This window comes from Haliotis cracherodii, unplaced genomic scaffold (assembly GCF_022045235.1).
Source record: "Haliotis cracherodii isolate W230 unplaced genomic scaffold, xgHalCrac1.p SCAF_6, whole genome shotgun sequence".
NCBI lineage: Eukaryota > Metazoa > Mollusca > Gastropoda > Lepetellida > Haliotidae > Haliotis > Haliotis cracherodii.
In genome coordinates, this window is record NW_027266319.1 from 24,052,520 (window position 1) to 24,115,336 (window position 62,817).

Genomic DNA, 62,817 nt, shown 5'->3' on the forward strand with positions numbered 1-62,817 from the left:
CAACAGCTTGGCCACAAGACTTCCACCAACCCAGATAATGCAATCATAAGGATGTGATACTGGTACTAGGTCTTTGGCATCTTGACCAATGCCTTGGCCACAAGACTTCCACCAACCCAGATGATGCAATCATAAGGATGTGATAAGGTACTAAGTGGACGTCACGATGCAGATTGTTTGGGCATCCAACATGATTACAGATAAAACTGGTACCAGAAGAGACCTGCACTGTGACCACAATCAATATGAATGAGTGGCACTGTCCAATTTCTTGCAGGGGTGAAAGTGGCACCGGCACCGGCACCAGAATCATGCCTGTGGCTGCCAGCTGTGTATATCGCCTACATGCTCTGTGTGGCAAACTACCTGTCAAACACATTTGCACTGTTCCTAGTATGTGCCAATCCCACATTATACAAATGCAGTTCTGTACATCTTGAACCCATCTGTGTTTACAGGACACTTTGTTTACAAGATGCCTCTGTGTTTCCATGGCAACATTTGACCAGTGTGGCTATCAAACCTTCTGAAATAAAGTACATACTTGTGTGGAGAAGGAATAATATACATGTAATGTTTTGAGTGAAACTGTTGGGATCACTCATGCATTTCAGTCATTAGATGGTGATTACATATGGGACAACTGGGCTGGACTAACAGCAAACACAAATCATAAATCGTCATAATCCGATGAACGACAAAATTCAGATCCAAGCAAGCATTAAGTGTAGAGACACTACACAATGATTAAGCATATAATCAAGTGTAGATACTTCAGTTCCATTCAAAGTAACGCTGATATATACATAAGGTACATATATTGATTTGTAATATTGGCATGACATGTGACTGACAATCAATATAACATTAAACCATTTAATATTATTCCGAGAGTATGCTTTTGGAATGAAGGCAACAGTACAGTCAACTCTCACTGAAGTATAGCTACTAGGTTTTCAGTAGCCAAGTTTACTTCTCAAGGAGTCCTGCTTGTGGCAAGAGCCAACTACAAGAGTGAGTGAGTGAGTGAGTTGGGTTTAACGCCGCTTTTAACATTATTCCAGTTATATCACGGCGTGTCAGCTTAATGTGGGAGGAAAGCCCAAAGTGATGCAGGTCTCAGACGTTTACCACTTAGGTGAAACCACGAGCACAGGTATGGTGCTGACAGCCAACTAAAAGAGGATTTGGGGGTCACAATGTATGTCCTGGCCTCATTGTGTGAAGTGCACTGGTGGTTTGAACAGTTCTTCTAGCTATCAATCACTGGTTTCTTACAAATGGCCGTGAATATGGCTGACTGCGTTCAAGTTCAAGTTGAATCTGCATATGGAGAGTTGGCTTCATGTCCTATCATTTCCTTATCATGTTTATGTAACCTGTCATTTCTTTCATCATACATAGACTGTCTTATAGACTTATAGATGGGGTGTCATTAAGGGACCGACCATTTGATATTCTGGGGGGTAGGGGCCTAGGAAATGGTATGGAGAATCGACCTTTCTTCAGGTGCAAAACGAGATGTATTTTCTTTAAGAAATCTATGAGGTGTTCTTGATTAAACATGTTTCACTGCTTAGCTATGAGCCAAAATAGATCTATATTGAAACAGTATTTGGCAATAAATAATCCACATATTTGTCTGCCTGGGACAATGTATTATATTTTATTTCATAATGACTGACACGCACGCACGCACGCACGCACGCACGCACACACGCACGGAATATCAAATGGTCAGTTCCTATTGTAGATTTTGCGGTGTTGGGGATCATATTCATCATTGTCTTCAGTTCTAGAACTTGATGAACCAACATAATACTTTTTGGTATTGCCGGAATCAGCAAACATAATGCTTCACTAACTGCAGACAAAAACACTGACCTATGTGTCTAGAATACAAGACATGTCACTCTGTGTTACATTTTATCAAAAGCGTTCACCATGTCAGTACATGAAAAGGTCCAAATTGGATAGATAAAAATATGTGCCCTACACACAAAGTCTTCATATAACCAGAGCAGCACAAAACAGTGTTCACTTACCCTAAACTTTCACTACACACAGTGTTCATTTAACCAGAACAGCAAAAAACAGTGTTCACTAACACTAAACTAGCACTACACACAGTGTTCACTTAACCAGAGCACCACTAAAACAGTGTTCACTTACACTAGATAAACCAGCAGCACTACACAAAGTGTTCACCTACACTAGGGCAGCACTACATATAGAGTTAACCTGCACTAGGGCAGCACTACATATAGAGTTAACCTGCACTAGGGCAGCACTACATATAGAGTTAACCTGCACTAGGGCAGCACTACATATAGAGTTAACCTGCACCACAGTGTTCACAACCAGTTCCCTTGGTGCTGAAACAAACATGCAATCAACAAGAGAGTTTCCACTGTGCATTGGTACCAGTCTTGGCAAGACACATGTTTGGAGTGCTTTAATTGCATAAACTCATGATTCTCAACTCCAATAATCTCACAATCATACAAACAAAGTTCTTCAATTAAGGATGGCATTGGCTAATATTATTTCAGCAAAACACGCGAGGTTGATATAACAAAGCAGTAACCAGCGCCTGTACACCAACAAAGTGATGTGGTCCAAATTACCCAACAACCCTTATTCATGTTGACAACCCTAACGGGTTTTTTCAGGGGTAACAATATGTGATAAAAATATCAACCAAACTCTAAAGTAGGTCTCCAACAACAGATGACACTTTTTATTTTTTTTAAAAGAAAGAAAAACCTACTTACCCTATTTTGAATTACGTTTGAACCAGAACCAGGTTGACAGAAATAAAGTTAATGAAAAATGTCCATTATTAACCTAAAACTGCAGGACATCATTTTAAAAAAACAACTCATAAACCATATTGAAAAGCACGGAATTGAAGTTACTATTTCTTAAAACGAACACAACATTGTCAATTTCATAAAATATTGATACAGTTCTAGACTCATAGCAAGACCTGAATCCAATCGCTATGGCCCAGCAACACCTAACACCTGCTATTTCTTGAAAGCAAATGTTCATAGTCTACCACCATGCACTATAGTTAGAAAACTCTGCATAGAAATTGTATATTGTCCCAAGAATGCATAAATAACAGGAACCTTGTAAAAGGTGACAAAAATGGACATTGCATGAACAAAACACTGGAACTATGCTATGACTGCCATACAGTTGGGAGAGTCAAGTGCCAAGTGAGACGAACCTGGCCTGCTCGGTACATCTGCTAGAATGCTAACTCTGTTGATTTGGAGGGGACTGGCTTGCTATTATAAACTGTTAATTGTACTAAAATCACATGGCAAGATTTTCAAAGCACCATTCCTATACCCAAATCTATGGACGAGTCCGAACAGGGAAGGCTTCCAACCACACTGTCTACATGAATTGTGATCAATAAAGGTGAAAAACAGCCTCAGATGTTACACTGAAATGGTGTATTATTGAAATGAAATTAACAAACTTCTCATTTTAAAAAAACATATGGACTTGTCATTCTTTCAAAACTAAATAACCATCCACTAAGTATGCCATTAACAAAAGAAAACCTAACAGGACATTTCAAACAGTCTACAGCTCTAACACAGAGCTTCCTGAAATAATCCCAATAGCACCAGGCCTGAGCAAAACTTGGTTTCCAGTTTAACTCACTCAATACATCATAGGATATAATACATTTGAAGAGAATCAGTATCAAGATTAACAAGATATTACTTCAATTCACTGTTTTGCAAGAGCAAATATTTCAACATATGACCACAGGAAAAAAAATCACTTACCATGCTTATTGCAGTATCCTGATTTAATTGAACATAATATTATCAAGGACTCACTCGTACCAGACAGTTATTTTGAAATTCTGGGCAAAGTTAGTGATAGGAGAGAGTAAAAAGATGTAACTTTAAAATCAAAGCTGAGATGGCAAATGTGTCTATGGCACATATCAATACAGAAATGCATTATAACACACAAGATACTCGAGGATGATAAAGCATCCTGTTGGGTGTATATGATATGCAGTTTAAGATATGCAGGTTATACAACACAATCTTTACAAGCTATTGGGTTAACATTCATAACGGAATGTAAGGAATGGAAATAGTCGGAACACAACTGTAGACGAGGAACACATAGCTGCTTCAGGGACGGCATTCAATGTGTCACTTATTTTTCAGGCGTATTTTCAACACGTAAGCCCAAACGCAATTTTGTGACTTCAATTCTTGAATAAGTAATTTTACAGTTTCAAATAATAATTACGAATAGCTGTCATGGCTCCTGAAGAAAATGGTTGCTGGTTTTGAAGTGAGACAAATAGGATGACAATCTGATGCCACATTAATAGGTCTGTGTAGAATGAGAGTTGTAGGTGTGTCGTATGAGAGTTGTAGGTGTGTCGTATGAGAGTTGTAGGTGTGTCGTATGAGAGTTGTAAGTGTGTCGTATGAGAGTTGTAGGTGTGTCGTATGAGAGTTGTAGCTGTGTCGTATGAGAGTTTTAGGTGTGTAGAATGAGAGTTGAAGCAGCCATTTTTTGATGTTCTGTTGTAAGAACGACCCTCACATGAGTACTTGGGATTCCTGCAGGTCAGGAGAGTTACATTTAAGAGCAGAATAGTGAGGAATGTAGCAGCCAGGGATAACAGGACTTCTAACAGAATTGGAATTCAAGACAGTAACATCTGGAATGGTTCTCTTTGCTTGGCTATTTCAGAACGACATCCTTCATTTCCTAAACTACATGGGATAAACATTTAGTATCTAACCTCAACTCATTACAGCATGGTAGGGGCTTTCTGAAAGTGACCTGCAGACTGATAGTTTCTTAATCAGGACTTACGTAGTGGACGTAATAAGCTCCCCGCTCTAATAAGCGCCCACGGCTATATTTGCCATATATTGGCTAGGGAACAATCCCAATTAGCACCCCTTCCGATTGATCAATGGACACAAGGCTTATTTATTCGTGAATAATACGCACTTGCGTGTTATATGCACCCTTAATTATGGACAATTAAATTGTGGAAAAATATATCTGTCAAACATTTCAGGCAGTCAGCATAAACCACGAAATTTACAATCTTTCAACTTTTTTTTTTTAACAAAATAACATTCTAATGATAGCCCCCTATTTCTATTTTTGAGAGTGTCCTGGGTGCTTATTACGTAGAATACTGTATTAATCAGCAAATCTTGGTCAAAGACTGCAACAGTGACGATGGTTGTGTTCAAGAAAGAGACTAATGCCACAATGATTTAATTCCTAAATCTTAAGCCATTGTTCTTTGAGACATAGTTTGCAGGTCTGAGACATTTTGTTTTTAATTTTCTTGAAAGAATCATTCTAGGGAAAAGAAATCTCATACAGGAATGAGAATGGATATTTTCCTTTGCAGCTGAAACTTATTAGCAATGGAGCGTGGTCCATAAATTGGGGTGTTTATGGAGGAAGCCGTCAGATTTAAAAAAATTTGTGGTCACTAAAATTCGTGGAAATTCCCAGATCCGCGGAAGATTCTTACCCTTGCTTAGAAGTTTCAAAAAGAGGCAGTTTATTGTGACAAATTATCATATGTTAGTTGAAGTTTGACCATCATAATTATCACGTTATTAATTCATTATGGCCTAGTTAGATATTAAAAAAATAACTCAGAACAGGAGATCTGTCACATCATCTTCACACATCTCAAGTCTGTAGATTCAACTACATGTTCAACAACCTCCTTGCTAGTGATATAGCAGTTAGGGCTCGGACGGGTAACTCGGGTACCCGGATCGGGTGGGTACTGAGTAGGACCCGGGTACCGACAGGACTATCCGGACTCGTGGTTAGTCATGTGATATATTGTTTAATGACAAAAATTATCTAGAACTCTATGGTTACACAAAAAGTCACTAATATTTGCATTTCTTTCTGACTATGCACCCATTCCTTCTGACTTTTCATATGGTTGAATAAAGATACAACTATGTGTAACTTAAGTCATCTTCAGTGTATGCATGACCAGATCGTTTAATACGTGTATCTAAATACATTTTGCAAGTGCTGTGGTAAAAAAATTCCCACTCAGATATTTAGTATCTCTTGAGACCTAGAGTGGGTACCCGGGTAGGGTTGGGTAATTGGATGCTGGGTACCCGGGTAGTAAATTTGGACTCGTCCCAGCCCTAATAGCAGTACAATGGATTCTTAATACACAATCTTCATCAACAATACTGACTTCACTCGTCCTGCAAAAACTAGTAGTGGAACAATACACCAATGCATCGGTGGATCGCAATATTTTACTTCTCGATACAAGTATCGATGACAATCGCACACAAAGTAAAAAGTATTGATTTTTACCTTAAAGTATTCTTATTAAATGTTACACCAAACACTAATTACTAGTGAAATTGAGTAGTGAAAACGTAAATATTTTCATCCACTGCGCCATACTTGACACTGCCAACTGTAAAATTGATAGCGTGCCAGGAATTTGGACATCCTGTCTATGAAAACCAGGGCTCACACAGAAAAGAGCACATGCGAGTATCGTAATACGTTTCAGATTGCATAGTTGGTGTATCGTCCCAGCCCTAGCAAAAACACTACATTAAGTCTTCAAAAAACAATACTTGTCAGTGACATTCTTTTCCAATTTAGAAATATATTTGGTATCATGTCAACCAGAATACTATGAATATTACTGGTTGTTCGGTGGCTGCAACACTCGATCACGCCTGAGGATTCTTTGAGAGGATGTCAGTGGCTGCCGCGTCACCTCTTGTTCACCACTTCATTGTAGCAGGTTTCACAGACTCTCACAGGCTTCTTGGAGGCTGCCACAGTGGCTGTCCTCTGGGAGCATTCATTGCAGTAGATGTTGCCACAGTTCCTACAGTGGTGCTGGAAGGGGAAAATTATTGTTGTGAAACATGACTTTGGGGAAATTACAATTATAGAGTTTATAATAGAGCAGGTATTTTTTCAAAGGGATGATTTTACGTGAATTTAGGGTTTTATATATTTTTATTAATGTACAACATTGTTGATTGCAAAAAGGTTCACCTTATTAATCAATTTTCTAAACATATCATACATATTGTTAATGTAGACAGAATTTATGGATAACAACTTCTTTTATATACTATAACAGCGACATTTCGGTATAGGACCTAATACCATTGTCAATTAAGACAGTCTTGCCTGACAACGTTAATGTAACAAGGATCTTTTCTGAAACATTGCCCTAAAAGTATGCTAGGAGGTTGTCATCCATCAACTGTGTCTACCTTGTCATCCAGCAACTACTAAGAAATGGCTATCAACAATCCATATTGTTAACAACTACATGTCAGTTATATGTATTTTCTATTCACAGTAAACAAACGGGGATTACAAAATTTGGCAAAAACATCCTCCAGAATTAAGGTAAATAAAACTGAATATGGTCATGACACGACACGATCAATCCTTAAACATCTCGTACCTCCCCAGGGTCCTAAAATGCAGTTTGAATGCACACTGATCCTGTAATTGCAAATATGTCAGGCACTTACGACTGCAACTTAAGCCGTTAGCCCGAAGCCCAAGACCAGCAAACTTCTGTTAGGTCTAGTAAGCTCAGGTAATAAAACATTATAGTGAGTGAGTGAGTTTGATTCAACGCCGCTTTTAGCAATATTCCAGCAATATCACGGCGGGGGACACTAGAAATGGGCTTCACACATTGTACCCATGTCGGGAATCGAACCCGGGTCTTCGGCGTGACGAGCGAACGCTTTAACCACTAGGCTACCCGACCGCCCCAATAAAACATTATAACACTAAACTCAAAATAATGCAAAGAGCCAAACTGGGCTCGTAGTCTCAAAAGCTTTTGGCACAGACTGTTTTAGGGAATGTGATGCGGATACTTTTGAGTGGTAAGTGGTCTAATGGTATTTTCAGTAGGGCGGTGGGGTAGCCTAGTGCTTAAAGCCTTTGCTCGTCACGGGCACAATGTGTGAAGCTCATTTCTGGTGTCCCCTGCCGTGCTATTGCTGGAATATTGTTAGAAGCGGCATAAAACCATACTCACTCAATTATTTTCAGAGTACACTTGCATTTACATTCCTAGTTTTGTGAATTTCCCATGTACAGTACAGTTATTATGAGCGTTAGTGTCGTGGTGAGCTACATACCTTGCGCACAGTCATGGAGAAGGCCTTGGAACACCCCATGCAGTCCGTCACCTGGCTGTCATCCGCCCACTTCCTGTTCTGGACCTTTGTGCTCACGATCTGAAACAAGGCATTGTTTCCATTCACAGAATTTGTGACAGAAAGCCAATGTGGAAATAGATGTGACTACAGGATTGATTGATTCATTAGTTCCGTGGTGTGAGGGAGGAAGTTGGTTTTTGGTGGGTAGATGTAGCAATTTGAATGGAGAAGAGCAGAGCAGAGCAGAGCAGAGCAGAGCAGAGCAGAGCTGAGCGGAGGGAGCGATGCTGAATGCTGCAGTCAGGAAATATTGCAGCAATATCATGACAGCTTGTACCTTATCCAACCAGGACAAGGATAACTGGTGGCTAGAAGCATGAGCAATGATCCACACAATCAGGCTGAGATGACACGCAGTCAGACAAGTCCAGGAGCTTGACCACAGGATACCCATTTTTGTTAGCTCTCACGACAAGCATGAGCTACTGGGCAACAGCAGGACCACAAAATACAGTACTGTGTCTGTCAACACACCTGTGTGATACCATGGCTGCAAGCAAGCTCAAACAGAACAGTTGCAGTATGTACCTGTAGGGACTGGTTCTCTCTGCCCAGTTCAGACTACCCGTACCTTTAACCACTAGGATACGCCCCCCCTTCCCTTTTAACTACATGGCTGTTAGCAAGCTCAAACAGAACAGTTGCAGTATGTACCTGTAGGGACTGGTTCTCTCTGCCCAGTTCAGACTATCCACCCCTTTAACCACTAGGATACCCCCCCCCTCCCCTTTTAACTACATGGCTGCAAGCAAGCTCAAACAGAACAGTAGCAGTATGTACCTGTAGGGACTGGTTCTCTCTGCCCAGTCCAGATTACCCGCTCCTTTAACCACTAGGCTACTAATGGCCTTAAACCCCACTGACTGATTGACTGACTCACTGTACCTGTAGGGACTGGTTCTCTCTGCCCAGTTCAGACTATCCGCCCCTTTAACCACTAGGATACCCCCCCTCCCCTTTTAACTACATGGCTGTTAGCAAGCTCAAACAGAACAGTCATAGTCTGCACCTGTGGAGGGGGCACGGGTGGCCCATTATTCTAAGGCATCGCGAATCAGAGTTGCGTCCCTTAGGCACACCAGAAACCTATGATTGTGGGTTCAAATCCTGGGTCCCCCAATATTGTTTCCAGGATTGTCGGCATCATACCCAAGCTCATGGCTTTCACGAAAGTGGTAAACGTCTGAGACCTGCATCACTTCAGGCTTTCCTCTCACATCAAACTGTCACGCCATGATACAACTGGTATACTACTACTAATGGTGTTAAACCCCACTGACTGACTGACTGACTGTACCTTGAGTGACTGGCTCTCTCGGCCCAGTCCAGATTACCTGCCCCTTTAACCACTAGGCTACTAATGGCCTTAAACCCCACTCACTGACTGACTCACTGTACCTGGAGTGACAGGTTCTTTCGGCCCAGTCCAGATTACCCGCTCCTTTAACCACTAGGCTACTAATGACCTTAAACCCCACTCACAGACTGACTGACTCACTGTACCTGGAGTGACTGGTTCTCTCGGCCCAGTCCAGATTACCCGCTCCTTTAACCACTAGGCTACTAATGGCCTTAAACCCCACTCACTGACTGACTCACTGTACCTGGAGTGACTGGTTCTTTCGGCCCAGTCCAGATTACCCGCTCCTTTAACCACTAATGGCCTTAAACCCCACTCACTGACTGACTGACTCACTGTACCTGGAGTGACTGGTTCTCTCGGCCCAGTCCAGATTACCCACTCCTTTAACCACTAGGCTACTAATGGCCTTAAACCCCACTCACTGACTGACTGACTCACTGTACCTGGAGTGACTGGTTCTCTCGGCCGAGTTCATGCAGGGCAGCCTGGGTATCATCTAACTTCCGTCGCGTTTCCGTCACTTTCTCCCTCAACTTCTCGCACTCCTTCTCACTGGTCAAGCACCTGCAAACACAGAGCATAATCATATTTATAATATTTATGCCAGGTTTGGTTCCCAACATGGGTAAAATGTGTGAAGATCAGTTCTAGTGTCCCCCAGTGTGATATTGCTGGAATATTGCAAAAAGCAGCGTAAAACAATACTCACTCACTCACTCACTCAAGCAGTACACCTAGGTAGAATCATATTGTGTGAAGCTCATTCCATGCTGTCCTCATTCAGATTATGTGCATACCAGGGGTCCGGAAACCGCACTGCATACATTAGTACAATTCTACAGTACTTCAGGGTTGGCAATGTACTTGATGAAGTCCTGTTTGACTAAACAGCTTGGATTGAACGAATGGGTTTGGGTTTTTATCTAATCTTCTATATATGAAAGTCTTTTTACACGCGCTTCAGTGACTTTGCCCACGCACACGAAAAAACGGGTCCTGTAGTAGGAACTGAAAATCCACATCCCTAAGAGGCCATCCTTACTGATATATCCTATCAGTAAGCCAGTTTTCGGTTATAACGCCACCCTGGTTATAATGCCATATATCCCGCTAGACAAAGGGTGGCATTATACAGGGAGGACTGTACAAAAATAGCTTGGACACCCTACCACAGGCAATGCATGCAAAATAAAAACTGACCTCTCAACAAGCATCCTTCTTTCTTCATTATTGTTTTCCAGTTTGGCCTCCAGTTCTGAAACAGAAAGGTAATGTAACGTGAGTCTGTCATTTCTAACATGCACACGAGACAGATACTGGCTGACTTGCAAAACTAAAGGCGGCCTTGACACATAGTGTTATGTTCCACCGCTAAATTAATAAATAACTTAACTTGACGAGAAACTATCCCGGAGTTGAGGGCATGACGAACTTGGCCTGGGGAGCACTTTACAACTGATTTATTCGGGGAACAAGTCTTGCGACATCTGCAATATCTCAGCAGACTTCATAGCAATATGGGGAGCGTCTCAAAAGCAATACACTCAATAAGTGTTAAGACAATGATAAGTGTTGATACACAACACATAGGATGACAAAAGAATCTATGGATATGTTCAGGGAGCGTTACAGGATCACACAGAAGAAGGATCTGTCTGACATATTGCTTATGCCTATATATGAAATCTAAAATAATCTAACATCATTCAACCTAAATGATCTATCAGTAGTACTTTCATAGGAAATCATATGACCGATTTGGTCAAAATATCATGCTATTGAAAAGCTGTTGGGGAGTGCACATGCATTATGATCGTAGATGTTAACTTTCTTCAAATCTAAATTCTGTCAGCACCTGGATCTGACACATGGCTCCCACACCACATTGGACTAAAATATGAATTTCAGTTCTCTAGAATTGTTCAAGGCTTTGAAGATGTTCTGTAGTGTTTGACATGTTCTGCAAGTACTTCAAAACAACAACACTGATTATGAAGAAGTGAAAATTGTCTGGACTATTTGTTAACTACATGTATAAATAACTGTTATTCTAAATTCCTAGACTATTAATTAACTATAAGTTATTCTAAATTCCTGGACTACCCAGTAATTGTTAACTCCTGGAATAAGTTATTTTAACTTCCTAGACTAATTGTTAACTCCTGGAATAAGTTATTTTAACTTCCTAGACTAATTGTTAACTCCTGGAATAAGTTATTTTAACTTTCTAGACTAATTGTTAACTCCTGGAATAAGTTATTTTAACTTCCTAGACTAATTGTTAACTCCTGGAATAAGTTATTTAACTTCCTAGACTAATTGTTAACTCCTGGTATACGTTATTCTAAATTCCTAGACTAATTGTTAAATCCTGGTATACGTTATTCTAAATTCCTAGACATTTTGTAAACCTCCGTTACATATAAGTTGTTCTAAATTCCTAGACTATTCGCTAACCACTGGTAGAAGATACTTTAACTTCCTAGACTAATTGTTAACCCCGGTATAATTTATTCTAAGGATGCCACGAACCTAGCTTCTCCCCCCTCAGCTCGTCGTTGATCCTGGTGAGGTCCTCCACATTCTGCTGGTTGACCGTCAGGTCTGACCGGACAGTGGTCAGGTTTTCGTTGAGCACAGACAGCTGCATCTCATACCGAGCCTCGTCCTCATCCTTCTGCTTCTGCAACGTCTCACGTCCTTCTTGCTCAGTAGCCTACGACACAGGTATGGTTAGTTAGTGTCTGTTGATATTCATTATTGGTTGTGTTAAGTCATTCATTGATTTGTTTAATCCAACAATGTGACACTTGAATCAGGGAGAGTACATACAGTTGCCTTGATGAATCAACAAAACTTGAAAGCATTTTGGGGCTGTCAGGTCGTCATGCAGAAACCCGGGGTCGATTTCCAACATGGGTACAATGTGTGAAGCCCATTTCTGGTGTCCCCTGCCGTGACATTTCTTGGAATATTGCTAAAATCTGCGTAAAACCATACTCACTCACTCACTCACTCGTTGACACATCTTATTTCTACTTTTGGAAAATATTATCTTAAACTCTCAGGCAATCTCATTGAAATCAGATCTTAGTCCTCGCTACCGCTAAACAAAGATCTGAGAACGTCCCATTACAGGTCACGTCAGAACGACCTTTCGCGAATTTTGACTGACCAATGAAATGACTGACAAAAAATCGACATTGGCCAATCAGATGGCAGCTTTCTCAAGCTTTACGACACTAGTTTCAAACTGGCGACTATGCTTCAAAACATATTTTGACGTATTCTCGTCTAAAAATTATACAAACTGATGAGAAGAACATTCTGGAATGGCTGATAGATGGCCTAAATTTAATGGATATAATCATAACTGTAACTGTCGCTCGGAATACCTAGTGTTAAATATATCGTGGTTGCATGATTAGAAAACTCATTCCGACTGTCACTTTCATGATCTGGTAAGCGACACTCTGATTGGTTGGATGAAAGGTCGTTCTGACGTGACCCGTAATGGGATGTCCTCAGATCTTTGTTTAGCGATAACAAGAACTAAGATCTGATTTTAATGAGATTGACTCTCAGGCTACAACACTTTTGTGCCATTCTGCACATTTTTACTGTTTTCAGTTTTCTTATATCCCCTGGTAATCAGCTGAATTCAATGAACAGAAAGTGTGCCACACACCAGTTTTGTCTGAAGACTTGAGTTTTCCTCTCTCAGCATTTGTTGAATATTGGAGGATTCGGACTTCACATTCTCAGTTTCATTCTTCGTCTGAGGAGAGAGGAGAGAGGAGAAACATTTAACACAGTCTTACATGACACTTCTTACAAAGAGGACACAGTGATGTCTGTATGCTGATCACATCAGGTTTACACCCTCGTTCTTTGGGGAGCCAATCCACAAAGCAAGAAGTCCTATATTACTTTAGGGCCTACAATAGGAGCACTATGGTACAGGTAGTTGTGCTGAGCCAATACATTCCTTACAACCCACCTGTGCAAGCAGCTCCTCGAAGGAATCCAGTTTGCCCTGAATCTCCAGCTTCTGGTTGATGAGGATCTGCTTGGCTTCCTCCAGACTCGACACCTCCTGCAACAGTGCAGCATCGATAATGAGGTTCCTTGTCACAACTCAAATGTTTAACAGGCAAGAAAAGTATGACTAGCTATTTGCCTAACTGTATGCTGTAGGCAGGAAAAGTACCACCAGCTATTTGCCTAACTGTATGCTACAAACAAGTAAAGAACCACCAGCTTATTTGCCTAACTGTATGCCACAAACAAGTAGAGCACCTTCAGCTATTTGCCTGACTGTAAGCTACAGGCAAGTTGAGGTCACCAGCCATTTGCCTAACTCTATGCTACAGACAAGTGGTGTACCAGTAGCTATTTGCCTAACTGAATGCTACAGACAAGTGGTGTACCACTAGCTATTTGCTTAACTGTTTGCTCCAGACGAGTGGTGTACGAGTAGCTATTTGCCTAACTGTATGCTTCAGACAAGTAAAGTACCACCAGCTATTTGCCTAACTGTATGCTTCAGACAAGTAAAGTACCACCAGCTATTTGCCTAACTGTATGCTACAGACAAGTAGAGTGCCACCAGCTATTTGCCTAACTGTATGCTACAGGCAAGTAAAGTGCCACCAGCTATTTGCCTAACTCTATGCTACAGACAAGTAAAGTGCCACCAGCTATTTGCCTAACTCTATGCTACAGACAAGTAGAGTGCCTGAGGAGTCAACCTGTTTCTTCTGTTCCTGTTCTGTCTGTAACTGTTCCTTCATGGACTCTCTGTCCTTCTTGTATGACACACATGCTTCTTTCGTCTCCTCGAACGCCTTCTTCAGGGCAGACAACTCTTCCTCGAGGGAGTCCTGGAGACAATATCATGCCAATTATTGCATATATGTTTCATCAACACAATCAATTTACAATCTTTACAGACCCATGAAGATCTGGGGTAGAACAGGTCTTCCGCAACCCATGCTTGCCATAACAGACGGCTATGCTTGTCGTAAGAGGTGACTAACGGGATCAGGTGGTCAGGCTCGCTGACTTGGTAGATGAATGTCATCGTATCCCAATTGTGTAGATCGATGCTCATGATGTCAATCACTGGATTGTCTGGTCCAGACTCGATTATTTACAGACCGCCATCATATAGCTGGAATATTGCTGAGTGCGGCATTAAACAACAAACAAATAAACATGTTTTTACAAAACATACTCCTATTCATGCATGCCACTAATCTGGACATCATAGTTTAGTGTGTACACAGATCACCATGAACTCATCATATCAATACCTCGTTCACAAAAAAAATGTCTTTAAAATTAGTCAACAATAACTTCACAGACTACATATTTAATCATTAACACATGTAGACAACGATATGAAATCGGTGACATCGCTCAGCACAGTAATTCAAGCCCTGCCCACCAATCAAAAAACACAAGTCCGCAAGTGTGCATGACCTATTTTTGTTTATGGAAATACAAATGCAAAAAAGATATTGCTTGATTAGCCAATCATCCGATGAAATCCCACAATTTATTTATTTCTAAAATGACTTCCACATTTTAGGAATCAATGAGTCTCTGTTCTGGATGAGAGTCGACCTGCCACTTCCCCCATCTCACCTTCTGCTTCTGCAGCTGGTCTCTGACCGCTGTTGTCTCCTTCAGCTCTGTGTCCAACTTCAGCATTTGACCATTCATGGCCGTCCGCACCTGGGGGGAGCAGCACACATTAACATCACAACAAACATGGAGCTTAGCATGCACCATCCATGTGTAGCTGCCTCTGTATGAGATCACTGACATAAACACATCATGCCCTGTACATAGTGAGTGATTAGTGCTTAATACCGCATCAGCAATCTTGTAGCTTTTTGTAGCGAGCTCTGTACATATGAAGCTATCACTTTATTACGTTCATGAGATCATTAAAATATACATGTAGTATGTGATGAAACACAAAAAAACAAATGTTGCCATCAGAACCCCATTCTCATCACTTTCAAAAAACAATCAAAATAACAAATCATCAAGTTAAAGATGATCTGTGATGTCAATATTTTACAGGTTTGTATCCACAAGTTCCTTCATCACCCATGAATCCATATGACCACTTTGCTGTATTGATGATGTATTCACAGGTGAAGGAGGAATGTAGTGTATACAAACCTGTATTGATGATGTATTCACAGGTGACGGAGGAATGTAGTGTATACAAACCTGTATTGATGATGTATTCACAGGTGAAGGAGGAACGTAGTGTATACAAACCTGTATTGATGATGTATTCACAGGTGAAGGAGGAACGTAGTGTATACAAACCTGTATTGATGATGTATTCACAGGTGAAGGAGGAATGTAGTGTATACAAACCTGTATTGATGATGTATTCACAGGTGAAGGAGGAACGTAGTGTATACAAACCTGTATTGATGATGTATTCACAGAGGAAGGAGGAATGTAGTGTATACAAACCTGTATTGATGATGTATTCACAGAGGAAGGAGGAATGTAGTGTATACAAACCTGTATTGATGATGTATTCACAGGTGAAGGAGGAACGTAGTGTATACAAACCTGTACTGATGATGTATTCACAGGTGAAGGAGGAATGTAGTGTATACAAACCTGTATTGATGATGTATTCACAGAGGAAGGAGGAATGTAGTGTATACAAACCTGTATTGATGATGTATTCACAGGTGAAGGAGGAATGTAGTGTATACAAACCTGTATTGATGATGTATTCACAGGTGAAGGAGGAACGTAGTGTATACAAACCTGTATTGATGATGTATTCACAGAGGAAGGAGGAATGTAGTGTATACAAACCTGTATTGATGATGTATTCACAGAGGAAGGAGGAATGTAGTGTATACAAACCTGTATTGATGATGTATTCACAGGTGAAGGAGGAACGTAGTGTATACAAACCTGTACTGATGATGTATTCACAGGTGAAGGAGGAATGTAGTGTATACAAGCAAGTGAGTGAGTGAGTGAGTGAGTGAGTATGACCGTTTTTAGCAATATTCCAGCAATATCACAGTGGGAAACACCAGAAATTGGTTTCACACGTTCGTAGTGTACACAAACCTGTATTGACGATGGACACGAGGAGATAACAGAATTCCACACACAGTCATGGTTTCAACAGAGACAAAGACAACAATTTTGTAACAGCTTATTTGTTTGGCACTTACCTCGCTAAGTTCCTCGAAGGAGTTGTTGAGCTCCTTCTCCCTGTCCCTGGCCTTGGCTATGTCCTCCTGCAGTTGCTTCTGCTTCTCCTCCCCCTCACGCAGCGACGTCCGCAACTCCTCCACGCTCTTCTCCAGGGCCCCGGACTTGCTGGTCAGAGTCTGTTGGCAGAGGGCGTTCATACTCAGTCACTGGCGTTCATACTCAGTCACTGGCGTTCATAGCCTGTCACTGGCGTTCATAGTCTGTCACTGGTGTTCATAGTCAGTCACTGACATTCATAGTCTGTCACTGGTGTTCATAGTCTGTCACTGGTGTTCATAGTCAGTCACTGGCGTTCATAGTCTGTCACTGGTGTTCATTGTCTCTCACTGGTGTTCATAGTCTGTCACTGGTGTTCATTGTCTCTCACTGGTGTTCATAGTCTGTCACTGGTGTTCATAGTCTGTCACTGGTGTTCATAGTCTGTCTTAGATGTTCAGTCTGTCACTGGTGTTCATAGTCTGTCTTAGATGTTCAGTCTGTCACTGGTGTTCATAGTCTGTCACTGGTGTTCATAGTCTGTCACTGGTGTTCATAGTCTGTCACTGGTGTTCATAGTCTGTCATTGGTGTTCATAGTCTGTCATTGGTGTTCATAGTCTGTCACTGGTATCCATAGTCTGTCACTGGTGTTCATAGTCAGTAACTGATGTTCATAGACTGTCTTAGATGTTCAGTCTCTCACTGGTGTTCATAGTCTGTCACTGGTGTTCATTGTCTCTCACTGGTGTTCATAGTCTGTAACTGGTATCCATAGTCTGTCACTGGTGTTCATAGTCTGTCACTGGTGTTCATAGTCTCCTATAGATATTCATAGTCTCTAACAGATGTTAATAGTCTGTCAGTGGTGTTCATACCCTGTCATAGGTGTTCATAGTCTGTCAAAGGCATTCACTGTCTCTCTCAGGTGTTCATGTAGTCCCGTATATTATTATTTACTATGGAAACAGGAACTCATACAGGTCTCCATTTACACCAGCTGCCTCATGTTTTAGAAAAGCTATCAAGTGGCAGGACACAAATATGCTTGCACATTCTAACCAGCACACATTCTTCAGCCAATTCATCCACAGCACCTATTACAGCCCTGAGTCTACACTATGACTGTAGTTCCTCCCACCTGTACTTGTGTCTGCAGGTCGGTGTTCTCCCTCTCCTTGCTGGCCACACTCTCCTGCATGTCCTTCTGTACACTGGTCTTCTCAGTAATCTGAACACACAAACACAGGTCAACAGGTTGGAACACACAAACACTGGTCAACATGTCTGAACACACAAACAGGGGTCAACAGGTCGGAATACAACCAACACAGGTCAACAGGTCGGAGTACAACCAACACAGGTCAACATGTCGGAATAAAACCAACAAAGGTCAACATGTCGGAATAAAACCAACACAGGTCAACAGGTCGGAATAAAACCAACACAGGTCAACAGGTCGGAATACAACCAACACAGGTCAACATGTCTGAATACAACCAACACAGGTCAACATGTCGGAATACAACCAACACAGGTCAACATGTCGGTATACAACCATCACAGGTCAACATGTCGGAATACAACCAACACAGGTCAACATATCGGTATACAACCAACACAGGTCAACAGGTTGGAATACAACCAACACAGGTCAACATGTCGGTATACAACCAACACAGGTCAACAGGTCAGAATACAACCAACACAGGTCAACAGGTCGGAATACAACCAACACAGGTCAACAGGTCGGAATACAACTAACAGAGGTCAACATGTTGGTATACAACCATCACAGGTCAACAGGTCGGAATACAACAAACACAGGTCAACATGTCTGAATATCTCTAACAGAGGTCAACATGTCGGTATACAACCAACACAGGTCAACATATCGGTATACAACCAACACAGGTCAACATGTCGGAATACAACCGACACAGGTCAATAGGTCGGAATAAAACCAACACAGGTCAACATATCGGTATACAACCAACACAGGTCAACAGGTCGGAATACAACCAACACAGGTCAACATGTCGGTATACAACCAACACAAGTCAACATGTCGGTATACAACCAACACAGGTCAACAGGTCGGAATACAACCAACACAGGTAGGCAGGTAGGAATACAACCAACACAGGTCAACATGTCGGAATACAACCAACACAGGTCAACAGGTCGGAATACAACCAACACAGGTCAACAGGTCGGAATACAACTAACAGATGTCAACATGTCGGTATACAACCATCACAGGTCAACAGGTCAGAATACAACAAACACAGGTCAACAGGTCGGAATACAATCAACACAGGTCAACATGTCAGAATACAATCAACACAGGTCAACAGGTCGGAATACAACCATCACAGGTCAACATGTCGGAATACAACCTACACAGGTCAACATGTCGGAATACAATCAACACTGACAAAGGAATAGACCAATACATGTAACACTGACAAGTGAATAGACTAACACATGCAACACTGACAAGTGAATAGACCAATACATGCAAAACTGACAAGTGAATAGACCCTAACACTGACAAGTGAATAGACCAACACATGCAACACTGACAAGTGAATAGACCAACACATGCAACACTGAGAAGTGAATAGACCCTAACACTGACAAGTAAATAGACCAATACATGCAACACTGAGAAGTGAATAGACCCTAACACTGACAAGTGAATAGACCAACACATGCAACACTGACAAGTGAATAGACGAGGAAACATTCAGACATTAAACCTAAGCTAACCAATGGTCTGCCTTCTGTAAAAGAGCATATTTTCTTGATAATAAAGCGCACTTGGGAATAATGTGCACCACACACCCCATTTGTGGTTACAAGTTTTGGGGAAAATCGCCATCTTGTAAATAATGCAGAGTAAGCAAACTTCATCTTAAACCTTTCCTCTTGAGCATGCTTTCCCATTCTTATGCTGAATTCATCTAGAAAATAAACAAGGTCAAAGCCTTATACTGTACTATAAACTTTGAACTTTAAACTATATTTAAAAACATTAAATGTAGGTTGTTTGATGTGGAAGATCTTGTGTGTATGTGTGTGAGATATCATGCTGCAGTTTAACATGGATACCCTACATTTAAATGACTCCGAGCTGACCAGTCCTTCTTTTATCCCCTCAAAACCGAGTGAAAGGCAGAGTAACTAGAAGTACCATGCCTTTTGGAATGATGTGTTCAGGGATCAAACCACCAAACTTCCGCTCTCCAGGCAGACGCTCTATCCACTAGACCACGGTGGCAGTGCATTTCTCTTTAAGCATATTGTCCTGTATGTCTCTGCAACGCTTTATCACAGAACTTGTTTCAAGGTCATTCTATTCATCATGGTTTTTCACCTGTTATTAGTTGTACATTGATTTTTGGATTCAAAAAGTCAGATGATTACCATCTCTTGGGCACGGATCCCGATAACTTGGTCTGACCTGTACAGCAATAAGTGTCTCACCTATAGAACAATGAGGTCTGACCTGTGGAACAATGAGTGTCTCACCTATAGAACAATGAGGTCTGACCTGTGGAACAATGAGTGTCTCACCTATAGAACAATGAGGTCTGACCTGTGGAACAATGAGTGTCTCACCTATAGAACGATGAGGTCTGACCTGTGGAACAATGAGTGTCTCACCTATAGAACGATGAGGTCTGACCTGTGGAACAATGAGTGTCTCACCTATAGAACAATGAGGTCTGACCTGTGGAACAATGAGTGTCTCACCTATAGAACGATGAGGTCTGACCTGTGGAACAATGAGTGTCTCACCTATAGAACGATGAGGTCTGACCTGTGGAACAATGAGTGTCTCACCTATAGAACGATGAGGTCTGACCTGTGGAACAATGAGTGTCTCACCTATAGAACGATGAGGTCTGACCTGTGGAACAATGAGTGTCTCACCTATAGAACGATGAGGTCTGACCTGTGGAACAATGAGTGCCTCACCTATAGAACGATGAGGTCTGACCTGTGGAACAATGAGTGTCTCACCTATAGAACGATGAGGTCTGACCTGTGGAACAATGAGTGTCTCACCTATAGAACAATGAGGTCTGACCTGTGGAACAATGAGTGTCTCACCTATAGAACAATGAGGTCTGACCTGTGGAACAATGAGTGTCTCACCTATAGAACGATGAGGTCTGACCTGTGGAACAATGAGTGTCTCACCTATAGAACGATGAGGTCTGACCCGTGGAACAATGAGTGTCTCACCTATAGAACGATGAGGTCTGACCCGTGGAACAATGAGTGTCTCACCTATAGAACGATGAGGTCTGACCCGTGGAACAATGAGTGTCTCACCTATAGAACGATGAGGTCTGACCCGTGGAACAATGAGTGTCTCACCTATAGAACGATGAGGTCTGACCTGTGGAACAATGAGTGTCTCACCTATAGAACGATGAGGTCTGACCTGTGGAACAATGAGTGTCTCACCTATAGAACAATGAGGTCTGACCTGTGGAACAATGAGTGTCTCACCTATAGAACGATGAGGTCTGACCTGTGGAACAATGAGTGTCTCACCTATAGAACGATGAGGTCTGACCTGTGGAACGATGAGTGTCTCACCTATAGAACAATGAGGTCTGACCTGTGGAGCGATGAGTGTCTCACCTATAGAACAATGAGTGTCTGACCTGTGGAACAATGAGTGTCTCACCTGTATGTTGAGCTGGTTCTTTAGTTCAGTCAGCTGCCTCTGGAGATCTGTCTTCACACCATCAAGCTCTGTGCATCTACTGTCCAGATCACTGATCTATAAAGTGGAAAGCAAATTTGAGAAAAACAGTGACATTTCCTATGCAAAGATATAACAATTAGGAAATATTTTAATCTTTTCAAAAATGACAAGGCAGGGAATTTATTTTGAATATTTTTCTCGCCACTCTGCAACAAGCCATGAAAGTTACAGACATAAGCATGTGGTGCTAGCCATACCACATAGCCAGGATGATAGGCTCAGGCAAAATGAGAATAAAAATCTTTCAGTTTTATGACCATCATTAATTGATCATCAAATGTTTTTTGCAACAAATGATCCATTTTATTATGCAAACAGATTTCCCAAACTACTCAATAGGGTTAGTTTGGTGCTTGAAACTACTTTTTGTCCACACATATGCTCCAATATATGAGCACAAGATGATTCACTGTAAATAAACAAGAAAAAACCAGTTACCTTCTTGTTCAAATCTACAATCTCAGATGCTTTTGCTTTCACAGATTCCTGAAAAGACAATAAGAAACCATCAAATACAACTTTTCAACTGATTACAAAAGGCGCTTGTGTAACACAGCCATGAGAAGGAAGGGACTGACTGACTTAGGCTTTATTCCACATCAGCAGCAATGTAACATAGCAGCCAGGAGCACCAGGAATGGGTCTCACAGACACCAACCAGGAGCTTCAGGAATGGGTGTCGCAGACTGCAGCCAGGAGCTCCAGGAATGGGTCTCACAGACACCAACCAGGAGCTTCAGGAATGGATGTCGCAGGCTGCAGCCAGGAGCACCAGGAATGGGTGTAGCAGACTGTAGCCAGGAGCTCCAGGAATGGGTGTCGCAGACTGCAGCCAGGAGCACCAGGCATGGGTGTTGCAGACTGTAGCCAGGAGCTCCAGGAATGGGTGTCGCAGACTGCAGCAAGGAACACCAGGAATGAGTGTCGCAGGCTGCAGCCAGGAGCACCAGGAATGGGTGTCACAGACTGCAGCCAGGAACACCAGGAATGGGTGTCGCAGACTGCAGCCAGGAACACCAGGAATGGGAATCATCAGAAAACCCTGCTGAATGCAGAGTCCATTGTACGATTCTGACTGACATGACAAAAGAACCAGCTCTAGGACATGACAAATGAACCAGTTCTTGGACATGACAAATGAACCAGCTCTAGGACATGACAAATGAACCAGCTCTTGCACATGACAAAAGAACCAGCTCTGGGACATGACAAATGAACCAGTTCTTGGACATGAAAAACAAACCAGCTCTAGGACCAGCTCTTGGACATGACAAATAAACCAGTTCTTGGACATGAAAAACAAACCAGCTCTAGGACCAGCTCTTGGACATGACAAATGAACCAGTTCTTGGACATGAAAAACAAACCAGCTCTAGGACCAGCTCTTGGACATGACAAATGAACCAGTTCTTGGACATGAAAAACAAACCAGCTCTAGGACCAGCTCTTGGACATGACAAATGAACCAGTTCTTGGACATGAAAAACAAACCAGCTCTAGGACCAGCTCTTGGACATGACAAATGGACCAGTTCTTGGACATGACAAATGAACCAGCTCTGGACATGACAAATGAACCAGCTCTTGGACATGACAAATGAACCAGCTCTAGGACATGACAAATGAACCAGTTCTTGGACATGACAAATGAACCAGCTCTGGACATGACAAATGAACCAGTTCTTTGACATGACAAATGGTCCAGTTCTTGGACATGACAAATGAACCAGCTCTGGACATGACAAATGAACCAGCTCTGGACATGACAAATGGACCAGTTCTTGGACATGACAAATGAACCAGTTCTTGGACATGACAAATGAACCAGCTCTAGGACATGACAAATGAACCAGCTCTTGGACATGACAAATGAACCAGCTCTTGGACATGACAAATGAACCAGCTCTAGGACATGACAAATGAACCAGCTCTAGGACATGACAAATGAACCACTTCTTGGACATGACAAATGAACCAGTTCTTGGACATGACAAATGGTCCAGTTCTTGGACATGACAAATGAACCAGCTCTGGACATGACAAATGAACCAGCTCTGGACATGACAAATGGACCAGTTCTTGGACATGACAAATGAACCAGTTCTTGGACATGACAAATGAACCAGCTCTAGGACATGACAAATGAACCAGCTCTTGGACATGACAAATGAACCAGCTCTTGGACATGACAAATGAACCAGCTCTAGGACATGACAAATGAACCAGCTCTAGGACATGACAAATGAACCAGTTCTTGGACATGACAAATGAACCAGTTCTTTGACATGACAAATGAACCAGCTCTGGACATGACAAATGAACCAGCTCTGGACATGACAAATGGACCAGTTCTTGGACATGACAAATGAACCAGTTCTTGGACATGACAAATGAACCAGCTCTAGGACATGACAAATGAACCAGCTCTTGGACATGACAAATGAACCAGCTCTTGGACATGACAAATGAACCAGCTCTAGGACATGACAAATGAACCAGCTCTAGGACATGACAAATGAACCAGTTCTTGGACATGACAAATGAACCAGCTCTAGGACATGACAAATGAACCAGCTCTTGCACATGACAAATGAACCAGCTCTGGACATGACAAATGAACCAGTTCTAGGACATGACAAATGAACCAGCTCTAGGACATGACAAATGAACCAGTTCTTGGACATGAAAAACAAACCAGCTCTAGGACATGACAAATGAACCAGCTCTGGACATGACAAATGAACCAGCTCTAGGACATGACAAATGAACCAGTTCTTGGACATGACACATGAACCACTGTAGCCACTTGGCAACCCTACCACCCATCCATGTAAAAAGACAATGTTTGATTAAAGAGGATGTGTATATATATAAAGGCTATCTTCTTATATATAAAGGCTATCTTCATGGCTTCCTGAATTAAGATTGACAACCCCTTCAAAACAGTTGACAAATACCATGCCACTTCACTCACTATCTGCACAACAACCAAATAGTTTACATTATATTTTGTCATGGTAGAACGGAGTTAAACATACTGTCTTTTCAACTTAGAGCTAGGTTTCGTGTAGGAAACTTAAAATTGGTAAATACAATTTGAAACCAGACCAACAAATAAAAATAAGTACAGTTTATAAATCAGTTTAACATCAGTTTTAAAATCATTGGTTACTGTGATTTGAAACCTCCGATTGACCAATCAGAATCAAGTTTTTTCCAAATTCATAGTAGAATACGAGTTTCTGCCTCTTGTAACAGCATTCCAGCCATATCATTACAGGGGGTACAATGAATGGGTATCACACACTGTGCTAATCATGCAGTGGGAATGTGGGAATCAAACCTGGGTCTTGAGCAAACAGTTCAACCACTAACCTAACCACAATCCCATGCCTTATTGGAAGTAACACTGAACATTCAAAAAGAAAAAGGATTTTATGCCACAATAAAAAATAGGCCCAATTTCCACAGCTGCTCCAAAAATTATAAGTGAGTATGGTTTTACGTCGTTTTAGCAATATTCCAGCAAATATCATGGTGGAGAAACCAGAAATTGGCTTTACACATCGTACCTTTGTGGGAATCAAACCTGGGCCATCAAATGCTTTAACCACTAGGCTACCTCAATGCCCCGATAAAATTTATGAACATTTATTTAATGTTTATTTCCAATTTGTATCATGCTCCACCTGCTCCACTCCCAGCAGTTCCTCCATGGTGGACAGTTTCAGCTTGAACTCTTCAGCTTTTTGTTCACTTTCTGTCTTCAAACTGCCAACATCTGCCTCTTTCTGTGCCTGAAAACATTAAAAGTTTAGTGATGTATTCCCCATCAAACAGCTTTGTCTTTCTGAGGCAAATGCTTAAGGACTTAGAAACATAGTTTAGGCACTTATGGCAGTAAGCTTCTTTTTGCTTTCACAACGAAGAACGCTCTAGGACTTCACTTTTCTCTAAGAACTAAGAGCTGTTGACATGGGTAGTGGCTGAGAATCACACCTAATTATTGTAGCTATAAGACAGGGGAAATATTACACGCACGTGCACATGCCTGAAGACAGTTTTTGAAAGTTGGCAGTATGTTATCATTACTCTTTTGTAACCACAGGTGTCTGCATGGTCTGTAGTTTTGGTTTGGTTTGGTTTGTTGTTTTACGCCGCACTTAGCTATATTCCAGCTATATGACGGCGGTCTGTAAATAATCAAATCTGGACCAGACAATCCAGTGATTTACATCATGAACATCAATCCATGCAATAGGGGGCGATCACATGCATTGATTCGGTGCATCAATTTCTGAGTGTTGCATTAAACAGCAAACCAAACCCAAAAAAAACCTCTGCCACTGTTTGTGAGAGGAGTGACAAAGTAACTGACTACACTGCTCACCTTGAGAGTCTCCAGATTCTGCCTAAAGGTAGATAACTCCTGCTCCTTTGTCTTCAGCTGGCCGAGATGATCTGCCAGCTCAGTGGAAATCTCAATCTTTTCTTCTCTTACTTTGTTCCTCTCCTCGGTAAGAGCAGTTACCTAGCAACAGCATGATGAGTGAATAAGTGGATATGGTTTTATGGCGTTTTTAACAATATTCCAGCACTATCAAGGCAGGGGGATTGCAACGAGCAAATACTTTAACCACTACCCTACTCCTCCACCCTTCTAGAGTCATAGAGGTGAGGTGAAATGGGGTTTAACGTCGCGTCCAAGATTATAGCACTTATATAGCAATGTGCATGCATGTGTGTGTGGCTGCTTGTACAAGTCCAGACTGATGCCAATTTATAGTGCTAGCCCACTGAGATATCATCCCGCAGTTTAACATGAATACCCCACTCAGACACAGTATACTAACTCAGAGCCAACCAGTCCTTGTTGTAGCCCCTTAATGCCGAGCACCAGACAGGGTAACAATAAGTATCATCTTTTAACGTTTTTCGGTATGACCCGGGCGGGGATCAAACCCAGGACCTTCCGCTCTCCGGGCAGATGCGCTACCACTAGACCACGGAGGCAGTCTAGAGTCACAGAGAATCCTCACACTGTGACATAACAACAAAGTCACAAAGGAGTCTCCTGTGGGCACAACTCCAGATGACATTAGAGACAACAGTATCTCAATACAGAGCAACACGAAAATACAACTGGGGGGTGGAAACTACTCCTGGAGATTCAGTTAATCCGTTTTTTCACATTTTTCAATTTTCATTTTTATACATTCAACTAACAGACAACTGGCCGCATGTAAGCCATCATTAGCACAGTACCTGCTTCTGCAAGTCCTCTCTAGACTTGTTAGAACTAGCAGAGTCTTTCTCCATCTTCTTTTGAAGTTTAGATACTTCTTTGCTGTGAGCTGCTTTTGCCTTTAAATGGAAAGGTTCAGATCTTAACAGGCAACAGAGTAAGTTGTTAAACCATTTGTTTAATAAAAATCAGCCAAGTCATTTCCAATGACGACAAAAGAATGAAATTCTGATAAGATCCTTTGATAACTGCCTCATTTTCCAATGTTTACCAAAACATTTATTTTCTTCCTGTAGAATGCTCAGTGTTCAAACGGAGATGCTCTTTTCTGGGTTATGTGGAACACAATCAATCGAATCATTGCAATGCAGTGTTGATGCAAACTACAGGGCTCCAGGTCCTGTTGTAGCCATGTACTCCCATGTTATCACTGGTCTCCCTTGAGTCCAGTCTATTGGGTATTTAATTCCCTAATGAGTTGACACTTATCTAAATAATTCTGACAAAGTTGAGACAATTTATGGATAAAAACTTCTTTATTTACTGTAAAAGCGATGTTTCGGTATAGATCCTTAAGCCCTTGTCAAGCTAATAATACAGCTCATGTGCTGCCCTGGGTGTGTGACATGTCATATAATCTCACAACAGTGAGTGAGTGAGTGAGTATGGTTTTACGCCGCTTTTAGCAATATTCCAGCAATATCATGGCGGGGTTCACACATTGTACCCATGTGGGGAATCGAACCTGGGTCTTCAGCGTGACGAGCGAACCACTAGGCTACGCGACCGCCCCTAATCTCACAACAGCGATATAATTGCCTGCATTTCATCCGAAACAAGATATATGTAAAGAAAAATAGGTACACACAAGTTGGATAGGTTACCTGGGGTAATTACACTGTTCCTATACTACTGGATTTTTGACAATCTCCATGCACATTTGTACACAAGCAACTCAACACTAATTGGGTGATTGTGACATATTTTGCATATTTTACGCAATATGCAGCTTACCTGGAGCTCTGAAAATGGCCCATGTAAAGAGATATTTGAAGAACAATTTACAGATTGTGATCACCTCATCATACAGTGCCCACCCCCCATCATGTAACCCTGGCTTGAAAAGATCACCCTTGATGTATGGCATGTCATGTTTATTTGTTTAATGCCACACTCAGCAATAATCCAGCTAGATGACCACAGCCCATAAATAATCCACTCTGCCCAGATATTAGATTGATATTAGGAAGAAACAATCCACACCATCGGGATATGATGACAAGCAATCAAGTCATTAAGTCTGATCACCCAATCCATTTAATCACCTCCTACAACTAACCCAGGAATATTTGCCGAGCTAACAGGATCGGGGGGTCAGGCTCGCTGACTTAGTTGATGCATATCATTGTATCCCAATTGTATGGATCGATGCTCATGATGTCAATCACTGGATTGTCTGGTCCAGACTCGATTATTTACAGACCGCCGTCATATAGCTGGGATGTTGCTGAGTGCGTCGTTAAACAACAAACAAACAAACAAACAAAAACACCTTACATTGTCAAGGTCTTTTTCTGTCTGTAGTTTCTGGCTGGTGACCTCCTCCAGCGACTTCTTTGTCTTGGCCAGGCTGTCCTCCACTCCCTTCTTATCCTTCAGCAAACCAGCCAGGAAGTCTTTCTGCAAGGAAATGCTGGGACATTCCAATATGTAGGTCTGTGCAGGTCTCCCTAATCTGCTGGTGTGACAGTAAGAACACCATGCCTATGGGCGTCCACGGAACAAGGGTGCGTGAGTGAGTGAGTTGGGTTAAACGCTGCTTTTAACAGTATTCCAGTTATATCGTGGCGTGTCAGCTTATTGTGGGAGAAAAGCTCGAAGTGAAGCAGGTCCCAGACATTTACCATTTCGGTGAAACCCAAGTGCTGACAAACCTCAAAACATAATCGGGGCAAACCTGGATTCGAATCCACAATCCTGAACCTGCAATCATAAGTTTCTGGCATGTCCAAGGGATGCAACTCTGCACAGCGAATCGCAGAGCCTTAGATAACTGGGCCACCCCTGCCCCGAGGCTCAAGGACACTGAGGCCTGTGTGTATTGCAGATGAAGCCAATTTAGGGTTTTGTTAAATTAATAAATATGAAATATTTCCAGTGTTTGACCCATCATACAGTTAATATCTTATGAAATCAAACTACAGTGGAATAGAAAGAAAAGTGACAACTACATGTACTTGAGACTATGTTTCAGATTTCACATGTACATGTATTTGATCATGTCGACAACAGCTAATTACACCATTAGACCCGAACATGTAGGTCAGCATGTTTTCTTCTTAAAAGTGGGAAACTCTATGAGGTTTGTGTTGCTCTTAATGACAATGTATTCCTATCACAGCAGGATTAGAAAAAATGATAAACACTCATAAAACTCTTGGTAGATCAATAAATTACATATCACCGAGATCAATAAATCTCAAATCACCAAGGGAGATCAATAAACCTCTTATCACCAAGGGAGATCAATAAATTTCATGCAACTAAGTGAAATTAATAACTCTCATATCACCAAGGGAGATCAATTAATCTCAAATCACCAAGGGAGATCAATTAATCTCAAATCAACGAGGGAGATCAATAAATCTCAAATCACCAAGGGAGATCAATAAATCTCAAATCACCAAGGGAGATCAATAATCTCAAATCACCAAGGAGATCAATGAATCTCAAATCACCAAGGAGATCAATAAATCTCAAGTCACCAAGGAGATCAATGAACCTCAAATCACCAAGGAGATCAATAAATCTCAAATCACCAAGGAGATCAATGAATCTCAAATCACAAAGGAGATCAATAAATCTCAATAAATTAATAATGAGATTTAAAGATCTCATTTGGTGATATGACATTTATTGATCTCACTTAATTACATGAGATTTATTAATCTACCAAGAGATATATGAGTGTCTTTTAGTTTTTCTAAACCTGCTATGCAAGGAGTATGTTGTCATAATACGGGTCTGGCCATTACGCCCCCTGTGATATGGATGTCCCCAAGTCTACAAGATGTCTCTATCGCACACGCAATATGCCTCATTTTCAGTGACAGGTATATGATAAATTGAAATAGCAACATGTCCCTTCTATCAGCAAGTCCCTTCTATCAGCAATTCCTATGGACAATAAGAAATGACATAGTTGTGGCCCCCTGATAACTTGTGCCCATGACCAACCTTCTCCTTGAGCTCCCTCTCCAGGGCGTTGTTAGTTTTGTTGCTGTGGGTCAGTTTCTCCCCTTCCTCCTTCAGGTGCCCCTCCTGCTCCACGATCTTGTCCTTCTTCGCTGACAACTCCGCCTGAGTCTGCAAATAGTCAGTCACACATCTGTCACAACACGGAAGACTCACGGGTGGCACAATTAGTTGTGTTGCTTCCCTTAGCCATGCCAGAAATGTATGATTGTGGATTTAATCCCAAATTCCTGATCGCATTTCTCGGTTGATCAGCACCATATGCGTGCTCATTGCTTTCACTAACGTGGTTAAGACCTGTATCACCTTGGGCTGACACTTCAAGTTGACATGCCGTGATGTAACTGAATTCAGTTCAAAGTAGGGATAAACTAAACTCTTAAACTCTCTCACTCATAGATCGGTCGAGGGGGGGGGGGGGGGGAATTTAATTTGTCTGAACTCAAGCTCAAGCAATTCATAAGCCCTACCCTTAACATATGACACTAGTTCACCTAAACTTCCAGGAAAGTTAAAAGTACATGTAAATATAATGCTGTGTGATTTTCAAGCCCTGACAGCAAGATATAGGAGGACTAGATGTAAACAAACTACATTTGGTTAGATGTGCAACTCAAACAAAACGACTACCAAACTCAAATTGATTTACAACATGCACCCATCCTTTCCCTAAGAGCTGTATCCTTGCTTGAGCAATATCATGGCAGGCTGTTACTGAGTGACACCAGTGGAAGATGGCATGAGCATCCATACAATGATAAAGATTAGAAATTGCAACAATGTAATTCCCATATCAGTAGATTTTTATGACCAACAAAGGTGTACTAAGTAATTAATGTGTAGAAAATGAATTAACCCTGTAATCTCCATATCACAATCACCATATGCAGGATAGACACAGCTTGTACCTAACCAGTCATGAATTACATCCACCCATCACTTTGTGTTACAGTTTCTGTCTGTATCATCCCGACCTACCTGTTCCAGCGTGTGCCATAGCGTGGCAAGCTCTGTGTTACTGTGTCTGTGTGTATGATCCCGACCTACCTGTTCCAGCGTGCTCCATAGCGTGGCGAGCTCTGTGTTACAGTGTCTGTGGGTATGATCCCGACCTACCTGTTCCAGCGTGCTCCGTAGCGTGGCGAGCTCTGTGTTACTGTGTCTGTGTGTATGATCCCGACCTACCTGTTCCAGCGTGCTCCATAGCGTGGCGAGCTCTGTGTTACAGTGTCTGTGGGTATGATCCCGACCTACCTGTTCCAGCGTGCTCCGTAGCGTGGCGAGCTCTGTGTTACTGTGTCTGTGTGTATGATCCCGACCTACCTGTTCCAGCGTGTTCCGTAGCATGGCGAGCTCTGTGTTCCGTTCCTCCACGACATTCTGGGCAGTCTTGATGTGGTTCTCAAGGTCGGTCCTCTGACTCGTCTTGGCGGCCTCTGCAGCCAACAGCAGCTCATTCTACAACACAACAACACCAGAAGTAGCTCAATATACATAAAAAACAGAACTGTCTCCAACTCTATAGAGAATACTAAATTCATTCTCGTTTGATACCATTCATTTTCGGTCAGGGTCAACCTTGTATGACACCTGTGACGTACGGATTTAGTATCTTACCACCTGTATCTTCACCATGTGTGTAATAAAAGAGGTTAGTTTCCCCTAGTGTGAGTCTATCAGTTTCCCCAAGTGTGAGTCTATCAGTTTCCCCTCATGTAAGGTTATCAGTTTCCCCAAGTGTGAGTCTATCAGTTTCACCTCATGTAAGGCTATCAGTATTCCCTAGCGTGAGTCTATCAGTTTCCCCTCATCTAAGGTTATCAGTTTCCCCAAGTGTGAGTCTATCAGTTTCCCCTAGCATGAGTCTATCAGTTTCCCCTCATGTAAGGTTATCAGTTTCCCCAAGTGTGAGTCTATCAGTTTCCCCTAGCATGAGTCTATCAGTTTCCCCTCATGTAAGGCTATCAGTTTCCCCTCATGTCAGTCTATCAGTTTCCCCTCATGTAAGGCTATCAGTTTCCCCTCATGTAACGCTATCAGTTTCCCCTAGTGTGAATCTATCAGTTTCCCCAAGTGTGAGTCTATCAGTTTCCCCTCATGTAAGGTTATCAGTTTCCCCTCATGTAAGGCTATCAGTTTCCCCTGGTGTGAGTCTATCAGTTTCCCCTCATGTAAGGTTATCAGTTTCCCCTCATGTAAGGCTATCAGTTTCCCCTGGTGTGAGTCTATCAGTTTCCCCTCATGTAAGGTTATCAGTTTCCCCTCATGTAAGGCTATCAGTTTCCCCTGGTGTGAGTCTATCAGTTTCCCCTCATGTAAGGCTATCAGTTTCCCCTGGTGTGAGTCTATCAGTTTCCCCTCATGTCAGTCTATCAGTTTCCCCTCATGTCAGTCTATCAGTTTCCCCTCATGTAACGCTATCAGTTTCCCCTAGTCTGAGTCTATCAGTTTCCCCTCATGTCAGTCTATCAGTTTCCCCTCAAGTCAGTCTATTAGTTTCCCCTCATGTAAGGCTATCAGTTTCCCCTCATGTAACGCTATCAGTACCCCTAATGTGAGTCTATCAGTATTCCCTAGGCCCTCTTCCCAATATGAAATGGCCGGCCCTAGTCCCACACATATCCACACCTTGGTCTTGAGATCAGCCTCTGTTTGCTGCAGCTTCTGCTGAGACGCATTCATCCTCTCCGTCCTCTCATCCACCGTCAACTGTAGCTTCTGACATTTGTCCTGCTCTGTCTGAAGCTGACCTTTCAACTCTTTCATTTGCTTATGAAGTGCTTCCTGTTTGCTTGAACTCTCCCCTGTTTGAGATTGCAGGTTTTCTTGGAGTTCTTTGATCTTCTCTTGCAGACTTGCCTTTATGATACAATTAAATACAAACACATATACAACATGTACAATATGCAGGGAAAATCAAACAATTCTAATTTGTTCACACTTTTCATTCTTACGCCTTCTCTACAGTCTTCATAAATAGCTGAGTGGAAGGTCTGGGGTTCGATCCTCGGCAGAGTCATACCAAAAGACGTTAAAAGATGGTACTTGTTGTTACCCTGTCTGGCGCTCGGCATTAAGGGGCTTAAACAAGGACTGGTTGGCTCGGAGTCAGAATACTATGTCTGAGTAGGTTACTCAAGGTAAACTGTGGCATGGTATCTCAGTTGGCTGTCTCAGTCCAGACTAGTACAAGCAGCCACACACACACGCTTGCACGTCGCTATGTAAGTGCAATAACCTTGGACGCGACGTCAAACCCCATTTCACCTCATCTCACCTTAATAAACAGCTGATGCTGAGGCAGAGGAACACTTGTAATGACAACCAATAAATATTCCATAGTAGTGGGGCGGTTAAGGCTAAGATTGTGCACTTTGGGTTAAAAGCACCAAACTTGGCACACTTAAATATGTAATGTAGTTACAGGCAAAACATCAATATTGTAGAAACTAATATTTAACTAAAAATCTAGTACACTGTATAAGAATTTTGTTGTTACTTGTTTGTTGAAGGCGGTATTCAGCAATATTCCAGCTATATGACGACAGCCTGTAAATAATAGAGTCTGGATCAGACAATCCAGTGACTGATATTATGAGCAAGAATACAGACTGTCCGGTACAATGACATGCAGTGACCAAGTCACCAAGTCTGACCCCTCCATCCATTTGGTCGCCTCTGATGACCAGCATAGGTTGCTAGGGACCAATTTAAGCCGGAATCCCCTCTGAATCCTAACAACTATGTCACCAATGGCTGTTCACTACTCACGTTTTCCTGCTTCAGCTGGTTCATGGCTTCACTCACTCCCTCACCAGCCTCAATCTGACAAAACCAGCAAGAAAGACAAAATAATCATTAAAAACTCAATCGCTGACAGAATAACAAGATTAGGCCTTCCCTAATAGGCCATAACCCTACAATATGGCATCAATTTGTGTAGATTTTCTCCCGAATGATTGCCTATGTAGCATAATTTCTTATCTCTTCATCTTTACAACATCCATTATGTACCAACCATTTGATATTCTGGGGGGTGGGGGCCGGGGAGGGTTGAGGGCGGGAGAGAGATTGGGATATATAAAATTATATAATAATCAAACTATCGTTCCAGAAATTACTTTTATATTAAATTTATTGCTAGATACAACACATGGCCTGAAAAGAATGTGTTGTAAGAAATCGATAAAGAATGTTCTACTTCCCTGTTTCGCCTTGAAGCAGTGACGAAAATGAAAAAAGTACCAAGCCTGCTCCCTACAGGGATTACTTATTCCCAGCTGGAAATACTGGCAAAACCTCCATGGTTGACGGTTGAATAAGAATGAGTGGCATGGTCCCATTTCATTACAGGGGGGAAGGGAATGGATTGGGAACAGGAAAATAATAAATAACACATGCACAATATGCACAGTAATGATACTCCTTGCATGGCGACTGACACACGCATGGTGCCCACAAAAAGCTTATACTCTGCATGAATAGTAAAAAAAACCCTGGAAACCTCAGTTAACTTGTCCACAGCACGCACTGCTCCTGTGAGTTGGGGGGCACGGGTGGCCCAGTCGTCTAAGGCGCCACGATTCTCTGATTGTGTGTTCGAATCCCGGTTCGCCCTGATTATGTTTCTAGGTTTGTCAGCACCATACCCGTGCTCGTGGGTTTCACCGAAGTGGTAAACTTCTGAGACCTGCATCACTTCGGGCTTTCCTCCCACATTAAGCTGACACACCATGATATAACTGGACTACTGTTAAAAGCGGCTTTAAACCAAACTCACTCACTCACTCACTCATGTGAGTTGAAACTGTGGATGTGCCAGACACTTAATACCCTTTAACATGGTGCTACAATATTCCAGCTATATGACGGCCACCTGTAAATAATCAAGTCTGAACCTGACAATCCAGTGATTGATATTATGAGCAACGATCCTTGCCGTCAGGGTACATTGTCATGCCATCAACCTAGTCACAGAGGCAGACCACCAAATCGATCAAGTCACATCTTACGACGACCACAGGTTGCTACGGACCAACAGATTCAGTAATTGGTGGAACATGTTGATGTAAGGTGACAGTGGCTGACGTAACTGACCTTGGCAAAGAGGTCTCCCCTCTCCGTCTCGAGTCTCTGTACTCCTTCCTTCAGATGCTGTAGCTGACCCTCAAGCTCCGCACTGTGACTCTCTCTGAATGGTTAGCAGATTCATTTTCATAAACATTTGCTATCTTGACAATAACGTGCAGTCAAAAACTACATCAGGTGAACAAAGAGGAGACAACACAATTAATCTATGAAACAGTAAATTTTGTGACAAAAGAATTACTCGACATTATGACTTACAATTTCACTTTTATTTCCTGATATGGAAGACATTTTGTCATACACAAAGATCAACATCATTGCACATAATTGTCTCACAAAATAAACCAGAAATAGCAATCAGCTGTACATTCATTCCAGATGTATAGGTGATTCAGTAAGAAATGCCCAGTATAACAACTCACAAAAATTCAAATGAAATGACAAAGAAATCTGAAACTATTATTGTACCAGGAATAAAATAATCTATTATCTTGTCATTGTAATAACTGATTTTACCAGGGCAAGCTATTTTACAAAAAATATTTTTAGATGATATTTCCATGATTACATCCAGACTCTTTTCTCACACAAGGACAGATATCTGATGAAGTTTGGGACTAAACGTTCAATACGGCTCACATTTACAAAGAAACTAAATTTATCTCATTGAAATATTCCTGGACATAGGTCAATACCAAAATAAACCAAATGTTATGGTAACTGAATGCATGTCCGCAGTAGAGACTAACATTTTTTGTCCACTAGTCCTTATAATGATAACTGATAGCAAACCCCTTATAAAAGGCAACTAGTCCTTATGATACCTTAACTATTGGGTAGTTTGATAAGGACTATAGGACTAGTGCATGCTGAGTTATCTAAAATCCATATCCTGTTTACTGACACTAAACCAATGTACTGATAATTATTTTTTCCGGAACCATAAACTTACTGTGGTGAGGTGAGGTGAAATTGGGTTTAACGTCGCGTCCAAGATTATTGCACTTATATAGCGACGTGCATGCATGTGGGTGTGTGGCTGCTTGTACTAGTCCAGACTGATGCCAATTTATAGTGCTAGCTCACTGAGATACCATGCCGCAGTTTAACATGGATACCCCACTCAGACACAGTATACTGACTCCGAGGCGACCAGTCCTTGTTTTAGCCCCTTAATGCCGAGCGCCAGACAGGGTAACAACAAGTACCATCTTTTAACGTCTTTGGGTATGACGCGGCCGGGAATCAAACCCCGGACCTTCCGCTCTCCGGGCGGTTGCTCTACCACTAGACCACAGAGGCGGTCTAAACTTACTGTGATATCATCTTATACGGCATATGATTTGTTCTATTTGTTTGTAGATTAATGGTGTAAGTGTAAGTATTTGATTCTGGACTGGACAATCCAACGATTATTATTATGAGCAACGATACAAGCTGTCTGGGTACACAAACAGTCAATCAACCAAGTCACTGAGTCTGATCCCACGATACATTAGTCGCCTCTTATGCCCAACAAAGGATGCTGAGGAACAATTTTAACCAGGAATCCCCACTGGGAATAAACATATTTAATAAACTAGAGATAACACTGTACAGGTGGCCTACCTGGACTCTCCCCTCCTTGATTCCTCCTCCAGTTTAGCCTGGGTGTCTCTCAGCTCCCCCCGCATTTCGTCACACACATGCACCTGGGGGAGACAGACAGGGTCACATAAACGTCATAGTTCGGGGCGTCATGTACTGTTCACAGTTTACTGTTACTGAGTGTCATCTGTGGCCCACAAGAGATCGTATTGTCACACAAAAATATTCACTTGAATATTAATCCTTGTGCCTGGCAATGAGTAATCCTGTATTTGTAAGGTTTAAAAGAATAAAAGAATTGGTTCTCAGGCAATGGCTTTTGAAACTTTAGTGCGGGCCGTAGGTAGTTTTTTGGCTTTTTTTGCTTCTTCATACTAGTTTGAAACCAAACAAACAGTTGTGTACCATCACCATGGGAACAACAACATAAACAAGCATACAAACTCCTATTGACACCATGACCATTACACGAGATGCGCGGTTAAGGGAAGTAACTCTGTGCTATATTGGATCACATTGTTTTTAAGTATTAGGATTATTTTTTTTTTAAATATGGAAATAAAAACAAAAGATGCGGCAAACATTATGATGATGCGGGCAGTGCCTGAGAACCAAGACTATTATTTTTTTAGCCTAAGATGTGTCATAACTGGGTGTGCAGATATATGTCTGACCACAACCTCCAGGATTCATTCCAAGGTGCAAAAGATCTTGTAAAACTCTATACCTGCTGCTACCATGGCTACTGGCACATGTAATGCAATGGCAAACTCCAAACAAAACCAGTGGTCAATATTGTGAGTACACCATCAGTGTCATGTTCCCAAGGCAAGAGTGACCACTAGCCTATATCAAAGTCTAGTTTTCACCATTGCCACTTCCATCCAACTTTCCTCATCTTCCCGAGGCAAGAGAGTTAACTGACTTTAAAAGTCCAGTTTCCACCCTTGCCGAACTAGGCTGGAATTCCTGGGCTCGATCGTAGCGCCACCAGTGGCTATTACGAGTAATGTCCTTTCTATGCCTCTCCTATTGACCAATCAGATTCAACCTCTCGTATTACTTGCAGTTGTTTCAAACAAAACGGTGGTGCCCAGTTAAGACGATCTGATCGATAATCAAGATCTATATTGTGATCAAACGAGTCATACATCGCGAAGTGCATCAAATCATGTGAGCACCTTGATTTAAAACATGAAAAGATATAGAAAATATCTGTTGACTACGAGTTAGCGGTGCACATGCTTTGCAAATCCTGCAGTCGACCGAAATCTGCATGACACTTTACGAACCGGATTTCGATTTCAGTGCGCGATTTTGATTGGACTATGCATAGACTTGTTAGTCCAGCCAAAATGTAACTCCATAATATCAGCCTAGTTCGGCAAGGGTGGAAACTGGACTTTTATAGTCAGTTAACTCTCTTGCCTCGGGAAGATGACTTTCCTTGGCTTGATCGGAGCGCCACCCTGTGTTGTGCCCCTTGTGTTTTTATTTCAAATGGCTTCACAATGACGACTTTCATAGCAGACGATCTGGTCGACCTGTTTGTTGTTGTTTAACGCCGCACTCAGCAACATTTCAGCAACATAATGGTGGTGACCTATTCCAACCCGGAATACGGACAGGCGAAACCATTTATATGACAAGTACTGTATATGAAGCCAAACAGGCCTACCTCATCCTCGTACTGTTTGTGTACATGTGTTAGCTGCTGGTTGAGGTCATTGATCTCCGACACCTTAGTCTCCACAGTTGCCTCCACCTGTAACACAGATGCTTCATATAGCCCAGACCTTCATGTAGCGGCTCCTCTATAACTAGCTATGATTGGGGGCACAGGTGGCCCAGTCATCTGAGGCACCGCGATTCGCTGTGCAGAGTTGCGTCCCTTGGGCATGCCAGAAACCTATGATTGTGGGTTCGAATCCCTGTTTGCCCCGATTATGTTTCTAGGTTTGTCAGCACCATACCCGTGCTCTTGGGTTTCACCGAAGTGGTAAACGTCTGAGACCTGCATCACTTTGGGCTTTCCTCCCATATTAAGCTGACACGCCGTGATATAACTGGAATACTGTTACAAGCGGCGTTAAACTCACTCACTCACTCACTCACTAGCTATGATTAACACACTGATGTACCCAGTGCAGGTATTAAGATTTATGCATTGAATGTCCATTAGCCCCAGAGAATAAGAAGAGGAAAATGTTAACAGAATAAATCAGATATAAAACAAGATAAATCTTTCAAACTTCATCACCATCACAAAGGATATTGCCTCCATGGAAACCTTATGTGGAGGCTTGCTTTATTCTTCATTCTAAAACTAGATATATTTTTAGTAGTTTTACTTGAAAACTATGGTATGATGATTGGCAATATATATGGCAGGAATATACCTACGTCCCAGTGTAGGTGTGTCTTGGTTATCTTTATGGTCTCTGCAACATCTTTGTATTGATAAACAGGTTCTGCTGATGGTCGATAAGTCATTAGAGGAAAGAGAGTAGTCAAGGGGAGGCAACTGTACCTTCTCCAGGTTGAGTTTGAGGTCGTTGAGCAGCTGCTCCTTCTGGTGGAGCTGGTCCTGGAAGTCGGACTTGGACTCAGACAGCTGCTTCTGGAGATCTGCCACGGCCTTCTCCTTCTCCTGCACAACCTTGCGAGTCTGACAACAGACAGCATTGTGCTAATGTCTGTACAGACCAGCTATAACAGGAGGATAACTGACCATGTCGATATTGGACAAAGACTTGTTCACATCCAACATTACCTCAAAATACTACAATTGAAACTTCCCTGTTCCATAACTCATTCTAAAAAGATTCCCAGCGCCAAAACTTCACCTTGATAAGATCCTCCCCAACCTCAGAAAGCTTCCCAGTCCTCATCTGGTTCTCCTGCTCTGATTGGCTAATCTTAGCCTCTCTCTCGTCCAGGGCGGACTGCAGCTCAGACAGCTGACTGGTTCTTTCTGTCAGCTGCAGCTGCACCTCTTCCAGCTTGCCATGCAGCTGCAACAATGAAACAGACACATCAGTACACTGATGGGGGGGGGGGGGGCTACTCTAAACAGACTCATCGGTACACTGGGGACTTCTTTACACAGACACATCGGTACACTGGGGGACTACTTTACACGGACACATCGGTACACTGGGGGACTACTTTACACAGACACATCAGTACACTGAGGGACTACTTTACACAGACACATCAGTACACTGGGGGACTTCTTTACACAGACACATCGGTACACTGAGGGACTACTTTACACAGACACATCGGTACACTGGGGGACTACTTTACACAGACACATGAGTACACTGGGGTGCCATGTTGAGTCTTGTAGCAAAGGTTTTTCAACATTTCCTCTTGAATGCATGCACCATATTACAACAGACATACTCATTACCTTATCAAGATCCTGTCCGAGTTCTGCGATGTTGGCCTCGGTGGTGCGCAGCTTGTTTTCCAGGTTGCGCTTCTCCTCCTCCAGACTGGTGTAGTCGTCCTGCATCTTGTTGATAGCCGTCTGCTGGTCCCCTGATGCTAGTCTCACATCCTCAAGCTGCTGGGTCAGCTGTAAGGAAGACATCATCCACAGTCATACAGGTCAATGTGACAGATATCACCCAAGATAGAGCCATACAGGTCAGTGTGACAGATATCACCCAAGATAGAGCCATACAGGTCAATGTGACAGATATCACCCTAGACAGAGCCATACAGGTCAATGTGACAGATATCACCCTAGATAGAGCCATACAGGTTCATGTGATAGATATCACCCAAGATAGAGCCATACAAGTCCAGGTGATAGATACCACCCAAGATAGAGCCATACAGGTTCATGTGAAAGATACCATCCAAGATAGAGCCATACAGATCCATGTGTAGATACCACCCAAGATAGAGCCATACAGGTCCATGTAATAGATACCACCCAAGATAGAGCCATACAGGTCCATGTGATAGATACCACCCAAGATAGAGCCATACAGGTCCATGTGAAAGATACCACCAAATATAGAGCCATACAGGTCCATGTGATAGATACCACCCAAAATAGAGCCATACAGGTCCATGTAATAGATACCACCCAAGATAGAGCCATACAGGTCCATGTGATAGATACCACCCAAGATAGAGCCATACAGGTCCAGGTGATAGATACCACCCAAGATAGAGCCATACAGGTCCAGGTGATAGATACCACCCAAAATAGAGCCATACAGGTCCATGTAATAGATACCACCCAAGATAGAGCCATACAGGTCCATGTGATAGATACCACCCAAGATAGAGCCATACAGGTCCAGGTGATAGATACCACCCAAAATAGAGCCATACAGGTCCAGGTGAAAGATATCACCCAAGATAGAGCCATACAGGTTCATGTGATAGATACCACCCAAGATAGAGCCATACAGGTCCAGGTGATAGATACCACCCAAGATAGAGCCATACAGGTTCATGTGAAAGATACCACCCAAAATAGAGCCATACAGGTCCAGGTGAAAGATATCACCCAAGATAGAGCCATACAGGTTCATGTGATAGATACCACCCAAGATAGAGCCATACAGGTCCAGGTGATAGATACCACCCAAGATAGAGCCATACAGGTTCATGTGAAAGATACCACCCAAGATAGAGCCATACAGGTCCATGTGATAGATACCACCCAAGATAGAGCCATACAGGTCCAGGTGATAGATACCACCCTAGATAGAGCCATACAGGTCCATGTGACAGATACCACCCAAGATAGAGCCATACAGGTCCAGGTGATAGATACCATCCAAGATAGAGCCATAAAGGGTCAATGTGACAGATATCACCCTAGATAGAGCCATACAGGTCAATGTGACAGATATCACCCAAGATAGAGCCATACAGGTCCAGGTGATTGATACCACCCAAGATAGAGCCATACAGGTCCATGTGATAGATACCACCCAAGATAGAGCCATACAGGTCCATGTGTAGATACCACCCAAGATAGAGCCATACAGGTCCATGTGTAGATACCACCCAAGATAGAGCCATACGGGTCCATGTGAAAGATACCACCAAATATAGAGCCATACAGGTTCATGTGAAAGATACCACCAAATATAGAGCCATACTGGTTCATGTGAAAGATATCACCCAAGATAGAGCCATACAGGTCCATGTGATAAATACCACCCAAGATAGAGCCATACAGGTCCATGTGAAAGATACCACCAAATATAGAGCCATACAGGTCCATGTGAAACATACCACCAAATATAGAGCCATACAGGTTCATGTGAAATATATCACCCAAGATAGAGCCATACAGATCCATGTGATAGATACCACCCAAGATAGAGCCATACAGGTCCATGTGATAGATACCACCCAAGATAGAGCCATACAGGTCCATGTGATAGATACCACCCAAGATAGAGCCATACAGGTCCATGTGATAGATACCATCCAAGATAGAGCCATACAGGTCCATGTGATAGATACCACCCAAGATAGAGCCATACAGGTCCAGGTGATAGATACCACCCAAGATAGAGCCATACAGGTCCATGTGAAACATACCACCAAATATAGAGCCATACAGGTCCATGTGTAGATACCACCCAAGATAGAGCCATACAGGTTCATGTGTAGATACCATCCAAGATAGAGCCATACAGGTTCATGTGATAGATACCATCCAAGATAGAGCCATACAGGTCCATGTGATAGATACCACTCATGATAGAGCCATACAGGTCCATGTGATAGATACCACCCAAAATAGAGCTATACAGGTCCATGTGAAAGATACCAACATTCGTGTTGATGACTGATGTTGAAGAATAGAATAATACATCTGACTTTAACATATTTTTTCCTTTCCATACTAAGAGGCTTTTATGCTAGACGGGCTTTTATCCTATGTGGATTATGTCCAGTTTGGATGTTGTCCTATAGGGCTTTTATCTACAGGGGCTTTTATCCACAAGAGGCTTTTGTCTGCCCCCTGTTTAGATGCTTCTTCCAACTGTGAGGTCTCATATTTGTCAAAATAAAATATTCTGTGTTCCTCAGCACTACATATATGAGTAAAATGTGACAGGATTGTATTTCTACTTTAATGCATACACATCTGTTCATGTTTAGATTACCTTCGCCTTGTGCTCAATGAGGTCTCTGATCTCGGATTCCTTCTGCTGCAGACTGGAGGTCAGGTGCTGAGATCCTGAGTCTCGCTCACTCAGAGCAGTCTGAAGACTGAAATATGTTTCATTTAAACAGATTCTGAAATAAGATTCACATAAAGGAGCATTGGGCTCCACTGTTTAAGTCAAGACGGTGTCACAAGTGCCAAGTGTAGAGTCCCTTTGTGATCAGCATGTTCAGGTGTGTGTTGGTCCCTCCCCATGACAACTACCCTTGATATTATGTATCATGAGAAGGGGGCAAAAGAAGTGGGCTCCGTACACAACTCTTGTACACATCTTTATTGTAAAAGAAATAGTTGAATACATGATATATAGAGTCCTACAGCATTAAAACAGGATCATTCTAAGCGAAACTGTGACTTAGCATACAGGCAAAGTGTTGTTGGAATGGCATTAACCACTCTTGTCTGAGCCTTCCACAAAGCAATCATAGTGCTAAGACAATCGAACGCCCATTCTTGACACTGAAAAGTCATAGCGCTAAGGCTATATTAAACTCCCCTTCTTGAACACTGAACAATCATAGCACTAAGACAATCAAGCTCTCTTTGTTTAAAGCCCCACCTTGACTTAAATCTTAGTTGCCAAACAGCCCACGTGGGTGGGTATGACATGTCATCACCCATTTATGCATTAACCAATGAAATTTGTGTGTCATCATGACGTCATATTGACCTGTCAGATCACTCATTCAAGCTCCGCCCACTGAGAGTGGGGTAGATCCTACCGCAAATTCCACTTTAACACTGAACCATCATTGCGCTAAGACAATCAAACTCCCATTCTTTAATACTGAACAATCATAGCGCTAAGATCGCCTCTTCCACAAAGCTATCTGAGAGCTACGATTGTTGTAAGTCTAAGTTAAAGAATGGGAGTTACAATCAACTTAGCGATAAGATTGCTTTGTGGAACATGGATCCGAACTGCAAATTTCCCAAACCTGCTCTCAGTTTATAAGACAACAATTTATTTAACGCGACAGAACCTAAACACAAGTATTTGTCACAAAGTGACGAAATGTCCCCCGCCTGTATATACACCATAGTACCAAATATGAAGACAATCCAGCGATAAGTTCTTGAGATATCGCGGCAACACCGTTTTCCAACTCCAAAAGCAGATTTGCCTGCTGTGACCTTGAAAATGGGGTAAAGGTCACCAAAACCGACTGGTGTCTGCGGTGTCTGTATATACACCATAGTTCCAAATATGAAGACAATCCACGCATTAGTTCTTGAGATATCACGGCAACACGGTTTTCCAACTCCAAAAGCAGATTTGCCTGCTGTGACCTTGGAAATGGGGTCAAGGTCACCAAAACCGACTGGTGTCTGCGGAGTCTGTATATACACCATAGTTCCAAATATGAAAACAATCCAGTGTTTAGTTCTTGAGATATTGTGGCAACACCGTTTTCCAACTCCAAAAGCAGATTTGCCTGCTGTGACCTTGGAAATGGGGTCAAGGTCACCAAAACCGACTGGTGTCTGCGGAGTCTGAATATACACCATAGTTCCAAATATGAAGACAATCCAGTGTTTAGTTCTTGAGATATCGCGGCAACAAACAAGCTGGGACGTACGGACGGACGTACGGACGTACAGACGCACGTACGGACGGTTGTGAATACTACATCCCCCGCTTCGCGCTTTCCCACGGCGGGGGACAATAAGAAACCAAGAACAAGTTTATCCCGATGGTCGGCAGCGTAGACACTATGAGATACTTACTGTGTCACCTCCTCCAGTTTGGGCGCCTTCTCCAGCTCAACTTTCAGCTCCTTCAACTTTACATTAGATCTACAGAGGACAGAAAATGCTGTAATAACTCTTAGTTTGTTTGTTTGTTTGCTTGTTTGTTTGTGGTTTAACGCCACGCTCAGCAATATTCCAGCTATATGACAGCGGTCTGTAAATAATCGAGTCTGGACCAGACAATCCATTGATTGGCAGCATGAGCATCGATCTACAGAATTAGGAAATATGACATGCATCAACACGAGCCTGACCACCAATCCTGTTAGTCGCCTCTGACGACAAATAAAGTCTTACAGCAAGCATGGATGACCTATTCTACCCTGGATCTTCACGGGTCTGTAATGCCTATTGACATATAATCAGTTGATGTGAGGTGAGGTGAAATGGGGTTTAACATCACGTTCAAGATTATAGCACATATATAGCCACCTGCATGTATGTGTGTGTGGCTGCTTGTACTAGTCTATTCATGCCAGTGTAACAGTGCTAGTCTACTGAGATACCCTGTCGCAGTTTAACATGGATCTAACCAGCCCATGTTTAATCCTCTTAATGCCCAAAACCAGTTGGATAACAACATTCTTTAAACATCTTTTGGTACAACACGGCCAGGGAATCTACTGTCAAACCAATCTCATTGAAATAAGATCTTAGTTCTCGCTACCGCTAAACAAAGATCTGAGGACATCCCATTACGGGTCACGTCAGACCGACCTTGCACGAACTTTGACCGACCAATGGAATGACCAATCAGATGGCAGTTTGCTCGTGCTTTACTGCACTAATTTCAAATTGGCGACTACGCTTCGAAACATATTTTGACAAATTCTCGATTACAATTTGAAACCTGAACAAAAGAACATTCTGGAATGGCTGATAAATGGTCTAGATTGTATGGATACAGTCATTAAACCCGTAACTATCGTTCAGAGTTAAAGTTTTCGAGGTTGCATGATCACAAATCCCATTCCGACTGTCACTTTCATAATCTGGTAAGCGATGCTCTCATTGGTCGGATGAAAGGTCGTTCTGACGTGAACTGTAATGGGATGTCCTCAGATCTTTGTTTAGCGGTAGAGAGAACTGACGTCTAATTTTAATGAGATTGCTGTCAAACTCACAGTTGAGTGATCTAGATACGTTTAAGTAGCCATGGTCTCATATATCATGGTGACACCAAAACACGTATTCAAAGCCTACATTCCCAGATTACCATATAATTGCTGACAGAGAATGAGAGTTCAGAAGTGTGCAGACAGGTTGCGAGGTCTCTAGCCGGATAGCGTGTCCTCATGTGATTAACACAGACAGAATCACGTAAGATCTCACAGACTATTTGTCTGCCAAGGACACATTGCTTGGCCTCCTAGATGAAGCCCTGAGACAGTCCTTGGGCTCTACTTACTCCTGGAACTTCTCTTGCAGGGCCTTGTAGTCCCGCTCCAGGTCATCCTTCTCCCTCTCCCTCTCCAGAGTCATCTTGTCCATCAGAGTCTGAACACTGATGAGTTCCTGCTTCAGCACCAGAACATCATCAGCCCCGGGCCTGCAAACAGAAACCCTTTCTTCAGTTAACCTCGTCTACATCCAGTGTTGGAAGTAAATGCCTCCCCATGGCTGGTAACTTTTCTGTCAGGCTGCATGAAATTTTCCTCCACCTCCCCGACTGTCTGGGAGATAATTTTAAGACTACCTACGTATTCGTTTTTTTTACAACTCCTTGTAGATTCTCAAGTAATTGTTGGCACTATTTCAACTGAATCAAGATGCAATTTGTCTCTTATTTTTTTGGTTGCCATTTTTCAATAAAATTTCTGAATGAGGGCAGGTAACCTTGAAGATGGACAGGCAACACTTATGGGTCACCTGCTTGACTGTCTTTGGGGGTTTTAAACTTATTTCAAACACCCGGAGTGAGTGAGTGAGTGAGTGAGTGAGTGAGTGAGTGAGTGTGAGTGAGTGAGTGAGTGAGTGAGTGAGTGTGTGAGTGAGTGAGTGAGTGTGAGTGAGTGAGTGAGCGAGCGTGTGAGTGAGTGAGTGAGTGAGTGAGTGAGTGAGTGAGTGAGCGAGCGAGCGAATGTTGTCTTGTATTGCAGTCAAGAATATTCAAGTCATATCATAGCAGCCTGTAACCAATAATGTCTGGATCAGGCAAACAGTAGCTAAAACATCAGCTTTGATCCAGGTCACAACAATATTCCAGCTATATCACATAGGTATAAATAATCAAGTCTGGAACAGACAACCTAGTGACTGACATCAGAAGGCATGGCAAAGGCGCGCAACTCTCCCAATGATTCGCCACACTGAGACCAGTGGGAGGAGGGACACTAGACTGCCAACTGGGCTTCTGAAACATGGAAGGAGAATCACCTCTGGGACAACTGGGACTCCACACTTCTAACGTAGCTATCCTTCTCATCCAGCTGAACCTGCAACACAGACATCAGAGCAAGTCTATAGATGCTATAACAACCACTCTCCTCTACAGTGCAGGTACACAGGGTGTTGGTTGTTTGGTTTGTTGTTTAACGCCGCACTCAGCAATATTCCAGCTATATGACGGCAGTCTGTAAATAATCGAGTCTGGACCAGACAATCCAGTGATTAATATCATGAGCATCGAACCACGCAATTGGGATACAATGACATGCATCAACCAAGTCAGCGAGCCTGACCACCCGATCCCATTAGTCGCCTTTTATGACAAGCATGGGCTACTGAAGACCTATTCTACCCCAGAATCTTCACGGGTCTACATAGGGTGTAGCACTTGGTGGTGTCACGAAACACAGTCATGGTGAGATCCACAACTTTAGGGTGGGGGAAAAAGAAGAGGTGCAAAGTTGGATATTATCTTTACACACTCCTAAAATGTTTTGCAGGGTTTTTAAACCTAATACATAAAATCTGAGAGAATGTTGTTTAATGTCACACTCAGCAATATTCCAGCGGTATCACAGCAGCCTGTAAATGATTGAGTCTGGACCAGACAATCCAGTGATTGACATCATGAGCATTGATCTATGCAATTGGGATATGATGACATGCATCAACCAAGCCTCCAAGCCTGACCACCCATAGATGAGGTATTAACATAGGGCTTGGGTGGATGGTCAACCACGAGACAACATTCCACCAATATCACCATGGCCCGTAACTAATGGAGTATGGCCCAGGCAAACCAGTGGTTGACAGCATGAGCACAGATCCATGCTGCCAGGGTATGATGACACAGAATCACAAATCACGTTATCCCATTCCTGCCGACTGTTACGACTAGCATGGGACTTCGTCCAGGGGAGAGTGAGTGAGTGAGTTGGGTTTAATGTCGCTTTTAACAGTATTCCAGTTATATCGCGGTGTGTCAGCTTAGTGTGGGCGGAAAGCCCGAAGTGATGCAGATTTCAGACTTTTACCACTTCGATGAAACCCACGAGCACGGGTATGGTGCTGACAAACCTAGAAACATAAACCGGGATTCTAACCCACAATCATAGGTTTCTGGCATGCCCAAGGGACGCAACTCTGCACAGCGAATCGCGGGGCCTTAGACGACTGGGCCACCAGTGCCACCTATCCTGGGGAGATGCTCGGTAGTGAAAGTGTGAAGAGTCTGCCCTCACCTTCAGTGTCCGGATGTGGTCCTCCAGCGCTGCCCTCTGACCTTCGCTCTCATCAGCCTTGGCCTTCACACTCACCATTTCACCAGCCTAGAAACGTTCAATGACGTATTACATTGTGCACCTTGCTGTCAGGTTGCTCATTGCATGCATTTATCATATACACAGCAGAACAAGCTGATTATTATCAGACTTTTGAACAAACAGAGAATTTCACCAGAGTGTCTTTTGATATCAAATATATCAACAAGTGATGATATATTTGATATCAAAAGACACTCGGGTAAGATTTTATTTATCATCCAACATCATTCTTCCAACTTTTTCAGTTTGTAGACAGTAATAAGCACTGTATTAAGTGTAAAAATCTCTGCTAACAGCTTCAGTAGCAGAGCCATTAGTGATGTCATTTGATTGTGACGTCATGGTAACCAATGACATCACAATGGTCTGCAAAGCAACTCTCCTCTGTCATTCGTCATGCAGATATATTTTTTCTATTAACAGACTCAGCCCTGCTTTTTGGGGTATCATGTCACATTAGTCAAACTCAGCAATATTCCTGCAATATGACGGCAGTCTTTAAGTATTCGAGTCTAGACCCTTCACTGACTGGTATTATCAGCAATGATCCACATCATACATTGACATTCAATCAACCAAGTCATGAAGCCTGACCATCCGATCCATTAGTCACCTCTTACGACCAACAAAGGTAACTGGGGACCAATTCTAGCCCAGCATCCCTACAAGGAGTCATCCCAGGAAAGAACCAGACGGTAATGATTGCCTATGACTACTGACCAGATGCGCTGTCTTCTGTTCAATCCTCCCCTTCTCCTCCTTCACAGCCGTCAGTTGACCTGTGACCTCTGACATCTGTGCCTGGAGGTGGTGCACCTCGGAACTCACTACAACACACGGGTGTGAGTGACATAAGGTCATTTGAGTTGCATTAAACATAAACTAGCACCACTGCTTCAAAGGGATACTTGCTGTACTAAATGACATTATTTTCTTGAAGAAATGTTTCATATTAATAATAATAATCATAATCATAATAATAAGGTGGTTATTTAAAATACGCCAAGTCGACACTCTAATGTATAATCATGATAATCCAAGCGCTACATTATTAGCATTGTTTCAATGTGTCATTGTGCCATTGTCTCATTCGAGCAGGGCTCAAGATGAAGCAATGGCGCCAAATGGGTGTGAGTGAGTGAGTGAGTATGGTTTTACGCTGCTGTTAGCAATGTTGCAGCAATATCACACTGGGGGACACCAGAAATTGGCTTCACACATTGCACCCATGTCTGGAATTGAACCCAGGTCTTCGGTGTGACGAGCAAACCCTTTAACCACTGGGCTACCTGACCGCCGGCGCCAAATGGGTCCAGGCAGATATGATAGACTGGAAGATGGGACATTGACATCAGACGTATATCCTATAACAGGAACTCACAGAGGGTTCTACTCTCTTCTGAGCCTTTCAGCTGCATCCGCAACAATTCCAGCTCATTCTTTGTCTGAAACGGAAATATCCTTCATCAAAGAATGTGAATGACAGAAAGATAATAAACTGTTTGTCGCACACTGAACAATAAATTAATCTAATCTTCTCACAATTTTCTTCAAAAGTGAGCCTGGAGGTACTCTATTGAAAACTAGTCAAAGAGGGCTGTTCCTCACAACTAGCATAGAACTAAGGTGATTGTAACTTCCATAATTTAACATAGACTTACGACAGTGAAAGGAAACAGTATGAGAATGTATATGTGAGTTTCCCCGGGGTACAGACTGCTGACTCCCCAACCACACATTATAAACCCACTACAGACAGGACACAGTCCATGTGAGTTCCACGGGGTACAGACTGCTGACTCCCCACCCACTAGAGACAGGACACAGTCCACGTGAGTTCCCCGGGGTACAGACTGCTGATTCCCCACCCACACATTATAAACCCACTACACACAGGACACAGTCCATGTGAGTTCCCCAGGGGTACAGACTGCTGACTCCCCATCCACACACTATAAACCCACTACAGACAGGACACAGTCCACGTGATTCCCCGGGGGTACAGACTGCTGACTCCCCACCCACTAGAGACAGGACACAGTCCATGTGAGTTCCCCGGGGGTACAGACTGCTGACTCCCCATCCACACATTATAAACCCACTACACACAGGACACAGTCCACGTGAGTTCCCCAGGGGTACAGACTGCTGACTCCCCACCCACTAGAGACAGGACACAGTCCACGTGAGTTCCCCAGGGGTACAGACTGCTGACTCCCCATCCACACATTATAAACCCACTACAGACAGGACACAGTCAACGTGAGTTCCCCAGGGGTACAGACGGCTGACTCCCCACCCACACATTATAAACCCACTACAGACAGGACACAGTCTATGTGAGTATCACTGGGGTACAGACTGCTGACTCCCCACCCACACATTATAAACCCACTACAGACAGGACACAGTCCATGTGAGTTTCCCTGGGGTACAGACTGCTGACCCCCCCCCCCCCCCCCCCCCACACACACACACACATTATAAACCCACTACAGACAGGACACAGTCTAGAGAGTTCCCCAGGGTACAGACAGGGCAGTCTAGTGGGTTCCCCAGGGTACAGACAGGACACAGTCTAGTGAGTTCCCCAGGGTACAGACAGGTCACAGTCTAGTGAGTTGTTTGGGGTACAGACAGGTCACAGTCTAGTGAGTTCCCCAGGGTACAGACAGGACACAGTCTAGAGAGTTCCCCAGGGTACAGACAGGACACAGTCTAGTGAGTTGTTTGGGGTACAGACAGGACACAGTCTAGTGAGTTGTCTGGGGTACAGACAGGACACAGTCTAGTGAGTTGTCTGGGGTACAGACAGGACAGTCTAGTGGGTTCCCCAGGGTACAGACAGGACACAGTCTAGTGAGTTCCCCAGGGTACAGACAGGACACAGTCTAGAGAGTTCCCCAGGGTACAGACAGGACACAGTCTAGTGAGTTGTTTGGGGTACAGACAGGACACAGTCTAGTGAGTTGTCTGGGGTACAGACAGGACACAGTCTAGTGAGTTGTCTGGGGTACAGACAGGACAGTCTAGTGGGTTCCCCAGGGTACAGACAGGACACAGTCTAGTGAGTTCCCCAGGGTACAGACAGGACACAGTCTAGAGAGTTCCCCAGGGTACAGACAGGACACAGTCTAGTGAGTTGTTTGGGGTACAGACAGGACACAGTCTAGTGAGTTGTCTGGGGTACAGACAGGACACAGTCTAGTGAGTTGTTTGGGGTACAGACAGGACACAGTCTAGTGAGTTGTCTGGGGTACAGACCTCGGCAGACTGGGCATCAGGAACCTCTCCGTTCTGCTGCTGCTTCTCCAGCTCCCTCTTGAGTTCATCAGTGTACCACTTCTCCTCCTTCAGTGACGCCCTCAGGTCCTCGATCTCCTGTCTCAGGGCCAACACATCACCATCTCTATGGAAACCACAAGTGCCACGGTCTTACAAGGGTCCTTGAAATCTTCATCATAGCAGTAAATACCATACACATGATGACAATGATAGAAAACTGTCTGAAGTTATTTTACATTAACAGGTACAAGGGGTTGGTGATCAACATGATCAAGAATAATGACACTCTGGGACATTAGCTAGACATTTAAGAAGTACCTCTAAATTGTATTGATTCAAACTATAACAAACACTTTTTAACAATCCATATTTAGGACCACTGAACTGATATGAGTAAGTGAGTGAATGAATGTTGTTTTACGACAGTCCAGCTATGTCACAATGACCTGCAAATAATCAGTCTGGGCAAACCAGTGGTTGATAGCATCAGCACAACACTTGGAGTACAAAGACATACACTTAGCCAGGTCACACATTGTAACCCTCCGATCCTCATCCAAGTCAACTCTCACCAGAAGCATGATATATTAACTAGGGCATGATACCAGATGTTGATCAGGGACACGTTCCACAAAGCAATCTTAGTGCTAAGTTGATCGTAACTCCCATTCTTTCACACTGACTTACGACAGTTGTAGAGCTAAGATCGCTTTGTGGAACGGGTCCCAGGGCTTTGATTAACCTCAAATTGACCTCGGAATACAATGTTAATCTGTTTATTCTGATTCAGTGAGTGAGTGAGTTGGGTTTAACGCTGCTTTTAACAGTATTCCAGTTATATCACTGCATGTCAGCTTAATGTGGGAGGAAAGCCCGAAGTGATGCAGGTCTCAGACGTTTACCATTTCGGTGAAACCCACGAGCACGGGCATGGTGCTGACAAACCTAGAAACATAATCGGGGCGAACCGGGATTCGAACCCACAATCATAGGTTTCTGGCGTGCCCAAGGGGCGCGACTTTGCACAGTGAATCGCTATTCTGATTCAGGTAGCTGCTAGGCTGCCTTGTATGAGTAACTGGGTACTAGTATTACTATCAGTATTATAAGATAGACATTTAGTAGAGTTAGTAGAAAATTAGTATTAAACAGCGCTATGACATTATGCATTTTCCAGCATCGTCCAATTTCCGTCGTGTAGCACAGTTTCTGTGTCGCCAAGGTGTTGACTTCATTGTAAAGAACAAATACTCAAACGAATCCATTTGATTCTCTGATTGCGATACCTAAACAACTACACTTGAAATGTGATCTACAGGGTTGACTGATAAGGTTTGTGCCTCACATAGAAGGAATTGCATAATAGGAGAATCTTTACAAGATGTCATAATGATATATCTACAAAAACCTGAATCATTTGATCAAATTGTTTTGCTGTGCCAAGTCAGTCAAGTACGCAGGGATCTGGGACCTTTGGAAAATGGACAAACTTGAGGAACGTGCAGTAACTTATCAACCCTCGTACTTGTTATGATCTAAACTCTATCAACATGATACCACGAACTGAAATACCAGTAAATCCATGAAAGAACATCCCTCTTTACATCAATGTTTGAAAATAAGTGACATCACATAAATTTGAAAAATATTCCCTAAATGTCTAGTGTAATGAACATTTTAAGAATGCCTACTAATTTGATTTGATAAAATTGAAATTCTGAAACTTAATTTGATATATCCCCCGGTACATGTAAAAAATCATGGTGACACCTATCTATCATGAACTATAACCATGATAACATGGCTTTAAAATTGTATATGTTCAAAAACACATGTCATGAGGATTATATGAGTGAGTGAGTGAGTGGGTGGGTGGGGTGTTAATGTCACTAGGAGTCAGAGGAAACCCCAAAGTGACACAGGTAACTTTCTACTTTAGGAAAACCCAGAGGTAGGTGCTGACAAACCAGTGATCATTTGGGGTGGTTCAGGGATTCAAACTCACAGCAGCAGATCCTCGCACCAAAAGGGACACAACTCTAACAGCAATGTGGTGCCTTACCCCCTCAGCTAGCCAGGCCCCATATTTGATCAAACATTTTTGAGTTATGTGTGTATTAGAATGTGAACTGATTATACAGTTAATATCATAGACACTAGTAAAGGCATATCAGGCTATAAAAAATAATAGTCTTGGTTCTCAGGCACTGCCCACATTACCATAAGGTTCATTGCACGTTTCGGTTTTTTTCTCCATTTTCAATATTTTTTGTGTATTGTGTTTAAGTATTTGAATTTTTATATTTTTTGGAAAATGGAAATAAAAACAAAAAGTGTGGCATACTTTATGTTGCTGCGGGTAGTGCCTGAGAACCAAGACTATTATTTTTTTAGCGTAAGTAACTCTGTGAAGTGAGAGTGGAGTAATATACTGTGAGTAATGACGGTTTTCATACAAACATATTTCAACTGAAATAGAAGCAGTTAGAAGAAACTAATCAGAATAGACGAGAACAGAAATCTTCAAGCCAAGGAGTAGTCAGGACGTTGTAAGGGAGACAGTGACTGCAGAGAGACAGATAGGAAAGCCTTACCACCTAAAACATCATACCTACCTCCTGTTTCTGTGGGTACAAAGAAAGAAGTTTTGAGTTTTTTAACTTTCAAGAAAATGCTTCACAGAAAGCATTACAAGCGCAACATCAGATAGTTGCACCCTGGTCCTATGTATAGGATAAAACATGTCCGAGGGTTGTTATGATATTTAAAACTCGCAGGGATTTTCTGAGGGAAAGGGTTTTAAATATCATAACAACCTGAGGGGAAGTGTTTTATCTTACTTATAAACCGATTTTGAACCATAAAATTATCCCCAAACTAAATTTCAACCCATTATAAGTGTACAATAAAGCACATCCAAGGGTTCTTATCACATTTAAAACACGCATCCCAAGGATAACGGTTTTAGATATCATAAAAACGCGAGGGGAAGTGTTTAATCTAACTTATGAACCGAAAAAAGAAACTTAAAACAACATTTATCAACATATTTATGTTTCGAACATACTTTCCATGAACCTTAGGAAACGGGCGTAAAATATCTGTTGCTGGCGTACGGATCTTGAAAAGGACATTCTAAAAAGCAGTGCGGCTTATCAACACCTCTGTAGCCTTGTGGTACACTAACTGGGCTACAGATATGAAGGTTGCGAGTTCAATCCTCGGGAATATAAAGAAAACATTTGTCATTTGATTTTACATTACATTACATGTTACAACCTAAATGGAAGTTATATTAATATAAAATCCCTGGGATATTATAACACATTATATAGCAAATATGACTTGAATATCCTATAAAATCCCAGGGACAATACAACGTCCCTGTTTATGAGATTTAACCCGACTGGAGAACAATAGGATGACGTCATTGGAGGTTTATAAAAATGAATCAAAGTTGAAACATAGGCCGGTCTGCTGCCAGTGTCACATAGGTAAACCACGCTTTGGTGTAAACCGTAATAGAAACAAGTTTCACAACAAAAAGAGAAGGGTTAGTCAGAAACAAACTGGAATTTTTTTTTACATGCACTTGGTGCATGTAGATATGAACATTAAGATGCATTTTTCAATAAGAAGTTGCACTGGTGCATGTTTTATATAGCTAACCATGACCAATGATAGCTCTCTGAAATGCTTCGATGTGGTTATGCATTGTCTGCCGCACATGTTTAATGCAACAAACAAAACACTTCTCAAAACATCTCCACAATATTGCTAAGCATGATAAGTACTTAAAATGATATCCATTCATAAAAATACATGGTGAGTAAAACATCAATATGCATTTTGAATAAAAAGGCTAATATAAACCCATATTTTAGGGTACAAGCGTAAATAAAATATGCAGGATTCATGTACAAGCAACACCTTGTGTGACATGGAAATCGAGAGAATGTGAAAGTATTATTCCATCAGGTTCAGCATGTTAAGAACCATCACAGCAGTCTCACGGGGGACACAGTACTGAGCTGAACATAATGGAAATAAGGATGTCTGCTAGTCTGTATTAAGAGTGTTCAACTTTTTCTGATAAAGAATTTCTAATCTATGATTTGATATAACTGCCCCAATGAAAAATGAAAGGGGTAATGCAAGCCACAGATGTCAACTATCACCCCAAATTCTCACCATGGTATCATACCATGCAATGACATCATCAACAGAGGATGTAACGTGTGCGTGAGACTAGTCCCTCGTTATGCGTAGTGGTACGCATGACTACCTGAGAGAGGGTCACTTGTACGTGTGACTTCCTGTCAATGAACCAGAGATTCTGCTTGATGCACAAAAACGATTCCACAAGTGTTATTGATAAAAAAAATTAGACACAGTTTTTGATAATACCAGTTATGGTATAGCAAGATAAAAATGTACAAACGAAATAAACGTCAAAGTCAAATTCATAAATAAATAAATGGTGAAAGTTTAAAGATTGTGACGGCACCAGTCCTACTTACTTTGGCTGTAATTAATACGTTCAGCATGTTAAGTGGTTAATTTGGAATTAATTGGCATTTTATTTAAAATATAATACTGTACCATTTTCTTAAATCACTGTTTAAATTCATACCAGTAGATTTATTTGCATCAAGATGCTAGAACACTCCCATAGACGACAGTCTACAATTAATTTAAATACGGTTACTTGCATTAAGATGCTAGAACACTCCCATTGACAGAATGTAATTTATACCAGCAGACATCCTTCAGCCCAACTATCACCCCAAATATTTGGTGAAAAAGATCATATGTAAAAGCTGTTGTGCATGAGTACAAGTACTGTCCTACCTATTCTCTGTGGGTCCCCCCGGGCTCTCGTGGATTGACTGGTAGTGTTCCATCAGTTCCTCGGGGGAGGACAGCGACTTCTTGCAGATCGGGCAGAGGAAGCCCTCCTGATACAAACACATCACATCATGTTCTTTGTAATTGATTTATACATGCATCAACAAAAATATAACTAGCAAATATATTAGCTAGTGAACAATCCAAATTAGCACACCTTCCGATTGATCAATATACACAAGACTTATTTATTCGCGTATGATACGCACTCGTGTGTAATATGCACCCTTAATTATGGGCAATTAAATTCTGGAAAATATATCTGTCGTACATAAACATTTCAGGCTGTCAGCATAAACCACGAAATTTATCTTTCAACTCTGTTTTTTTCACCAAAATAATATTCTAATAAGAGCCCCCTATTTCTAATTTGGAGAGCCCCCATGTCGAATACGGTAGTCAAAAAAGAAATTATGAACATCCTTTCACGACTATCAGTTTTCACTTAAACACCACAACAAATATGACTTGATACACATTGGCTTTTGAAATGTTAACAATATGTTCTAAAATCCAATAATAGTGTTGAACAAGGGGTCTGTCTTCATATTCAAAATGCTCAAAAGCATCAGTAGAAACATGATATGAAACACCACTGAGTAAAATATTTAATTCCTACTCGCTCGTTCACAAATATTTCAAGAGTCATTGAGAGAAACCAGTATACCAGTCTTGGAACAACACAACCACATATATAATATATATCAGAGCTCCAGATAACTTTTTGAGCAATTGAGTTTATACTCTAGGGTTTCTATCTTAATTGGGTTTTTACATTTTTCATTGGGTAACCAATATTTTTTCACTCATTTATTCATCACTCTATTGGGTATTTCCCAAAAAAGAGTGAACATTTTAAGATTTGAACAAAATGAAATAATGTTTTAGATGCACATAACCATGATAACTGTTCTAAATATATAGGCTTGACTCAGAAATTAGCTCCTTTGTACACATGCTGAAAAAGCTTCATTGGGTATTTACAGGAGCTGTTATTATACATTTGAGTTTTTCATTCAATGCATGTGTTTTTGTACGCAAGTGAATTGAAAGTAATTGGGTTTTGAATATTTTTTGGAGGTATTTTACGCAAATATGCTGCTTATCTGTGGCTCTGTTATCTAAATCAAAACTGTGAAGAATCACAAAGATGATAAAATGCATGCATACAGATGATAAAACGCATGCATCTGCCTTACTCCCTGGTCCTTGAGTTGATCCGTCTCGCTGTGCTCTATGTCAAAGTGCATCTGCAACGCCTCAGCTGACCTGAGCGACTGCATACACATGGGACACAGAAAGCCCTGTAGGGGAAGATTCAGGTCATAGGAGGTAAGATGGGTAGAAGGAGGTGTATATGGTGTCATGGATGTGGTTGGTGGGATAAACATTACCAATCAAAATCCAATTATAATGGCATTAAACTGCTTACTGCTACGTATCCTATGGTTATCTTTAGTGATTTTTCAAATACATGTAGATCAATAATCATAATGCTTAAATCACTTATTATGTCTGTCTAATAATATGTTACCAATGCATTTCAGTACCTATACATGCTGTAAACATTGTAAACCTATCTGAAAATTCATTTCATTCTGAACTGCTGCCATTCTTGTGTCAGCAAAAAGATTAAAAAGTAAAAACAGTAATAAAACAAGTTTGGTGTAAGCTAACAAACTTGCAACTATCGAACAAATCATTCTTGACCAGGTCTTCCTTATTCATCTACATACCCCCTTTTCGTGCAAGTCAGATATATTTATGTTGGCAAACCTTATTAGCCACAATACCAGGACAGTGTTCCCGTTTACCGGTATTTACCAGTTTTTTACCGGTAAAATTAGGCTTGAACAAAATACTGGTGATATTCAAATAAGTGTATTTTTTATCGAAGTCAGCTTGTCTGTTACCATGGTTACCATAAGGGTTTCTCGTTGTCCATTTTTAGTACAAGGAAATAACATTTCACTTTGGTTTGAGGTTAAGTATATATTTGTAGCGACATCGTCCAGAAATATTTTTTAAAAAAGAAGCGTAAATTGTGACTGAACTTTGGGTGAATGACAAATAGATCTAACTAAGTTACTTCAGAGATGACGTCTTTGCAATCTAACATGAATGATGTTGGAAGAATTAAAGCCAGGTAATTTTCATATGTTTATATATTTGTGGAAAGTTGGGACAGACAAAAATAAGAGGGGACTGGTAATTTTTAGTGTTGCCAGTCCACTAGAACTGGCAGTTTCAAAAGCCAGCAGGAACACTGCCAGGATATAGACCTTGGTTTCAAGATAATGAAAGTTATTATTCTTGCGTAACATACAATATGCTTTAGTGTATAAAACGAACATAGAAAATACAGCTATTTGTCTGACGTGACCATAACATGATGCAATGCAATTACTAATGTCAAGACAATAGCTGAAATAAGGCTATTGACTGTTAACAGAGACTGAAAATTGAAAATACAAACCTTACATGCAAAATGTTGCGAGGTTGGTTAGATCTACATGCATTTACTTTATATCCCAAACTGTAACCATGGTAATGGAATGTAACCACCTCTCCCCAATAGCTATGAGCATGATAACTTTAATTTTAACACATAGTCATCATGCAGGGCTGAGACGGATAACTCGGGTACTCAAGTCAAGTGGGTACTGAGAACGACCCAGGTACCTACATAACTATCCAGATTTGTGGTTAGTCATGTGATATATTGTTAATGACAACAATTAACTTCCTATGGTTACACTATGTCACTAATATTCACATTTCTTTCTGACTATACACACATCCCTTTTTACTTCCAAATGTTTGAATGATGATAAAGCTTCAGTCAACTTCAGTACATGCATGACCAGATTGTTTTATACATGTATGTAAACACTTTTTACCAGGGTTCCGGTCAAGCAATTCCCAACTGTACATTTTGTACCCATCTCTTGAGACCCCAAACTAGTACCCAAGTAGGGTCAGGTAATAGGAGTGGGGAACCAGAGTAGTAAATTTGGATTTGTCCCAACCCTATTATCATGGTTGTCATGGTAATGATGAGTAACTTCAGTGAGGGTCATGGGATACCTGTGCTTCATCGATGCTGGGAGATTCTGCTTCGACAGGTTGGGATTGTGACTGTGTGCGATTGAAACTGGGGAAGGAAAAGCGGCTGGCAAGGGTTGGGGATGAATCCTACAAGAGAATCAGATGCATGACAATACAAATTGTTAAATTATGTTCAATGCCCTATCAAAGTGTGATGTTAGCTCCATGAAATATAGTGCTTTAAATTAATTGGTATTAAGAAGAAACATTGTTAGTTCATGCAGTGGAGCTGGACCCATTCCTTTTGCTATGCACATAACATTGCAAGAAACTGAAGAGAAATATTTCTTTTTTTTAAACTTGAAACAAGAATGCAAAGGATCTCATCTTACATTTTTACATGCTGAGACTCCATAGATGTCAATTATGGTATATGTATACTACTGTGACAATTGCTAAACAGTTGATACATTTAAGACTCTAAACATCTGTGTGATGGAATGTCTTCTACCCAAGCCCCAGTCAAGCATATTGTATAAATTAACTTTAGTCAAGTTCACTTCAACTCTCATTGGCACAATAACATGCATCTGGGTGCGGCATGAATATCATTCAAAAGAAAAAAGGTAAAAGTTATGTGGACGTGTCATTATGTGCGAAAAGGGGTATTTTTGGACTACATGTCATGTAAAGTAACAAAAGTTATTTTATTTCAGTCTCTGGTGTTGAGGTCAAAACGTCAACTTTCCAAGTTTGAGAGCTGTTAGCACGATTGCATTATCAATGTCATATCATGCAAATCTGATTTCTTTATCAATCAAACATCTTCCACCAATCACCTGCTCAGTGTTAGTGTCCTTCTTTCCGCGAAATCTCTTAAAGACAGACATTTTTGAAGCCGGTGTTTAACACAACTCCGTGTCTGCCCACTTCCTCCCTCAAGCTAACCGGATGTTTTTGTCATTCGCCATCTACCGGCGATTTCTTGGGTACTATTCCCCGAAGAGCATTCTATATAACGTAAAGACAATCTGTTGACCCCATTACTTTGGAACGTACCATGTCTGAAAAAGGAACTTGGCACAATCTGTGTACTCCAAAACTGTGTTCGTCCATAAGCACGGCACAACGTTATGACCTTAGTTTGGAATGGAACAGTTCAATATGGAAGAAAATAAATGAATGCGGTGAACTAGCTATGTTGCATTGTTTTTGATTCGGCATTATCAGCGGTTGTATATGACACCTTATACACAAGTTTGCATATTCATTATATGCCATTTGAATCGTTGCATCTTTTGAAAAGAAGGAATAATTCCTGTTGAGTTGAAATCAAATATGTCAGCTTTACTTGAGCATATGTCTTCATTAACATTTTTTTACTCCAATGAAATATATATTATTAATAACAATATATTACGAAATTGAAACAACAATCAATACAAACATGAAATTTAAAGTATTTCAGTAAATTAATGGACAGTTAATTTTGAAACAACATACTATGCATATTTCATTCTGGTACACCACGACTGATGGCATGGTATTTTTAAGCTTATTTCTGAAAAATTGGTTTTGGAAAGTTATAATACTTACTGGGCCGTTAATTGTGTCTACTTGGACAACCAAGCGCCAATAAAATAAAGTAGATATAATTAAATATGGATTCTGTTTTTACTTTTTATCATACAGCCACCAGTGTTCGAGTTGCTTCCTGGTATGGTTTAGTTTGCCGCAAGTAAAGAATAAATAAACAGGTCCTTCTGTGTCCTGTGCTCACGTGACCCGTTAAGATCCGGAGTAGAATAGGTTTTCAGTAACCCATGCTTGCCGTAACATGCGACTATACTTGTCATAAGAGGCGACTAACGAGATCGGGTGACAAGGCTTGCTGACTTGGTTGAAACTTGTCATCGATCTCAATTGCGTGGATCGATGCTCATGATATCAATCTCTGGATTGTCTGGTCCAGACTCGATTATAAACAGACCGCCGTCATATAGCTGGAATATTGCTGATTGCGGCGTAAAACAATAAACCAACCAACAAACAAACAACCTGTGTTCACGCAGGGGCTTAGACCTACATCACAAACCGTGATACAACTGAATACTGTTCCAAGCAGCGTTAAACTAAATCCACTCACTTACTCACAGTAAAAACTGTGTCAAACAGGCTAAGATCAGTAAAAATTATATAGAGAACATTCGACGTTAGTATATTGGCTGCCTGGAAGAGCTTATTTGGTCACGTCACCTTCAGACATTCATATTATTGTAATGATATCTATGTATGTGTAGTTAAAACATCAGTGATAAAACCAAACCAAAAATGCAACTGTCGCCATGTAAAACGGAACGATTACCTTGTAAAACAGAAACAGCAGCATTGATATGTTATATTCATGTGAATTTGTATTGAAAACAAATGATGTATGCATGTTCATAATGTATATGTGATGCATCTGTAAACAAATAATAGGTCGTGTAATCAAGTCCTCCCAAAGAACCCGTTTAGTGACTAAGTGGGTGAGCGGTTTTACTCCCCCTTTTAGGGTACGGGTGGCCCAGTCGTCTAAGGCGCCGCGATTCGCAGTTCGGAGTCGCGTCCCTTGGGCACGCCAGAAACCTATGATTGTGGATTCGAATCCCGGTTCGCCCCGATTTTTCTGGGTTTATCAGTACCATACCCGTGCTCGTGGGTATCACCGAAGTGGTAAACGTCTGAGACCTGCATCACTTCGGGCTTTCCTCCCACATTAAGCTGACACGACGTGATATAAATGGAATAATGTTAAAAGCGGCGTTAGACCCACACCTTCACTACTCCGCTTTCAGCAATATCACGGCGGTGCACCGGAAATGTAAACCAGTATATGCCTGAGTTGTTTGCTTAACGATAACGAGATTAGCCGATTAGCGATGTTGATTTATGTGGATTGTATGTAAGCTGATTGCAGAGCTCCAGATAAGCTTTTGGTGTTGTGGGTATTTCACCCATGCATTTTAAAATCCTTGGGTATCAGTAATTCTATATGGGTATTCAAATTTCTTT

At 41.8% G+C, this 62,817-nt stretch overlaps 1 protein-coding gene across 4 annotated transcripts; it reads right to left on the minus strand.

Moving 5' to 3' along the window:
• Positions 1 to 3,269: 3,269 nt before the first annotated feature.
• Positions 3,270 to 60,701, minus strand: LOC139446034 (early endosome antigen 1-like). Of its 4 annotated transcripts, XM_071227298.1 has the most exons (39): positions 60,603 to 60,701; positions 59,803 to 59,910; positions 57,915 to 58,019; positions 56,659 to 56,765; positions 51,787 to 51,931; positions 49,904 to 49,967; positions 49,243 to 49,349; positions 48,442 to 48,528; positions 47,189 to 47,247; positions 46,221 to 46,361; positions 44,789 to 44,857; positions 42,999 to 43,104; positions 40,262 to 40,429; positions 39,693 to 39,860; positions 39,377 to 39,514; positions 38,525 to 38,611; positions 36,868 to 36,950; positions 35,269 to 35,362; positions 33,943 to 33,996; positions 32,800 to 33,030; positions 31,495 to 31,629; positions 30,154 to 30,282; positions 28,474 to 28,596; positions 26,937 to 27,035; positions 26,062 to 26,202; positions 25,361 to 25,468; positions 22,111 to 22,158; positions 21,592 to 21,687; positions 18,028 to 18,117; positions 16,869 to 17,027; positions 15,289 to 15,378; positions 14,391 to 14,522; positions 13,640 to 13,735; positions 13,328 to 13,417; positions 12,172 to 12,355; positions 10,840 to 10,894; positions 10,083 to 10,203; positions 8,196 to 8,294; positions 3,270 to 6,918 (listed from the first exon to the last, which is right to left on the minus strand). In XM_071227298.1, exons 1-39 carry the CDS (start codon positions 60,651 to 60,653, stop codon positions 6,790 to 6,792), a joined length of 4,296 nt encoding a protein of 1,431 aa, XP_071083399.1. In that variant the 5' UTR covers positions 60,654 to 60,701; the 3' UTR covers positions 3,270 to 6,789. The 4 variants fall into 4 exon arrangements, with proteins under 4 accessions (XP_071083399.1, XP_071083401.1, XP_071083400.1 ...); XM_071227300.1 differs by lacking the exon at positions 59,803 to 59,910; XM_071227299.1 differs by lacking the exon at positions 57,915 to 58,019.
• Between the last annotated feature and the right edge of the window lie 2,116 nt (positions 60,702 to 62,817).

What these genes read in the sequence shown, in the direction of transcription:
- LOC139446034 (XM_071227298.1), bottom strand. Translation starts at nt 60,653, where the DNA reads ATGTCTGTCTTTAAGAGATTTCGCGGAAAGAAGGACACTAACACTGAG. An exon ending in ACCTGCAGACACAAGTACAG is followed by an intron (nt 17,028 to 18,027) that starts GTGGGAGGAACT and finishes CTCTGCCAACAG; the next exon opens with ACTCTGACCAGCAAGTCCGG. An exon ending in CCTTCGAGGAACTTAGCGAG is followed by an intron (nt 15,379 to 16,868) that starts GTAAGTGCCAAA and finishes TGCTCCCCCCAG; the next exon opens with GTGCGGACGGCCATGAATGG.